General features: G+C 48.4%; 1 protein-coding gene across 1 annotated transcript; it reads left to right on the plus strand.

Moving 5' to 3' along the window:
* Positions 1–20827: 20827 nt before the first annotated feature.
* LOC147093637 (putative G protein-coupled receptor 139) lies at positions 20828–41526 on the plus strand. The gene is made up of 3 exons (XM_085973908.1): positions 20828–20981; positions 33966–34119; positions 40034–41526. Exons 1-3 carry the CDS (start codon positions 20970–20972, stop codon positions 40963–40965), a joined length of 1098 nt encoding a protein of 365 aa, XP_085830034.1. The 5' UTR covers positions 20828–20969; the 3' UTR covers positions 40966–41526.
* Positions 41527–72089: the final 30563 nt, after the last annotated feature.

Raw genomic sequence — 72089 nt, forward strand, 5'->3', positions numbered from 1 at the left:
TTTCCCTTCTGAAAGTCTCTCACTGTCTTGATGTGGATTTTCCTATAAGTAGCTGCTCCCAGTCCACATTGGCCAGATCCTGCCTTATCATATTAAAATCGGCCTTCCCCCAATTTAGAACCCTTATTTCCGGACTGTCTTTGTCTTTTTCCATGACCACCTTAAATCTCACCGAATTATGGTCACTGTCGCCAAAATGCTCTCCTACTGACACTTCCACCACTTGCCCGGCTACATTCCCCAGAATTAGGACCAGTATCGCCCCCTCTCTTGTAGGACTTTCTACATGTTGGCTCAAAAAGCTCTCCTGGATGCTCTTTAAGAATTCTGCACCCTCTAAACCTTTCACACTCTGACTATTCCAATTAATATTGGGGAAGTTGAAATCCCCCACTATTATTACCCTATTATTTTCGCACTTTTCTGAGATTTGCCTACATACCTGTTCCTCTATCTCCCCCTGAATGTTTGGGGCCTATAGTACACTCCCATCAAAGTGCTTGCCCCCTTTTTGTTTTTATGTTCTACCCATATGGCCTCATTAGAGGAACCCGCTAATATATCATCCCTCCTTACAGCAGTAATTGACTCCTTAATTAATATTGCAACACCCCCTCCCCTTTTACACCCCCCTCTGTCTCGCCTGAAGATTCTATACCCCGGAATATTGAGCTGCCAGTCCTGACCCTCCCTCAACCATGTCTCCGTGATAGCAACAATACCGTACTCCCATGTGTTCAACAACAACTTCAGTTCATCCACCTTACTTGCAAGACCCCTTGCATTAAAATAAATGCCTTCCAGCCCTGCCATATTCCCTTTTGCCTTCACATATTTGCTCTGCCTTGTTTTTTTCTCTGTATTTGGCTGTAACTCACCCCCTGCTATAGCTCCACTCTGTACCCCATCCCCCTGCCAAGTTAGTTTAAACCCCCCCCCAGCAGTGCTAGCAAACCTCCCCGCAAGGATATTGGTTCCCCTCTGGTTCAGGTGTAAACCGTCCGACTTGTACAAGTCCCATCTTTCCCAGAAGCAGACCCAGTGATCCAGGAAACTAAAGCCCTCCCCCCGCACCATCCCTTTAGCCACGCATTCATCTGTTCTATATTCCCATTCCTATACTCACTAGCACGTGGCACCGGGAGTAATCCAGAGATTACAACCTTTGAGGTCCTGCTCTTTAATCCTTCACCTAGCTCCCTAAATTCTTGCTGCAGGACCTCATCCCTCTTTTTACCTATGTCGTTGGTACCAATGTGGACCACGACCTCTGGCTGTTCACCCTCCCCCTCCAGAATGCCCTGCAGCCACTCAGTGATATCCTTGACCCTGGCACCAGGGAGGCAGTCTTTACTGTTGATCTGCTTGGAGTTTACAGTCGATTACGGTTACATTGATGTCAGCACACCGAACATGTCCACACGGCTCCAATGGTTCCTTTGGTCTTATTTCATTGGTTGATAATTATTCCTGAGTTCCCCCGCACTCCAGGCTTGGGAAAGCTCTCTGCTGACCCGGCTCCTTGATTTCCTCTTCAATTGTGTAAGGCCTTCTCGAAGCAATACGTACACGATGATGACCAGGACCAGTAGACGGCATTGGAAAATAATTAACAGTTGTGAAATAATTCTGAACAACGGGTGTATCAAGATGTTAATGACCTGCTCCACCGTGATTTCCTTCCCACTTCCCTCTAGCTCTGTTAGCAGGTTTTCATTTTCCTGGTGTAGTTGGTGCAGGTGTTTTACTGAGATCTCGGTTCGTTCTCTAATCTATTTAGTTTTAGTGTCGTGTGTGGGTGCGAGGGGCGTCCAGTGGATATCCAAATCCAATCAATATTTTGTCAGTGTGTGAGAGCATATCACCGTGCACTGTGCTGTTAGTAACATCATGCTTGGTCACTGGTATCAGGATCCCATGAACTATCTTGGTGATCTGGGTTGGTTCAATGCAGAAAGAGGAGTGGGTGACAGGGCAGGTGAGGTGTCCAATATTCACAGAGGCTGCGGCCGTAGGGACTCAATAGTGCCCCTGTGCGACACAACTAGCTTTAGTTTATCTCTGGTGCCAGCTTGTTCCAGACATGGTGCAATTTGGAGTTTCTTTATTCCAAACAAACCCCCCATAGTGTTTCATTAACTTCCCTCAGGTGATATCAACACATCCTTTGATTAAATACCATCCTGCTATGTCTGGCACTGTCTTTCTGTCATTTACATGAATGACGTACGGTGGGAAGGGCTGATATTCATGATGCAATTTCTCTTCCAATATCAGAACTGATTCTACTGACCATACTTTTATGGATCCATGGGTCGCTTGTAGTGTCAGGGCAGGAATGCTCCCTCCCAGGCCCTTCAGTTTACCATGGCACGGGTGAGACGTTGCCCAGACTCTGCCCCAACCTCCTGAGTTCACAATGGAAAGCGTGACGTCGACACCTTCCATTCTGCCAGCTGTTTATTTGTCACCAAGTTGGGGATTAGGTTGTTCTTGATATCACCCAATCCTGGTGTATTGGGGGAAAGAAGGAATACCCCATACATGCTACAAGCAACTCCCTTTGAGGCGTCAATTGAAGCCTGAGCATCCACTTGGATGGTGCACTAATTCTGTCCGGCATTTTATGTTCATTGGAAACTCGGTCCATCACTGAGATCAACACCTGTCTAACCTCCCCTCCCGGCCCTCGAACATCTGGTTCTCCTTTAGAGACATTCTTTAAGCTGCCATCGCATCTTTTCCTCACTTTCAGCCAAGGAATCAATGGCCATCTTATTGCATTTGGCAGTGCCACCCAGCTCAATACCCAACCACTGTTCCCAGCACAGCTACAATACCCAACCACTGCCCCTAGCTCCAATACCCAACCATTGCCCCCGGCTCCAATACACAACCATTGCCCCCGGCTCCAATACCCAACCACTGTTCCCACCACAGCCACTATACCCAAACCATTGCCCCCGGCTCCAATATATAGCCACTGCCACTGCTCCCTCACAGCTACAATACCCAACCATTACCCCCGGCTCCAATGACCAACCATTGCCCCCAGCCCCAATACCCAACCATTGCCCCCAGCCCCAATACCCAACCATTACCCCTCAGCTCCAATACTCAACCATCCCCCCACTGCACCACGCCCGCCGCTCGGCTCCAATACTCAAACATTCACCCACTGCACCAGACGTGACCCCTGGCTCCAGTACCCAAGCATTCAACCGCTACCCACGGGTACCAATACCCAACCATTCACGCCCTGCCCCCTCAGCTCCGGTACCCAACCATTCAACCACTGCCCCCTCAGCTCCAATACCCAACCATTCGCCCACTGCCCCCTCAGCTCCAGTACCCAACCATTCACCCACTGCCCCCTCAGCTCCAATACCCATCCATTCTCCCACTGCACCCTCAGCTCCAGTACCCAACCATTCACCCACTGCCCCCGGCTCCAATACCCAACAATTCACCCACTGCCCCCTGGCTCCTATACCCAACCATTCACCCACTGCCCCCCGGCTCCAATACCCAACCATTCACCCACTGCCCCCGGCTCCAATACCCTACCATTCACCCACTGATTCCCGGCTCCAATACCCAACCATTAACCCACTGCCCCCGGCTCCATTACCCAACCATTCACCCTCTGCTCCCCGGCTCCAGTACCCAACCATTCACCCACTGCCCCCAGCTCCAATACCCAACCATTCACCCACTGCCCCCCGGCTCCAATACCCAACCATTCACTCACTGCCCCCCGGCTCCAATACCCAACCATTCAGCCACTGACCCCCGACTCCAATACCCAACCATTCACCCACTGCCCCCCGGCTCTAATACACAACCATTCAACAACTGCCTCCCCCGGCTCTAATACCCTGCCATTCACCCACTGCCCCCCTGCTCCAATACACAACCATTCACCCACTGCCCCCCGGCTCCAATACCCAAACATTCACCCACAGATCCCCCAACTCCAATAACAAAGATTCACCCAATGCCCCCCAGCTCCAATACCCAACCAGGTGTTGTACGTATGTGGTTTTGCTTATAATCACCTGAGCTTGAAGTAAATGATTTTAGATACTTGCTTGTGATAATTACATGTATTGAGTACAGCTTGTATTCTGGTAATTACTTGTAACTTCTTGTGGATTTTTAAGTAATAGAAGTTTCACAGATTCATTGGGTTTTGTGTTGGCTGTTACACTAGTCTGAACTCTATAAACTGTCAGACAACCAGAACGTGTTACAGATCCCATCAGCACCAGTTCTCCAGCCACACTTTAACTTGTCTTATCTTACTTCTCCTATACGTGACACTTGGAGTAATCCAGAGATTACTACCTTTTTTGGTCCTGTAGTTTAACTTCCTCCCTTGCTCTGGAATATCTGTCTGTAGGACCACAGCCCGTTTCCTATCACCGTCATTGGATCCAACATGGATAATGGCTGCTGGCATTTCAATAGTCCCTCGCAAAATGTTATGCACCCTATCAGTGATGTCCATCACCCTGGCATCAGGGAGGCAACACACTCTGCGAGAATAACGACGACTGATGCTATAACGCCTTTCTATCCCCCTGAATATCGAATCCCAAAGGGCTACTGAATGTGTTCGCTTTGCTACGCCCCTGTGCAGCCATTTGCCCCACGAAGCCGTTTAGCACATTCACCCAACTCTCCCTTCACCAAACTCTTTGCTCTAGGATGCACTCCCCGAGGTGTTGTCACCGTCACCGGTATCAGCATGGAAAACCGGGTTGAGAGTGCCAGATTCGCGGTATATTCCTGCAGGGCCTGCCTCTTCCTAACCTGCTGGCTGACCACCCACTTACTCCTCCCCTGAACTGTCTGTAGCTGCGGGATTACCACCTCCTGCAGTTTTTCCTGCGGGGAATTGCCAGCCTCCCGAATGCCCAGCAGTGACTCCCGCCGCTCCTCCATCTCAGAAAACCTGAGCTCGAGCAACTGGAGGCTCTTCCTGCACACGTGGTTGTCCAGGACACGGGAAACTTTCTGGAGCTGCTAAATGCCACAAGAATTGCAGGCAACGGGTCTCAGCTGCCACTTGATCTTGATTATAATTGGACATGCATTTGAAGTGAACTAATTTCCAGGGTTATTAGTAAAACGCTGGGGTCTAGGTTCAAATTTCGCATCTCTTTTAAAGAGCCAGCACTGGCAAGACGGGCCGAATGGCCCCCTTCAGTGCTGTAAGAGTCTATGATTCTATTCTATTATTCTGTATATATATATATTCGTTTATTACCCCTTAATCCTAATTATTATTTAATTCTTGATGTTTATCAGATTTTTATTTAATGCAGTTCAGATTCCTTTAATGTTGCTAACCTGAACCTAGTTAATTTTAATTTTATCCCTAGATCTAATTAGTTACACTATTTTTGTGTATTTATTGTTGTTCCTTGATTTAAATTACTGAGCAGCTCTTTCCCCCTCTGCACCGAAGTCCCACTCTCACCAACTTCCCATCACCACTCAGTTTAGCAGATTCACCAAAGGCTGTCTTCACCAAGCTCTCTGCTCACGGCAGGTGGAAAACACTTCTCCATTGAAAACACATGATGTTCATATTATTGTATTATTATTCTATCAGCTCAGAGGTTTATTGTTTAAATATATCTGGAGATCCAAGCTGGTTCTGTTAAAGCAGAATGACAAAGAGTACAGTGGGAAATGTGAAGAAACAGCAGCAATTCCTTTCTGCTCACTGTACACACTGAAGGCAATTATTGTTGAGCAGCAGCTGCGCTGGAATCCACAGTCCGACGGCCCCTCTTCATCTTAACTGTGCGCCCCATTTTATAAATAGTGTGAGGTAACTTTAAACACAATACATGACAATACATTCAGCTGCAATGTAGATTCACGCTGCCCTCTTCTGACTATTGTCTGATTTATAGTCAAAGTTTCCGTGAAATTAACATAAGGTGGAAATATCGACCAGGGCACCGGGAGAATTACTTGGGATGGTTTTACGATGTTGAAGAATTACCGAACAGGTCCCCGTAGAGTTCCTTCTTTCCTATATTTGGTTTAATCCATCATTCACGGATTGGGTGTCTGGCAGGTCACTGATTCACCACCCCCTTTAATTTCCCCGATTGGCTTCCCGCTCTTCACAAACAGATACTTTCGCTCAACAGGACACCTGCAACCTGTCGGTTCCAACAATCCGGGAAGCTCCAGCTCCGTTTCGATACAATGAAGCGGGCCTTCAGGGAGGCCGTGTGTCAACCGTGGCTCAGTTGGTGACACCCTGAATCAGAAAGATATTGGTTCAGTGACTTGAGCACTGCAGTGCCGCACTGAGGGAGTGCTGCACTGTCGGAGTTGCCATGTTTTAGCTGAGACGTTAAACTCAAGCCCCGTCTGCCCTCTCAGGTGGGCGTAAAAGATCACATTCGGCACCACTTCGAAAAAGAGCAGTGATGTTACCCGGTGACCTGGTCAATATTTATCTCTCAATCAACTCAAAACAACAGATTATCTGGTCATTGTCACATTGCCGTTTATGGGAGCTTGCAGTGCACAAATTGGCTGCCGCATTTCATAATAACATAAGGAAAAGGAGCAGGAGTAGGACATAGAACCCCTCGAGGCTGCTCTGCCATTCAGTAAGATCATGGCTGAACTTCCAGCACAACTTCAGTTTCCTGCCCGATCTCCATATCCCTTGATTCAGTTAGTACGCAGATATCTATCGATCTCAGTCATGAAAATAGTCATCGACTGAGCATCCACAGCCCTCTGGAGATTCCCCTCTCTCTGACACATTTACCTGCTGCTGACCCTCTTCCCCCTCACACTGACCCCATTTACCTGCTGCTGACCCTCTTCCCCACTCTCTCTGGCCCCGTTTACCTGCTGCTGACCCTCTTCCCCCTCTCTCTGACCCCATTCCCCCTCTCTCTGACCACATTTACCTGCTGCTGACCCTCTTCCCCCTCTCTCTGATTGCATTTACCTGCTGCTGACCCTCTTCCCCCTCTCTCTCACCCCATTTACCTGCTGCTGACCCTCTCCCCCTCTCTCTGACCACTTTGACCCGCTGCTGACCCTCTTCCCCCTCTCTCTGTCCCCATTTATCACAGAAATCACAGAAATCACAGAAACCCCACAGTGCAGATAGAGGCCAGTTCAGCCCATCGAGCCTGCCCGACACATATCCCACCCGATCCCCGTAATCACTACATATCCCACCCTATCCCCGTAACCCAACGTATTTAATCCCCCGAACACTAAGGGTCAATTTATCGTAGCCAATCAACCTAATCCGCACATCTTTGGACTGTGGGAGGAAACCGGAGCACCCTCAGGAAACCCACGCAAACACGGGGAAAATGTGCAAACTCCACACAGACAGTCACCCGAGGTCGGATTCGAACCCGGGTCCCTGGCGCTGTGAGGCAACAATGCTAACCACTATGCCAACGTGCTGCTACTTTACCTGCTACTGACCCTCTTTCCCCTCACTCTGATCCCATTTACCTGCTGCTGACACTCTTCCCCCTCTCTCTGACCCCATTTACCTGCTGCTGACCCTCTTCCCCCTCTCTCTGACCCCATTTGCCTGCTGCTGACCCTCTTCCCCCTCTCTCTGACCCCATTTATCTGCTGCTGACCCTCTTTCCCCCTCTCTCTGACCCAATTTACCTGCTGCTGACCCTCTTCCCCCTTTCTTTGACCACATTTCCCCACTGCTGACCCTCTCCCCCCCTCTCACTGACCCCATTTTGCTGCTGCTGACCCTCTTTACCCTCACACTGTCCTCATTTACCTGCTGCTGACCCTCTTCCCCCGTCTCTGACCCATTTACCTGCTGCTGACCCTCTCCACATCTCTCTGACACATTTCCATGCTGCTGACCCTCTTTCTCCCTCACACTGACCCCAATTAAATGCTGCTGACCCTCCACCCCCCTCTCTCTGGCCCCATTTACCTGCTGCTGACCCTCTTCCCCCTCTCTCTGACCCCTTTTACCTGCTGCTCAGCCCATTGCTCCTCTCCCTGGCCCCATTTACCTGCTGCTGACCCTCTTCCCCCTCTCTCTGAAGCCATTTAGCTGCTGCTGACCCTCTTCTCCCTCTCTCTGGCCCAATTTCCCTGCTGCTGATCCTCTTGCCCCTCTCTTTGACCCCATTTACATTCTGCTGACCCTCATCCCCCATCTCTTGGCCCAATTTACCTGCTGCTGACCATCTCCCCCCGCTCTCTGACACCACTTACCTGCTGCTGACCCTCTTCTCCCTTTCTCTGCCCCATTTACCTGCTGCTGGTCCACTTCCCCCCTCTGTCTGACACAAATTACCTGCTGCTGACCCTCTTCCCCCTCTCTCTCTGACGCCATTTAACTGCTGCTGACGCTCTTGCCCCTCTCTCTGCCCCATTTACCTGCTGCTGACCCTCTTGCCGCTCTCTCTGACCCCATTTACCTGCTGCTGACCCTCTTCCCCCCTCTCTGACCCCATTTACCTGCTGCTGACCCTCTTCCCCCTCTCTCTGACCCCATTTATCTGCTGCTGATCCTCTTCCCCCTCTCCTTGACTCCATTTATCTGCTGCTGACCCTCTTCCCACTCTCTATGACGCATTTACCTGCTGCTGACCCTCTTCCCCGTCTCTCTGACAACATTTACCTGCTTCTGACCCTCTTCCCCCCTCTCTCTGACGCCATTTACCTGCTGCTGACCCTCTTCCCGCTCTCTCTGACCCCATTTACCGGCTGCTGACCCTCTTCCCCCTCTCTCTGACCCCATTTACCTGCTGCTGACCCTCTTCCCCCTCTCTCTGATCCCATTTACCTGCTGCTGACCTTCCTCCCCCTCGCTCTGACTCCATTTACCTGCTGCTGACCCTCTTCCCCCCTCTCTCTGACCCCACTTACCTGCTGCTGACCCTCTTCCTCCTCTCTCTGACCCCATTTACCGGCTGCTGACACTCTTCCCCCTCTCTCTGACCCCATTTACCTGCTGCTGACCCTCTTCCCCCTCTCTCTGACCACGTTTACCTGCTTCTGACCTTCCTCCCCCTCGCTCTGACCCCATTTACCTGCTGCTGACCCTCTTCACCGCTCTCTCTGACCCCATTTACCTGCTGCTGACCCTCTCCCCCTCTCTCTGACCCCATTTACCTGCTGCTGACCCTCTTCCCCCTCTCTCTGTCCCCATTTATCACAGAAATCACAGAAATCACAGAAACCCCACAGTGCAGATAGAGGCCAGTTCAGCCCATCGAGCCTGCCCCGACACATATCCCACCCGATCCCCGTAATCACTACATATCCCACCCTATCCCCGTAACCCAACGTATTTAATCCCCCGAACACTAAGGGTCAATTTATCATAGCCAATCAACCTAACCCGCACATCTTTGGACTGTGGGAGGAAACCGGAGCCCCCTCAGGAAACCCACGCAAACACGGGGAAAATGTGCAAACTCCACACAGACAGTCACCCGAGGCCGGATTCGAACCCGGGTCCCTGGCGCTGTGAGGCAACAATGCTAACCACTATGCCAACGTGCTGCTACTTTACCTGCTACTGACCCTCTTTCCCCCTCACTCTGATCCCATTTACCTGCTGCTGACACTCTTCCACCTCTCTCTGACCTCATTTACCTGCTGCTGACCCTCTTCCCCCTCTCTCTGACCCCATTTGCCTGCTGCTGACCCTCTTCCCCCTCTCTCTGACCCCATTTATCTGCTGCTGACCCTCTTTCCCCCTCTCTCTGACCCAATTTACCTGCTGCTGACCCTCTTCCCCCTCTCTTTGACCACATTTCCCCACTGCTGACCCTCTCCCCCCCTCTCACTGACCCCATTTTGCTGCTGCTGACCCTCTTTACCCTCACACTGTCCTCATTTACCTGCTGCTGACCCTCTTCCCCCGTCTCTGACCCATTTACCTGCTGCTGACCCTCTCCACATCTCTCTGACACATTTCCATGCTGCTGACCCTCTTTCTCCCTCACACTGACCCCAATTAAATGCTGCTGACCCTCCTCCCCCCTCTCTCTGGCCCCATTTACCTGCTGCTGACCCTCTTCCCCCTCTATCTAACCCCTTTTACCTGCTGCTCAGCCCATTGCTCCTCTCCCTGGCCCCATTTACCTGCTGCTGACCCTCTTCCCCCTCTCTCTGAAGCCATTTACCTGCTGCTGACCCTCTTCTCCCTCTCTCTGGCCCCATTTACCTGCTGCTGGCACTCTTCCCCCTCTCTCTGACCCCATTTATCTGCTGCTGATCCTCTTCCGCCTCTCCTTGACTCCATTTACCTGCTGCTGACCCTCTTCCCGCTCTCTCTGACCCCATTTACCTGCTGCTGACCCTCTTCCCCCTCTCTCTTACCCCATTTACCTGCTGCTCACCCTCTTCCCCCTCACACTGACCACATTTACCTGCTGCTGACCCTCTTATCCCTCTCTCTGATCCCATTTTCCAGCTGCTGGCCCTCTTTCCCCTCTCTCTGACCCCGTTTACCTGCTGCTGACCCTCTTCCCCCTCTCTCTGACCCCATTTACCTGCTGCTGACCCTCTTACCCCTCTCTCTGACCCCATTTACCTCCTGCTGACCCTCTTACCCCTCCCTCTGACCCCATTTACCTCCTGCTGACCCTCTTCCCCCTCTCTCTGACCCCATTTACCTGCTGCTGACCCTCTTCCCCCTCTCTCTGGCCCCATTTATCTGCTGCTGACCCACTTCCCCCTCTCTCTGACCCCATTTACCTGCTGCTGACCCTCTTCCCCCTCTCTCTGACCACATTTACCTGCTGCTGACCCTCTTCCAACTCTCTCTCTGACCCCATTAACCTGCTGCTGACCCCTTCCCCCTCATTCTGAACCCATTTACCTGCTGCTGACCCTCTTCCCCCTGTCTCTGATCCCATTTACCTGCTGCTGACCCCTTCCCCCTCTCTTTGACTCCATTTACCTTCTGCTGACCCTCTTCCCCATCTCTATGACCCCATTTACCTGCTGCTGACCCCTTCCCCCTGTCTCTGATCCCATTTACCTGCTGCTGACCCTCTTCCCCCTCTCTCTGGCCCCATTTACCTGCTGCTGACTCACTTCCCCCTCCCTCTGACCCCATTTACCTGCTGCTGACCGTCCTCCCCCTCTCTCTGACCCCATTTACCTGCTGCTGACTCACTTCCCCCTCTCTCTGACCCCATTTACCTGCTGCTGACCGTCCTCCCCCTCTCTCTGACCCCATTTACCTGCTGCTGACCGTCCTCCCCCTCTCTCTGACCCCATTTACCTGCTGCTGACCCTCTTCCCCCTCTCTCTGACCCCATTTACCTGCTGCTTACCCTCTTCCCCCTCACACTGACCCCATTTACCTGCTGCTGACCCTCTTACCACTCTCTCTGACCCCGTTTACCTGCTGCTGACACTCTTCCCCCTCACACTGACTCCATTGACCTACTGCTGACCCTCTTCCCCCTCTCTCAGACCCCATTTACCTGCTGCTGACCCTCTTCCCCCTCTCTCTGACACCATTTACCTGATGCTGACCCTCTTCCCCCTCTCTCTTACCCCATTTACCTGCTGCTCACCCTCTTCCCCCTCACACTGACCACATTTACCTGCTGCTGACCCTCTTATCCCTCTCTCTGATCGCATTTACCAGCTGCTGGCCCTCTTTCCCCTCTCTCTGACCCCATTTACCTGCTGCTGACCCTCTTCCCCCTCACACTGACTCCATTGACCTCCTGCTGACCCTCTTCCCGCTCTCTCTGACCCCATTTACCTGCTGCTGACCCTCTTCCAACTCTCTCTCTGATCCACATTTACCTGCTGCTGACCCTCTGCCCTCTCTCTCCGACGTCATTTAACTGCTGCTGACCATCTTCCCCCTCTCTCTGACCCCATTTACCTGCTGCTGACCCTCTTCCCCCTCTCTCTGACCCCCATTTACCTACTGCTGACCCTCTTCCCCCTCTCGCTGACCACATTTACCTGCTGCTGACCCTCTTCCCCCTCTCTCTGACCCCATTTACCTGCTGCTGACCCTCTTCCCCCTCTCTCTGACCCCCATTTACCTACTGCTGACTCTCTTCCCCCTCTCGCTGACCACATTTACCTGCTGCTGACCCTCTTCCCCCTCTCTCTGACCCCATTTACCTGCTGCTGACCTTCTTCCCCCTCTCTCTGACCCCATTTACCTGCTGCTGACCCTCTTCCCCCTCTCTCTGACCCCATTTACCTGCTGCTGACCATCTTCCCCCTCTCTCTGACCCCAATTACCTGCTGCTGACCCACATCCCCTTCTCTCTGACACCATTTCCCTGCTGCTGACCCTCTTCCCGCTCTCTCTGACGCCATTTACCTACTGCTGACCCACTTCCCCCTCACTCTGAACCCATTTACCTGCTGCTGACCGCTTCTCCCTCTCTCTGACCCCAGTTACCTGCTGCTGACCCTCTTCTCCCTCTCTCTGACCCCATTTACCTGCTGCTGACCCTCTTCCAACTCTCTCTCTGAACCACATTTACCCGCTGCTGACCCTCTGCCCTCTCTCTCCGACGTCATTTACCTGCTGCTGACCATCTTCCCCCTCTCTCTGACCCCCATTTACCTGCTGCTGACCCTCTTCCCCCTCTCTCTGACCCCATTTACCTGCTGCTGACCCTCTTTCCCCTCTCGCTGACCACATTTACCTGCTGCTGACCATCTTCCCCCTCTCTCTGACCCCATTTACCTGCTGCTGACCCTCTTCCCCCTCTCTCTGACCCCAATTACCTGCTGCTGACCCACATCCCCTTCTCTCTGACCCCATTTACCTGCTGCTGACCCTCTTTCCCCTCTCGCTGACCACATTTACCTGCTGCTGACCATCTTCCCCCTCTCTCTGACCCCAATTACCTGCTGCTGACCCACATCCCCCTCTCTCTGACCCTATTTCCCTCCTGCTGATCCCCTTCCTCCTCTCTCTGACAACCTTCACCTGCTGCTGACCCTCTTCCCCCTCTCTCTGGCCCCATTTACCTGCTGCTGACTCACTTCCCCCTCACTCTGAACCCATTTACCTGCTGCTGACCCCTTCCCCCTCTCTTTGACTCCATTTTCCTTCTGCTGACCCTCTTCCCCCTGTCTCTGATACTATTTACCTGCTGCTGACCCTCTTCCCCCCACTCTCTGACCCAATTTACCTGCTACTGACCCTCTTCCCCCCCTCTGACCCCATTTACCTGCCGCTGACCCTCTTCCCCCCTCTATATGACCACATTTACCTGCTGCTGACCCACTTCCCCCTTCTCTCTGACCTCATTTACCTGCTGCTGACCCTCTTCCCCCTCTCTCTGGCCCCATTTACCTGCTGCTGACCCACTTCCCCCTTCTCTCTGACCTCATTTACCTGCTGCTGACCCTCTTCCCCCTCTCTCTGGCCCCATTTACCTGCTGCTGACCCTCTTCCCCCTCTCACTGACGCAATTTACCTGCTGCTGACACTCTTCGCCATTTCTCTGACCCCATTTACTTGCCGCTGCCCCTCTTCCCCTCTCTCTGACACCATTTATCTGCTGCTGACCCTCTTCCCCCTCTCTCTGACCCCATTTACCTGCTGCTGACCCTCTTCCCCTCTCTCTGACACCATTTATCTGCTGCTGACCCTCTTCCCCCTCTCTCTGACCCCATTTACCTGCTGCTGACCCACTTCCCCCTCTCTCTGACACCATTTATCTGCTGCTGACCCTCTTCCCCCTCTCTTTGACCCCATTTACCTGCTGCTGACCCACTTCCCCCTCTCTCTGACACCATTTATCTGCTGCTGACCCTCTTCCCCCTGTCTCTGACCTCATTTACCTGCTGCTGACCATCTTCCCCTCTCGCTGACCCCATTTACCTGCTGCAGAACATCCTCCCCCTCTCTCTGACCCCATTTACCTGCTGCTGACTCTCTTCCCCCTCTCTCTGACCCCATTTAATTGCTGCTGACCCACATCCCCCTGTCTCTGACCCTATTTCCCTCCTGCTGACCCCCTTCCTCCTCTCTCTGACAACCTTCACCTGCTGCTGACCCTCTTCCCCCTCTCTCTGACCCCATTTACCTGCTGCTGACCCTCTTCCCCCTCTCTCTGACCCCATTTACCTGCTGCTGATCATAACTTTTACATTCATATCCAAGTCATTAATGTAGGCCACAAACAGCAAGGGACCCAGCACCGATCCCTGTGGTACCCCACTGGCCACAGGCTTCCAGTGGGGTACCACAGGCCACAGGAATCCAGGGTGCCTTCGCTAATTGGATACAAAACTGGCTCAGTGGCAGAAGGCAGAGGGTGATGGTCGAAGGTTGTTTTTGTGACTGGAAGCCTGTGGCCAGTGGGGTACCACAGGGATCGGTGCTGGGTCCCTTGCTGTTTGTGATCTACATTAATGACTTGGATATGAATGTAAAAGGTATGATCAGTAAGTTCGCGGATGATACAAAAATTGGTAGTGTGGTAAATAGCGAGGAGGGTAGTCTCAGTCTGCAGGACGATATAGATGTGTTGGTCAGATGGGCGGAACAGTGGCAAATGGAATTTAACCCGGATAAGTGCGAGGTGATGCACTTTGGGGGGATTAACAATGCAAGCGAATACACAATGAATGGTAAGACGCTAGGCTAGACGGAGGGTCAGAGGGATCTGGGTGTGCAAGTACACAGATCCCTGAAGGCGGCGGAACAGGTGGATAAGGTGGTAATAAAGGCATATGGGATACTTGCCTTCATTAGCCGAGGCATAGAATATAAGAGCACGGAGGTTATGATGGAGCTGTATAAAACACTGGTTAGGCCACAGCTGGAATAGTGTGTGCAGTTCTGGTCGCCACACTACAGGAAGGATGTGATCGCTTTGGAGAGGGTGCAGAGGAGATTCACCAGGATGTTACCAGGGATGGAGCGCTTCAGCTATGAAGAGAGACTGCGCAGATTGGGTTTGTTTTCCTTGGAGCAGAGGAGGCTGATGGGGTACATGATTGAGGTGTACAAAATTATGAGGGGCATAGATAGGATGGATACTAAGGAGCTTTTTCCCTTAGTAGAAGTGTCAATAACTAGGTGGCATAGATTCAAGGTAAAGGACGGGGGGTTTAGAGGGGATTTGAGAAAGAACATTATCACCCAGAGGGTGGTTGGAATCTGGAACTCACTGCCTGAAAGGGTTGTGGAGGCTGGAACCCTCACAACATTCAAGAAGCATTTGGATGAGCAATTGAAATGCCATAGCATACAAGGCTACGGACCAAATGCTGGAATATTGGATTAGATTAGACAGGGCTTGATGGCCGGCGCGGACACGATGGGCTGAGGGGCCTCTATCCATGCTGTATAACTCTATGACTCTATGACTCTATGCTGACCCTCTTCCCCATTTCTCTGACACCATTTACCTGCTGATGACCCTCTTCCCCCTCTCTCTGACCACATTTACCTGCTGCTGACCCACTTAGATCTCTCTCTGGCCCCATTTAACTGCTGCTGACACTCTTCCACCTCTCTCTGACCCCATTTACCTGCTGCTGATCCTCTTCCCCCTCTCTCTGACCCCATTTACCTGCTGCTGACCCTCTTCCCCCTCTCTCTGACCCCACTTACCTGCTGCTGACCCTCTTCCCCCTCTCTCTGACGCCATTTACCTGCTGCTGACCCTCTTCCCCATCTCTCTGACCCCATTTACCAGCTGCTGACCCTCTTCCCCCTCTCTCTGACCCCATTTCCCAGCTGCTGACCCTCTTCCCCATCTCTCTGACCCCATTTACCAGCTGCTGACCCTCTTCCCCCTCTCTCTGGCCCCATTTAACTGCTGCTGACACTCTTCCCCCTCTCTCTGACACAATTTACCTGCTGCTGACCCACTTCCCCCTCTCCTTGACCCCATTTACCTGCAGCTGACCCACTTCCCCCTCTCTCTGACCCCATTTTCCTGCTGCTGACCCTCTTCCGCACCTCTATGACCACATTTACCTGCTGTTGACCCACTTCCCCCTCTCCTTGACCCCATTTACCTGCAGCTGACCCACTTCCCCCTCTCTCTGACCCCATTTTCCTGCTGCTGACCCTCTTCCGCACCTCTATGACCACATTTACCTGCTGTTGACCCTCTTCCCCCCTCTCTTTGACCGCATTTAGCTGCTGCTGATCCTCTTCCCCCTCTCTCTGACCTCATTTATCTGCCGCTGAACCTCTTCCCGCTCTCTCTGACCCCATTTAGCTGCTGCTGACCCTCTTCCCCCTCTCTCTGACCTCATTTACCTGCTACTGACCCTCTTCCCCCTCTCTCTGACCCCATTTACCTGCCGCTGACCCTCTTCCCCCTCTCTAACCACATTTACCTGCCGCTGACCCTCTTCCCCCCTCTCTCTGACCGCATTTAGCTGCTGCTGATCCTCTTCCCCCTCTCTCTGACCTCATTTACCTGCTGCTGACCCTCTTCCCCCTCTCTCTGACCACATTTACCTGCCGCTGACCCTCTTCCCCTCTCTCTGACCACATTTACCTGCTGCTGACCCTCTTCCCCCTCTCTCTGACCCCATTTACCGGCTGCTGACCCTCTTCCCCCTCTCTCTGACCACATTTACCTGCCGCTGACCCTCTTCCCCCCTCTCTCTGACCGCATTTAGCTGCTGCTGATCCTCTTCCCCCTCTCTCTGACCACATTTACCTGCTGCTGACCCTCTTCCCCCTCTCTCTGACCACATTTACCTGCCGCTGACCCTCTTCCCCCCTCTCTCTGACCGCATTTAGCTGCTGCTGATCCTCTTCCCCCTCTCTCTGACCTCATTTACCTGCTGCTGACCCTCTTCCCCCTCTCTCTGACCACATTTACCTGCCGCTGACCCTCTTCCCGCTCTCTCTGACCCCATTTAGCTGCTGCTGACCCTCTTCCCCCTCTCTCTGACCTCATTTACCTGCTACTGACCCTCTTTCCCCTCTCTCTGACCCCAGTTACCTGCTGCTGACCCTCTTCCCCCACTCTCTGACCTCATTTACCTGCTGCTGATCCTCTTCTCCCTCTCTCTGACACCATTTACCTGCTGCTGACCCTCCCCCCCTCACTCTGACCCCATTTACCTGCTGCTGACCCTCTTCCCCCTCTCTCTGGCCCCATCTATCTGCTGCTGACCCTCTTCCCCCTCTCTCACCCATTTACCTGCTGCTGACCCTCTTCCCCCTCTCTCTGACCCCATTTACCTGCTGCTGACCCACTTCCCCCCTCACTCTGACCCCATTTACCTGCTGCTGACCCTCTTCCCCCTCTCTCTGGCCCCATCTATCTGCTGCTGACCCTCTTCCCCCTCTCTCACCCATTTACCTGCTGCTGACCCTCTTCCCCCTCTCTCTGACACCATTTACCTGCTGCTGACCCTCCCCCCCTCACTCTGACCCCATTTACCTGCTGCTGACCCTCTTCCCCCTCTCTCTGACTCCATTTACCTGCTGCTGACCCTCTTCCCCCTCTCTCACCCATTTACCTGCTGCTGACCCTCTTCCCCCTCTCTCTGACCCCATTTACCTGCTGCTGACCCCCTTCCCCCTCTCTCTGACCCCATTTACCTGCTGCTGACCCTCTTCCCCCTCTCTCTGACCCCATATACCTGCTGCTGACCCTTTTCCCCCTCACTCTGACCCCATTTACCTGCTGCTGACCCTCTTCCACTCTCTCTGACCCCATTTACCTGCTGCTGACCCTCTTCCCCCTCTCACTGTCCCCATTAACCTGCTGCTGACCCTCTTCCCCCTCTCTCTGACCCCATTTACCTGCTGCTGACACACTTCCCCCTCTCTCTGACCACATTTACCTCCTGCTGACCCTCTTCCCCCTCTCCCTGAGCCCATTTACCTGCCGCTGACCCTCTTCCCCCTCTCTCTGGCCCCATTTATCTGCTGCTGACCCTCTTCCCCCTCTCTCTAACGCCATTTACTTGCTGCTGACCCTCTTCCCCTCTCGCTGTCCCCATTTACCTGCTGCTGACCCTCTTCCCCTCTCGCTGTCCTCATTTACCTGCTGCTGACCCTCTTCCCCCTCTCTCTGTCCCCATTTACCTGCTGCTGACACTCTTCCCCTCTCTCTGGCCCCATTTACTTGCTGCTGACCCTCTTCCCCTCTCGCTGTCCCCATTTACCTGCTGCTGACCCTCTTCCCCCTCTCTCTGACCTCATTTACCTGCTGCTGACCCTCTTCCCCCTCTCTCTGACCCCATTTACCTGCCGCTGACCCTCTTCCCCCTCTCTCTGACCCCATTTACCTGCTGCTGACCCTCTTCCCCCTCTCTCTGACACCATTTACCTGCTGCTGACCCTCCCACCCCCTCTCAGACACCATTTACCTGCCGCTGACCCTCTTCCCCCTCTCTCTGACCCCATTTACCTGCTGCTGACCCTCTTCCCCCTCTCTCTGACCCCATTTACCTGCTGCTGACCCTCTTCCCCTCTCTCTGGCCCCATTTACTTGCTGCTGACCCTCTTCCCCTCTCGCTGCCCCCATTTAACTGCTGCTGACCCTCTTCCCCCTCTCTCTGACACCCTTTACCTGCTGCTGACCCTCCCACCCCCTCTCTGACACCATTTCCCTGCTGCTGACCCTCTTCCCCCTCTCTCTGACCCCATTTACCTGCTGCTGACCCTCTTCCCCTCTCTCTGGCCCCATTTACTTGCTGCTGACCCTCTTCCCCTCTCGCTGTCCCCATTTACCTGCTGCTGACCCTCTTCCCCCTCTCTCTGACCTCATTTACCTGCTGCTGACCCTCTTCCCCCTCTCTCTGACCCCATTTACCTGCCGCTGACCCTCTTCCCCCTCTCTCTGACCCCATTTACCTGCCGCTGACCCTCTTCCCCCTCTCTCTGACCCCATTTACCTGCTGCTGACCCTCTTCCCCCTCTCTCTGACACCATTTACCTGCTGCTGACCCTGCCACCCCCTCTCAGACACCATTTACCTGCTGCTGACCCTCTTCCCCCTCTCTCTGACCCCATTTACCTGCTGCTGACCCTCTTCCCCTCTCTCTGGCCCCATTTACTTGCTGCTGACCCTCTTCCCCTCTCGCTGCCCCCATTTACCTGCTGCTGACCCTCTTCCCCCTCTGTCTGACACCATTTACCTGCTGCTGACCCTCCCACCCCCTCTCTGACACCATTTACCTGCTGCTGACCCTCTTCCCCCTCTCTCTGACCCCATTTACCTGCTGCTGACCCTCTTCCCCTCTCTCTGGCCCCATTTACTTGCTGCTGACCCTCTTCCCCTCTCGCTGTCCCCATTTACCTGCTGCTGACCCTCTTCCCCCTCTCTCTGACCTCATTTACCTGCTGCTGACCCTCTTCCCCCTCTCTCTGACCCCATTTACCTGCCGCTGACCCTCTTCCCCCTCTCTCTGACCCCAGTTACCTGCCGCTGACCCTCTTCCCCCTCTCTCTGACCCCATTTACCTGCTGCTGACCCTCTTCCCCCTCTCTCTGACACCATTTACCTGCTGCTGACCCTCCCACCCCCTCTCAGACACCATTTACCTGCTGCTGACCCTCTTCCCCCTCTCTCTGACCCCATTTACCTGCTGCTGACCCTCTTCCCCTCTCTCTGGCCCCATTTACTTGCTGCTGACCCTCTTCCCTTCTCGCTGCCCCCATTTACCTGCTGCTGACCCTCTTCCCCCTCTCTCTGACACCATTTACCTGCTGCTGACCCTCCCACCCCCTCTCTGACACCATTTACCTGCTGCTGACCCTCTTCCCCCTCTCTCTGACCCCATTTACCTGCTGCTGACCATCTTCCCCTCTCTCTGGCCCCATTTACTTGCTGCTGACCCTCTTCCCCTCTCGCTGTCCCCATTTACCTGCTGCTGACCCTCTTCCCCCTCTCTCTGACCTCATTTACCTGCTGCTGACGCTCTTCCCCCTCTCTCTGACCCCATTTACCTGCCGCTGACCCTCTTCCCCCTCTCTCTGACCCCATTTACCTGCTGCTGACCCTCTTCCCCTCTCTCTGGCCCCATTTACTTGCTGCTGACCCTCTTCCCCTCTCGCTGTCCCCATTTACCTGCTGCTGACCCTCTTCCCCCTCTCTCTGACCCCATTTACCTGCCGCTGACCCTCTTCCCCCTCTCTCTGACCCCATTTACCTGCTGCTGACCCTCTTCCCCTCTCTCTGGCCCCATTTACTTGCTGCTGACCCTCTTCCCCCTCTCTCTGACCCCATTTACCTGCTGCTGACCCTCTTCCCCTCTCTCTGGCCCCATTTACTTGCTGCTGACCCTCTTCCCCTCTCGCTGTCCCCATTTACCTGCTGCTGACCCTCTTCCCCCTCTCTCTGACCCCATTTACCTGCCGCTGACCCTCTTCCCCCTCTCTCTGACCCCATTTACCTGCTGCTGACCCTCTTCCCCTCTCTCTGGCCCCATTTACTTGCTGCTGACCCTCTTCCCCTCTCGCTGTCCCCATTTACCTGCTGCTGACCCTCTTCCCCCTCTCTCTGACCTCATTTACCTGCTGCTGACCCTCTTCCCCCTCTCTCTGACCCCATTTACCTGCCGCTGACCCTCTTCCCCCTCTCTCTGACCCCATTTACCTGCCGCTGACCCTCTTCCCCCTCTCTCTGACCCCATTTACCTCCTGCTGACCCCCTTCCCCCTCTCTCTGACCCCATTTACCTGCTGCTGACTGTGGTGATTATTCCTTGTTTAGTAAAAGTATTGTGATTGGTTGTTTGTTAACTGCCTTGGGATATATGTTGTAATCTCATTGGTAGTTGATGATCACATGATGTGTTGTGGCCACCTTAAATTCAGTTCTTTTCCAGCCTTGGTTGGGCTGGATGTGCTGCAGATTTTGAAGTTAATAAAGCCTAGCTTTGGAAGGCAAATCCATTCTTTATTTCAATTTACTAACTTTATGTTAGAATGGAGCGATATCTTCAACGAGAATGATTCAAGGCTGACCCCAATTCTGCTGGAGTGGATGATAAATGGAAACATTGGTATTGTACATTTATAAACTTTTTGGGCGTGTTGGATCAAGAGTCTCTAAATAAGCTGAATATGCTGATCAACTACATTGCTCCGGATGTATATAAATATATTTTGGACTGTAAAATTTAAGAAGTGGCTATTTCTACATTGGAAACGATTTTTGTTAAACCAAAGAATGAGGTATTTGCATGTCACCTTCTATCTGCCCGTAGGCAGCAGGTGGGAGAATCTTTGGATACTTATTTACAAGCACTTCGGTGCCTTAGTGTTAACTGTAATTATAAGACCGTGACGGCTGAAGAATATAAGGAAGAATCGGTACGGGGTGCTTTTATTAATGGATTACTGTCTAGATCAATTCGTCAGTGGTTGTTAGAAAATAAGACTTTGGATCTTAAAAGTGCTTTTGAGCAAGCTTCTACATTGGATGTGGTTCAGGGAAGTTCGGACTCTTATGCTCTTTTTAATCGGCCTGCGACTATGGTTTCGGCAGTTTCGGATGAAAAGGAATTATGTGGACTTAATGGGAGTGGTTTACTAGATTCTGAAACAGTTTTTATTTCGGCGGCTGTTGCCTCTAGGATTCAGAAGTGCTATTTTTGTGGGAATATCCAGCACCCTCGTCTGAAGTGTCCTGCTCGGGAGGCTGTGTGTAGTAAATGCGGCAAGAGAGGTCATTATGCACGCGTGTGCAAATCATCAGGTTCAATTACCTCCTCCTCTCCTGGTGTGGGAGTGCCCTCCTCCACTACCTCCTCTGTGACTATTCAGCCTTTAGATAGGGTGTTTATTGCGTCAATTTCTGCTGCATTTGCTCATGGCCTAAACAAAGCTATAGTTACGGCTCAAGTTAATGGGTTGGAAGTAAAGGCCCTTATAGATACGGGCAGTACTGAGAGTTTTATACGTCTTCAGTTTGCGAAGGAGAAGCATTTGAAAATTTCGCCTGTTACGTATCAGGTGTGTATGGCTCAGACGACCCTTACTTCACAAATAGCTGGTTGTTGCTTTGTGAAAATGATTCTTCTAGGTAATACGTATACTGATATATGCCTATCTGTTTTGCCTAATCTCTGTGTGGATATTTTGATTGGACATGATGTGCTTCAGTTACACGAGTCTCTTAGTCTTTCATTTGGAGGGACTAAGCCACCTTTATCTATTTGTGGATTAACCTCTTTATCTATTTCTCCATTATCACTTTTTTCCAATTTGATGTCGGATTGTAAGCCAATTGCTACCAAGTCAAGAAGATATAGTAGGCAGGATAGAGAATTTATTAATTCTGAAGTTCAACGTCTCTTATTGGAAGGAATCATTGAACCTAGTTGTTCGCCTTGGCGAGCACAGGTAGTTGTCACGACTAACGAGAGACACAAGAAACGAATGGTGATAGACTATTCCCAAACTATTAATAGGTATACTCAATTAGATGCGTACCCTTTGCCTAAGATTGATGAGTTTATCAACAAAGTATCTCAGTATAAGGTTTTTAGCACTATTGATTTAAAGAGTGCTTATCATCAGATTCCTATTGTTAAGAAGGATCAACCATATACGGCCTTTGAGGCTGGTGGAAAGCTGTATCAGTTTTGCCGAATACCATTTGGTGTTACTAATGGTGTTGCTTGTTTTCAACGGGCAATGGATGCTTTTATAAGTGATAACTCTCTCTCTGACACCTTTTCATACTTAGATGACATCAGTGTGTGGCAAATCAAGGGTGGAGCATGATTCTAATTTAAAAAGATTCCTTCAAGCTGCGGAAAAAGTTGGTTTAACTTTTAACAAAGAGAAATGTATCTTTTCGACTACTGAGGTAAATCTATTGGGGTATATTATCTCGGGAAACAAGATTAATCCAGATCCAGAACGTCTGCGACCATTGATTGATTTACCTTGTCCTACTAATTCTAAGGCTTTGCAACGAGTTGTTGGACTGTTTTCTTATTATTCTAATTGGATTGCAAATTTTTCATGGAAGATCCGGCCTCTTATTCAGGTTACGACATGTCCTGGCCTCCCATGATAGAGGATATGTTTTGAGAATTTTAAAAAGGATATTTTAGGAGCAGTTGTGCATTCTATTGATGAGCAGGTTCCCTTTGTGATCGAGATGGATGCTTCGGATTTTGCAATTGGGGCGACTCTGAACCAAAATGGAAGACCTGTGGCCTTTTTCTCACGTACTTTGAACAATAGTGAAAAAAGACATTCTTCAATAGAGAAAGAGGCATACGCAATAGTAGAAGCATTGCGTAAATGGAGACATTATTTATCGGGGTGACATTTCAAGTTGGTAACTGATCAAAAATCTGTGTCCTTTATGTTTGATGTTAAACATTTTGGAAAGATCAAAAATGATAAAATAATGAGATGGAGGATTGAGTTGGCATGTTACCATTTTGACATAGTTTATCGTCCGGGGAAGGATAATGTTGCTGCTGATGCACTGTCGAGGGCTTATTGTTCTGTGATTCACGGAGATACGCTTATTAATCTTCACAATGCCTTATGTCATCCTGGGGTTATGAGGATGATACACTTTGTACGCAGTAAGAACTTGCCTTTTTCAGTTGAAGACGTCAAGCGGATGACTTCATCATGTTCTATCTGTGTCATAGAGTCATAGAGTTTTAAAGCACAGAAAGAGGCCCTTCGGCCCATCGTGTCTGCACCGCCCATCCATCCCTGTCCAGTCTAATCCCATTTTCCAGCATTTGGTCCATAGCCTTGTATGCAATGGCATTTCAAGTGCTCATCCAAATGCTTCTTGAATGTTGTGAGGGTTCCTGCCTCTACCACCCTTTCAGGCATTGAGTTCCACATTCCAACCACCCTCTGGGTGAAAAAGTTCCTCCTCAAATCCCCTCTAAATCTCCTGCCCATTACCCTGAATCTATGCCCCCTTGTTATTGACCCCCCCACTAAGGGGAAAAGTCCCTCTTTATCTACCCTATCTATGCCCCTCATCATTTTGTACACCTCAATCAGGTCCCCCCTCAGCCTTCTCTGCTCCAAGGAAAACAACCCCAGCCTGTCCAGCCTCTCTTCATAGCTGAGGCGCTCCATCCCAGGTAACATCCTGGTGAATCTTCTCTGCACCCTCTCCAAAGCAATCACATCCTTCCTATAGTGAGGCGACCAGAACTGCACACAGTACTCCAGCTGTGGCCTCACCAGCGTTTTGTACAGCTCCATCATAACCTCCCTGCTCTTATATTCTATGCCTCGGCTAATGAAGGCAAGTATCCCATATGCCTTTTTAACCACCTTATCTACCTGCTCCGCTGCCTTCAGGGGTCTATGTACATGTACACCAAGGTCCCTCTGACCCTTTGTACTTCCTAGGGTCCGACCACTCATTGTGTATTCCCTTGCCTTATTTGTCCGTCCAAAATGCATCACCTCGCACTTTTCAGGGTTAAATTCCATTTGCCACTTTTCCGCCCATCTGACCAACCCGTTTATATCGTCCTGTAGCCGGAGGCTTTCCTCCTCGCAATTTACCACCCCACCAATTTTCGTGTCATCTGCGAACTTACTGATCATACCTTTTACATTCTCATCCAAATCATTTATATGGATCACGAACAACAAGGGACCCAGCACCGATCCCGGAGGTACCCCACTGGACACAGGCTTCCCGTAACAAAAGCAACCTTCAACCATCACCCTCTGCCTCCTGCCACTCAGCCAGTTTAGGATCCAACGCGCCAAGGCACCCTGGATCCCATGGGCTCTTACCTTCTTAGCCAGTCTCCTATGCGGGACTTTGTCAAAAGCTTTACTGAAGTCCATGTAAACCACATCCACAGCATTTCCCTCATCCACCCCACTAGTCAGCCCCTCGAAAAATTCGATCAGATTTGTCAGACATGATTTACCCTTGACAAAGCCATGCTGACTATCCCCGATTAATCCTTGCCTCTCCAAGTGGAGATTAATTTTGTCCCTCAGAATTTTTTCCAATAATTTCCCAACCACAGATGTTAGACTCACTGGCCTGTAATTCCCTGGTTTATCCCTGCTACCCTTCTTGAATAATGGTACTACGTTAGCTGTTCTCCAGTCCTCTGGTACATCCCCTGTGGACAGAGAGGTTCTGAAAATTTGTGTCAGAGCCCCTGCAATCTCCTCCTTTGCCTCCCACAGCAGCCTGGGATACATCTCGTCCGGGCCTGGGGATTTATCCACTTTTTGGCCTGCTAAAACCGCTAGCACCTCCTCCCTCTCGATGCTAATATGTTCAAGTATGTCACAGTCCCCTTGCCCGATTTCTATGTCTGCATCGTCTTTCTCCATAGTGAACACAGATGCAAAAAATTCATTTAAAACCCCGCCTACATCCTCTGGCTCTACACACAGATTGCCACTTTGGTCCCTAATGGGCCCTACCCTTTCCCTGGTTATCCTCTTGCCCTTAATATGCTTATAAAACATCTTAGGATTTTCCTTTATTTTGCTCGCCAGTGTTATTTCATGGCCCCTCCTCGCCCTCCTAATTTCTTTTTTAAGTATGCCCCTGCACTTTTTATACTCCTCTATGGCTTCCTCCGTCTTTGGTCTTTTGTAACTGCCAAAAGCCCCCCTTTTATTTCTAATGCATTTTTGTATATCCCTTGTCATCCAAGGTTCCCTTTGCTTGTTGGTCCCACCCTTGACCTTTACAGAAACATGTTGGCGTTGTACTCTCTCAATTTCCCTTCTGAAAGTCTCCCATTGTTTTGATGTGGATTTTCCTATAAGCAGCTGCTCCCAGTCCACTTTGGCCAGATCCTGCCTTATCATATTAAAATCGGCCTTCCCCCAATTTAGAACCCTTATTTCCGGGCCGTCTTTGTCTTTTTCCATGACCACCTTAAATCTCACCGAATTATGGTCACTGTCGCCAAAATGCTCCCCTACTGACACTTCCACCACTTGCCCGGCTACATTCACCAGAATTAGGTCCAGTACCGCCCCCTCTCTTGTAGGACTTTCTACATGTTGGCTCAAAAAGCTCTCCTGGATGCTCTTTAAGAATTCTGCACCCTCTAAACCTTTCACACTCTGACTATTCCAATTAATATTGGGGAAGTTGAAATCCCCCACTATTATTACCCTATTATTTTCGCACTTTTCTGAGATTTGCCTACATATCTGTTCCTCTATCTCCCCCTGATAGTACACTCCCAGCAAAGTGCTTGCCCCCTTTTCGTTTTTAAGTTCTACCCATATGGCCTCATTAGAGGAACCCGCTAAAATATCATCCCTCCTTACAGCAGTAATTGACTCCTTAATTAATATTGCAACACCCCCTCCCCTTTTACACCCCCCTCTGTCTCGCCTGAAGATTCTATACCCCGGAATATTGAGCTGCCAGTCCTGACCCTCCCTCAACCATGTCTCCGTGTAAACCGAATTTCTTTAAGCCTCAACGAGCTCATCTTATAAAGGCTACTTGTCCTTTTCAACGTTTGAGCGTCGATTTTAAGGGGCCTCTTCCTTCAACTGCTCAAAACCGATATATATTTACTGTTGTGGATGAGTTTTCAAGGTTCCCTTTTGCTTTTCCTTGTGCAGAAGTATCAGCTGCTACAGTTATTAAATGTCTGACTCAACTTTTTGTCATCTTTGGGATGCCTGCTTATATCCATTCGGATCAGGGAAGTTCTTTTATGTCTTCCCAGTTGAAGGAATACCTTCAGAGTCGGGGAATTTCTACTAGTAGAACTACCCCGTATAATTCCCAGGGTAATGGACAGTGCGAACGATACAATGGGGTGATCTGGAAGGCAGCTATGTTGGCTTTGACATCCCGGAACCTTAAGAATACACAGTGGGAAATGGTACTGCCTGATGCCCTGCATTCCATTAGATCATTGCTTTCAACGGCTACTAATGTGACCCCCCATGAAAGGCTCTTTAACTATCCGCGGAGATCTACTATGGGATATTCGGTACCTTCATGGCTTACTATGCAGGGACCTGTGCTGCTTCGACGCCATGACAGATTGTCAAAATATGATCCTTTGGTGGAGGAGGTGGAGCTGTTGGAGGCAAATTCCCAATATGCTCATATTCGATTCCAAAATGGGAAAGAAAGTACTGTTTCAATTAAAGACTTGGCTCCTTGTGGGGGCCAGCCCTCTTCTGAGGATATTAACAATAGTCATGATTCAGGTAATGTGGATGCTGTTACAGATACTACGAACATTTCCAATCCGATTGCAGATAATTATACTTCTATTAGTCAGCCCTTGATAGATGTTTATGACCGTCCCAGTTTACCTTCTGATGGGATTTCTAATCTGGAAACCGTTGAAAATCGGGATATGGATAGCCTTCCTGCTGAAGATACTTCTGTGCCTTCTGGTGTGGGAGGGCAAGGAATTTCACCAAGGTGAAGAAGGTCGACACGAACAAGATATCCGGTCGACCGATTGAAAATGGACTTTTAACTTGATAGTAATGTTTTAAAATTGTTGAAATATTATAGTATATTGTTTTAGTTGAGAGATACTTAATACTTATGTGCAATGTTACTATTTGTTGTTCTTCACTTAGTATTGTGTCATGTGAACAGTTTTATTCTTGTTGTGCATAGTTTTAGTTGTAAATAATTATTAATTATAAATTGTAAAGGTTATTTAGGTTGGAGTATATTTTAAAAGAAGGGGTGAATGTGGTGATTATTCCTTATTTAGTAAAAGTATTGTGATTGGTTGTTTGTTAACTGCCTTGGGATATATGTTGTAATCTCATTGGTAGTTGATGATCACATGATGTGTTGTGGCCACCTTAAATTCAGTTCTTTTCCAGCCTTGGTTGGGACTGGATGTGGGAAGATGTGCTGCAGATTTTAAAGTTAATAAAGCCTAGCTTTGGAAGGCAAATCTATTCTTTATTTCACTGACCCTCTTTCCCATCTCTCTGACCCCATTTACCTGCTGCTGACCCCCTTCCCTCTTTCTCTGACCCCATTTACCTGCTGCTGACCCTCTTCCCCCTCTCTGTGACCCCATTTACCTGCTGCTGATCATACCTTTTACATTCATATCCAAGTCATTAATGTAGACCACAAACAGCAAGGGACCCAGCACCGATCCCTGTGGTACCCCACTGGCCACAGGCTTCCAGTCACAAAAACAACCTTCGACCATCACCCTCTGCCTTCTGCCACTAAGCCAGTTTTGTATCCAATTAGCCAAGGCACCCTGGATTCCATCCAGGGTGATGCTCGAAGGTTGTTTTTGTGACTGGAAGCCTGTGGCCAGTGGGTTATCACAGGGATCGGTGCTGGGTCCCTTGCTGTTTGTGATCTACATTAATGACTTGGATATGAATGTAAAAGGTATGATCAGTAAGTTCACGGATGATACAAAAATTGGTAGGGTGGTAAATAGCGAGGAGGGTAGTCTCAGTCTGCAGGACGATATAGATGGGTTGGTCAGTTGTTTGGAACAGTGGCGAATGGAATTTAACACGGAAAAGTGCGAGGTGACGCACTTTGGGGGGAATAACAAGGCAAGGGAATACACAATGAATGGTAAGACGCTAGGCAAGACGGAGGGTCAGAGGGATCTGGGTGTGCAAGTACACAGATCCCTGAAGGCGGCGGAACAGGTGGATAAGGTGGTAAAAAAGGCATATGGGATACTTGCCTTCATTAGCCGAGGCATAGAATATAAGAGCAAGGAGGTTATGATGGAGCTATATAAAACACTGGTTAGGCCACAACTGGAATACTGTGTGCAGTTCTGGTTGCCACACTACAGGAAGGATGTGATCGCTTTGGAGAGGGTGCAGAGGAGATTCACCAGGATGTTACCAGGAATGGAGCGCTTCAGCTATGAAGAGAGACTGGGCAGATTGGGTTTGTTTTCCTTGGAGCAGAGGGGGCTGAGGGGGGACATGATTGAGGTGTACAAAATTATGAGGGGCATAGATAGGATGGATACTAAGGAGCTTTTTCCCTTAGTAGAAGGGTCATTAACTAGGGGGCATAGATTCAAGGTAAAGGGCGGGAGGTTTAGAGGGGATTTGAGAAATAACTTTTTCACCCAGAAGGTGGTTGGAGTCTGGAACTCACTGCCTGAAAGGGTTGTGGAGGCAGGCACCCTCACAACATTCAAGAAGCATTTGGATGAGCACTTGAAATGCCATAGCATAAAAGGCTACGGACCAAATGCTGGAATATGGGATTAGATTAGACAGGGTTTGATGGCCGGCGCGGTCACGATTTGCCGAAGGGCCTCTATCCATGCTGTATAACTCTATGACTCTATGAATCTATGCTGAACCTCTTCCTCCTCTCTCTGACCCCATTTACCTGCTGCTGACCCACTTCCCCCTCTCTCTGAACCCATTTACCTGCTGCTGACCCTCTTCCCCCTCTCTGACCCAATTTACCTGCTGCTGACCCTCTTCCCCCTCTCTCTGACCCCACTTCCCCCTCTCTCTGACTCCATTTTCATGCTGCTGACCCTCTTCCCCCCTCTCTCTGACCCCATTAACCTGCTGCTGACCCACTTCCACCTCTCCCTGAGCCCATTTACCTGCTGCTGACCCTCTTCCCCCTCTCTCTGACACAATTTACCTGCTGCTGACCCTCTTTCCCCTCTCTCTGGCCATATTTACCTGCTGCTGACCTTCCCCCTCTCTCTGACCCCATTTACCTGCTGCTGACCCTCTTCCCCCTCTCTCTGACCCCACTTCCCCCTCTCTCTGACTCCATTTTCATGCTGCTGACCCTCTTCCCCCTCTCTCTGACCCCATTTACCTGCAGCTGACCCACTTCCCCCTCTCTCTGACACCATTTTCATGCTGCTGATCCTCTTGCCCCTCTCTCTGACCCCATTTACCTGCTGCTGATGCTCTTCCCCCTTTCTCTGACCCCATTTACCTGCTGCTGACCCTCTTCCCCCTCTCTCTGACCCCATTTACCTGCTGCTGACCCTCTTCCCCCTCTCTCTGACCCCATTTACCTGCTGCTGACCCTCTTCCCCCTCTCTCTGACCCCATTTACCTGCTGCTGATCATACCTTTTACATTCATATCCAAGTCATTAATGTAGACCACAAACAGCAAGGGACCCAGCACCGATCCCTGTGGTACCCCACTGGCCACAGGCTTCCAGTCACAAAAACAACCTTCGACCATCACCCTGGATGGAATCCAGGGTGTCTTGGCACATTGGAAAGAAAACTGGCTTAGTGGCAGAAGGCAGAGGGTGATGGTCGAAGGTTGTTTTTGTGACTGGAGGCCTGTGGCCAGTGGGGTACCACCGGGATCGGTGCTGGGTCCCTTGCTGTTTGTGGTCTACATTAATGACTTGGATATGAATGTAAAAGGTATGATCAGTAAGTTCACGGATGATACAAAAATTGGTAGGGTGGTAAATAGCGAGGAGGGTAGTCTCAGTCTGCAGGACGATATAGATGGGTTGGTCAGATGGGCAGAACAGTGGCAAATGGAATTTAACCCGGAAAAGTGCGAGGTGATGCACTTTGGGGGGACTAACAAGGCAAGGGAATACACAATGAATGGTAAGACCCTAGGCAAGATGGAGGGTCAGAGGGATCTGGGTGTGCAAGTACACAGATCTCTGAAGGCGGCGGAACAGGTGGATAATGTCGTAAAAAAGGCATATGGGATACTTGCCTTCATTAGCTGAGGCATAGAATATAAGAGCAAGGAGGTTATGATGGAGTTGTACAAAACGCTGGTTAGGCCAAAGCTGGAATATTGTGTGCAGTTCTGGTCGCCACACTACAGGAAGGATGTGATCGCTTTGGAGAGGGTGCAGAGGAGATTCACCAGGATGTTACCAGGGCTGGAGCGCTTCAGCTATGAAGAGAGACTGGACAGATTGGGTTTGTTTTCCTTGGAGCAGAGGAGGCTGAGTGGGGACATGATTGAGGTGTACAAAATTATGAGGGGCATAGATAGGATGGATACTAAGGAGCTTTGCGCTAGAAATTCAGTGGGCTTTGCGTCCAGTTAAGGCCCAAAGAGTGCCTCTGCACCAGCAGAGGCGTTTGCGCTGATATTGAGCACTGCGGAAATGGCGGCGGTAGCCGGTAGCGCTGCGCCGGCACCGATGACGTCATCGGTGTGCGCAGTGCCGCGGTTCTGCCCCGATGCCGGCCCGACCCCCATATTTAGTTGCGGCCACCTTCTCCGTGGCGGCCGCTACTAACATCCAGAGACCAGGGCCTTCCTGCAGCCTTAGTGGGGCGCATAAAAGTGGAGGTGCGGCCGGCCGCTTCGTCAGCGGCCGCCTGCCCGCACCTCCTTCCCCAGCCTCCTCCACCACCACCCCCGCGGCATTGCCGGCTGCTTTCCATGAGCCCGGCACTTCTCCGTGGTGCCGGGCTCATTTGCCAGCACAATCCAACGGCGATCTCCCCGTTGCAGGCACATCCACCTTAAGAGAAGGAGGAGGCCTGCAGTACTGCAGCCTGCCGCACCGCATCGGGCGGCGCAGCGGCACCTAGAGTGCTGAAATTCAGTTTCAGCGCCCGAAGCGGGGGCGGGCTCACCCTGGAACAGCGCCCGGTTCTGACTTGGGGGCGCAAACACTGAATATCTCACGGGCGCAACTGGCTCCGCGCGCAGCACTAACCTTTGGGCGCACCAGCTGGCGGGCCCAAACTGAATTTCTAGGCCTTTTTCCCTTAGTAGAAGGGTCAATAACTAGGGGGCATAGATTCAAGGTAAAGGGCGGGTGGTTTAGAGGGGATTTGAAAAGAACTTTTTCACCCAGAGGGTGGTTGGAAACTGGAACTCACTGCCTGAAAGTGTTGTGGAGGCAGGAACCCTCACAACATTCAAGAAGCATTTGGATGAGCACTTGAAATGCCATAGCATACAAGGCTACGGACCAAATGCTGGAATATGGGATTAGATTAGACAGGGCTTGATGGCCGGTGCGGACATGATGGGCCGAAGGGCCTCTATCCGTGCTGTATATCTCTATGACTCTGTGCTGACCCTCTTCCCCCTTTCTCTGACCCCATTTACCTGCTGCTGACACTCTTCCCCCTCTCTCTCAACCCACTTACCTGCTGCTGACCCACTTACCCCTCTTTCTGGCCCCATTTACCTGCTGCTGACCCTCTTCCCCCTCTCTGACCCCATTTACCTGCTGCTGACCCCCTTCCCCCTCTCTCTCTCTGACCCCATTTGCCCGCTGCTGACCCCCTTCCCCCTCTCTCTGACCCCATTTACCTGCTGCTGACCCTCTTCTCCCTCTCTCTGACCCCATTACCCTCTCCTTGACCTCCACTTCCACTCTTTGTCTGACCCCCAATCTCCTTATGATCCCCCATTCCGCAACCTCCTCATCCACTGACCCCATTGCCATTACCTCCCCTGAGTCCTCAATCTCCCCCTCTAATCCTATTCTCCAGTCATCCTTTCTTCCCCGACTCCCGAGGCCCTCACTGGTTATATATGGGCCTTGCAGTAGATGCAGCGCAGATCCACCAGAGTTTTCCCTGAGCTAAAAGGCTTAAATTACGAGGAAAGTTTGCAAAAATATGGCTTCCATTCCCTTGAGTGAAGCAAATTGAGGGCTGATCTGTAAGAAGTGCTTAAAATGTCTAATGATTCAATAGGGTAGATACCAGGAAACAATTCCCTCTGGTGCAAGAATCATGAACAAGTGGACATATTGTAGAACTCGCTACCACAATCATTAGTTAGGCCAAAATGCATAGAAGCATTTAAGGGGAAACTAGATAAAGACAAGGGGGTGAAATGAACAGAAGGCCATGGTGATGGGGTTGGATGAAGAGGGGTGAGAGGAGACTCGTGTGGAGCAGAAACACCGGCATGGACTAGTTTGGCCGAATGTCCTGTTTCTGTGCTGTATATTGTATGTAATTCTATGCAATAAACTTAAAATTAGAGTTCGATCATTCAGGAGCGAAATCAAGATGCACTTTTGCACACAATGGCTGGTGGAAATTAGAAACTCTAACCCCCCAAAAAGCTGCAGATGCTCGTGATCATTTGGAGCTTTCATGGTTGTGACAGTTACATTGTTGTACGCTGAGGATATGACGAGATAAGTAGCAAAGCCGGGGAAATGGCGCTGAGCTGCAGATCAACCATGATCAAATTGAATGGCGGAGCAGGCCCGAGACGCTGAATGACCTACTCCTGGTTTTAATGCACCTGTATTACACGGCCTGGCCTTCGATAATATCACTGGAAAGATCAAAGTGAAACTACTGGGAATGGATAATAAAAGAAAATAATGAAATGAGCAGAAACTCGAAACCACACCGCAGCACACAGAATTCTGGGAGATGGAGATTTCCACAGAGATTCTGCTCCATATGTGGCCCAATCTATTGCAATATTGTTGGTTAGCCCGCTTAAAACTGAAAGGGCTCTGTTTTAACATCACCTGTAACCTTTACAGAATATGGATTTCAGTGAAATCCAGGATTTTTGAGCCCGTGTCCATGGTTACATTTTTCTACCTGTGATTATAGATTGAATTTATTCCAGGTGTTGGTGCAAAGTCCGAACTCTTCCTGTCCGAAAGACATAAATTCCTCATTCAATTGCCAGCCTAAACTCCCACATTGAAAGGGCTGAGTTTGGAGCTCCGGGGGCGGTGTAAACACTGAAAGATATTTGAGAATTGGGGGAATTCAGTTGGTGCATCGACAGGAGTGAGCCCTGTGATGTCACAGAGGGGACCCTGAAGCTGCTTCTGTTGAAGGTGTTGCAGCGATGCGGTCAGAGCCCGGCTTTCAGTACATTGACAGAGAGAAATGTGAGCAAAATATTATTCCAATCTTTGGGCGGTTTCATTTCAAAACACTTGCAATATCAATTTGTATCTAATTAGTGCAGCAGAAACATTACAGTGAAGAGTGTTGACGTGCTGCCCAAATGACTAAGCAATTTCAATATTCCTGCTGTTTCCTGATCCCACGGGATGTGTCATTCAATTATAAATAATGGGTTTCTCTTAATCTCTCATCTCACAGATTCATTTGAGCCCTGTGTCCAGTGCCAAGAATCACCATCACTTCTCAAACAGAATGAGTGTTCCCTTAACCGCGGATCCTTTTACCGAGTTACCACCAGTTGTACAGGCAGGAATGATTTACTATCCAATTATAGCATCCATTGGAATCCCCGGTAAGTGATTATATTCCATTTCTAAAGTTGTGAATCAGGGATTAACTGTGTTCCTGCTCTTAACTGTCCTTTATTCACTGTTCTTTCCCCGAGTTAATTTAAAGGCAGGAATTCAGTGACTGTATTTCCCGCTCTCCCTCGTTCATTGACTGAGCACTTGTTGAATTTTTAATGTTCTTTAAAACCCCATAAAACTACAGCTTATTGTCTTCATTTAACGTCTTTCAAATTATTCCGTGTTAACTGAGAACCCGTGCAGTGTGTGATTCAATTGTTTATTTTAATTCCATTGTTTCCATGGCCGAACAGCTGTTCTCTCTGCCCCTTCTTTCTGGTAACACTCGGTAATATCTAACAAGGACTATGTTTTACTAAACATTCACTGTGTTGTAAAATGCTGCAGTTTCTCCCCATCTGACTCCCGCTGGGGACTGATTCACTGATGGCCGCTCCTGGATATATACCTGGGAATCCTGACAGTCGGGATTGGGATTTGTTCAGTCTCATTAATCAGAATCTCCCCGCTGCTCTCGGTCTGTTTCGAACAATGTACTGGATATTGTTCCTGCTGATGACAATCCATGCCGAGGGTGGGTTTATGCTCAATGCCGGGACACGGACTCTCCCCTGGTCTTCTCCCCTGACTGGTCACCAGCCTGTTCTCAGACTCCCCTTCACCCACCGGGCGGGCATTGTGCTGCCTTCAGTCTGTGGGCGGCAGCTGGTTTCTGTCACAATCCTTCTTGCAGCTCAGTCCGGGAATCCAATGCAGTGAGAGAGTAATTGAAACACAGCAGTGGCGCTCTGTGAAACTCTCCTGGGTTGTCCCCTTTTGAAAAATCCGTTTCAGCTTCCAGCACCCGCATTTTACCGACAGCACCGATCAGAAGCCGGGTTCTGATCCCTTTATACTAAGTGGAAAATGTTATTGTTCAGATCATACACTTGCATGTTGATATAACACCAGCTGAACCCTCAGCCAGCCTGTCCGCCCAGTCAAACTGCTGCTCGCTACCAAGTTATATTTAGTTCCCTTCTGATCCTTACAGTTAGAAGATATTTGTAAAGACAGTTAACCAGCCTGTCCCGATATCCCTTCATCTCCTCTTCCTCCATCCACCTATCCACTCTACTCTGAAACTGAGCATAGCTTCTGCCTCAACCACTAACACTGGAACTGAACGCCACCGCCTCCCACCTCTCTTTGTAAAGATGTTTCTCCCGCTCCCTTTTCCAATGTTCCGAATGTCTTCTGTTCAATCTTGTATCTATGACACCTCGTTCTTGACCCCATCATTTGCTGGAATCAATCTGCTTCTATCTACCTTCTCCCATCCTTGCAACATTGTAAACACTTTGATCATATTGCCCTGTAATCTGTGTCTGTGTTACATTCCTCTAGCTCAGATTCATAGTTTAGTGTGACTGAGCCCTGGGTAGGAAACCGGTGTATTTTAACTCCTACATTACAAGGAATCAAATTCTCCCCTTCAGCTGGGAAACTGAAATCTCACATTCAGTGGAATGAGTTCCCAACACCCGCTGCTGCTAAAAGTTCCAGGTTGCTTTTTGAACAAATGTGATCGGCATCAAACTCCAATATTTCTACTATTGGTTTTAAAACTCTGCCAGGTCTGTTTAAAGATGTTACTCAGTAAGGACATAGTGAAGTGAGTTGTCTCACTGTCCCACTGACTCTCACAAATCTCAGGGACAATGCAGCCTAATGCTCCCATTGGAAGCTTCGCTCCTGTATTAATAAGTCTTTCTCTGACTATTACAGCTCACAGGGTCCATTGTGGCTCGGTGTCCTGCACCAAGAGTCCCCATCATTTCTCAGAGATAAATAAAGTGGAATGTATTGTATATCTGTTTGCCATGTTCCCGTTCTACAAGCAGTATTTGGTGTTCCCGCTAGCTGATTCTGAACTTACTGACTTTGTGAATCAGGGTTTATGTGTGTCACTGGTCTTTGTACATGTCCGATATCTTTTCTGTTCCTTCTGAAGAATTTGTTTTGCTTTTTCCAAATCAATGTCAGAATTTAATTGAATATCACATCCTCCCTGTCCGCCATCTTCCTTGAGTGATATGTTCATAGAGTTCATAATGCACTTATGTCCAGCAAAAGCTCCAATTGTTATCTTCATTCAATGTCCTGTCAGCGGGTGTAATTTTAACTGTAAATATCGTCAGCACACGATGCAATGGAATGTTGGTCCCCATATTCTCAAGTTGTAATACAGTGTCAGTTATTTCTCTGCTTCAGTTAAGGTTTCGCACAGAAATTATTAACAAAAGTGAGATCGCACAGAATTGGAGGGCACCTTGTGAGATGGGTTGGGAGTTGCTTGCGAGGAAGGAGACAAAGTAGGGACAAATGTTGATGGGGTTTTGGTTTTTTCACAAGGGTGTTTAAAATCGAAAGTGAGCAAGTGATGCTTCAGTTATATCGAACCTTGGTCAGACCCCATCTGGAGCACGAGGTTCAGTTTTGGGCACCGCATCGCCGGAAACATGTATCCGTCTTGGAGGGAGTTCAGCGCAGGTTCGCCTGAATTACACCGGGGCTAAAAGGGTTAAATTATGAGGACAGATTGCATAAACTTAGTTTGTATTCCTTGTGTTTAGAATGTTGAGGGGTGTTATATTCGAGTTATTTAAAATGATAGAGATTCGAAAGTGTCCATGCAGAGAAACTGTTTCCTTGGTGGAGATTGGAGGACGAGGGGACATGGTCTTAAAATGAAAGTTATGCCATTTAGGAGTGAAATCAGGAAACACTTTCTCACACAAAGGGCAGTGGAAATCTGGAACTCGTTTTCCCAAAAGCCTGTCAATGCTCGGTCAATTGAAATTTTAAGACTGTGATGGATATAACTTTTTATGGTATGAGTATCAAGGGATATGGAACCAAGACAGGTAAATGGAGTTAAGGTGCTGATCAGCCAGGATCTAATGTGATGTCGGAAAAGGCTTGTGGGGCTGAATAACCTCCTCCTGTGTCCCTGTGTAACTGTGCGTCAAGCTCATCATCATTTCTGCAATGGGAGTTCCATTAACCGCGTGTCCATTTTCAGTGTAACTGGTATAAGTGATTTCTGAAGTTATCCTTGCCACCCGTGGAGTTCCCGGTGAGCCATTGTAACCGGTTATTGATTGTATAAGTCCGTGTCTCTTTGTATTACTGCTCTCCTTGCGGGTCTGCTCAGTTGCTGTGTTTGTCCGGAGGTGATTATTCTACAGATTACGGGTCAGTTTCAGAAATTCTGGGAATATCACGCCCTAACTGCCCTCCCTCTTCCTTTTGCGATATGCTTATTGATATTATAATGTTCTGTGCTTTAATGTTTATATTCGGGACATTGCACGGAGATTGAGCCCGGAGACTGAAGGAACGGAGAGCTGGGGAAATAGAAACATTACGGCACAGCAGTAAAGATATTTTTATTTTTAACTGACGACATTAGTGGTTGGATTCTCGGAGTGGTGGATATTCTTTTCTTCATATTCCGTCATTGCACTTGGAAATTGAAACGTGTAATTGACGGCAATTGTTGTGTAACAAAATCATTTGTTATATAAGTGTCACCACTGTTTAAAGTGTAACTCTAAGTAAGGCGGGACTATAATTAATAAACCATTGAAACACTGATCCAATTGTTGAATCAATTAATGGTTTAGTGAATGATAAATGTGGCGAATAATTTTAGCAATTTTGTATAATGCTGCATATTTTAGATAAATAAATAACTGAAATGGTTTGACTCATTACAAAATATTGGTAACATTGGGAAAAAATTATCCCGTCCTATTTGGTGCATAGTAACTGTGTCCAAACCTTAGAAGTGCCGCCCTAACAGCCCTGTGGGAGCAACTTCACCACATGGACTGCAGCAGTTCAAGCAGAAGGTCCACCTCAACCTGCTCAGAGTCACTGGACAGCACCTCACATCTCTTATCTCTGATTCGGGGGCAGTACCTTTACAATATATTTCTGTATCCATGGAGATCCCCCCAGCTGCTCAACTATTTAAAAATTATACACGCCTAAAATCATGTCATATCATTTCCACCTAAGTGTCTCTTGTCTAATGTCGGTTCTGCAGGAAGACAGTGAATTATTTTTACTTCACCTACCTTATCTTGCAAAGGCTGTTCCTTCTACACAGATTTGTCTCTGATATATATAATTCTCGTTTTTCTCTCTCTCTGTCTCTCAATCTCAATTTCTCTTTCTCCCTCTGTCTCCCCTCTCTCTTTCACTGACTCTCTCTTTTCATCTCTCCCTATCTCGTTCTATCCATCTCTCATTCTCTCTCTCTCCCACACACACTCTTTCTCTCTCTTATTCTGTACCAATTAACCCATGACGCTTCTTTCCATGTCAAGCTGACAACCTGCCATACGACACATTATCCTGAGTGAAACTCTGATATTGTTGATTGTTTATTCCGGATGCTCAGTTGTATATATTTCCCATATCTGCTATGATGTAATTTTGGAAAATCTTACACACCAGGGTTACAGATTCTCAATATTGCTCGTGTGTCGGATTAATATTACCGATTCGTCCAATTCAGAGGTATGACCTTCCCACTCAAACTTTCTGAAGCTGAATCTCGGCAGGTATTTTGTTGTCCTGGGTTGGACTGCAGCCGCTATTGTCACTTGCACTGGTCTTTGCTGCAAGCTCGGGATCGCCGCCATCACCTCCCTCTGAAGTTTCATCCATTATCAGAGATGACAAAAGCGAGGTCGGGAGTGTGCTCCGTCTTACATCGTGTACTTTGGAAGGTTCAATTATTCCTGGGATCACAGAACAAGTTCATCTTGTTTGTTGCTGCTCACACCTGACCTACTCCCCCTTGTGGTGATTGTTGGAGTTTGCCCACATGATGTTGAACTGTTCAAGGCGCCGATGTCAGGACCTGGGGTTCCCAGCGAGGGGAAGTCAGTTGATCAGGTGAACTGTCCATCTGACTTTTTCCTGTTCTAACGAAGGGGCATCGACCTGAGACGTTAAATGTGTTTCTCTCTCTACAGATGCTGCCTGACCACCTGAGTATTTCCAGCATTTTCTGTTTTAATTTCAGATTTCCTGCATCTGCAGTATTTTGCTTTTGTTGAAATGTCCATCTGGTGGTTTGTAAACAGAAACTGGTCGAGTTGACCCACAACAAGTCGCTTTGTAACATGGTGTTTGACATTTGTCTTTTCAACAGTTTTTAGTCATTCCCCCCAGTCTGAGAATCCAACCTGACAAATACGAGCCTGTTCTGACCCCCGCCTGGTATCTGCTCCCCTCTCCTGGCCACGGATCCAAACCCCGCCGATGTTCTTACCCTCGGTGGTCCCCGTTTAGCATTAACCACATTTCGGGCCGGCTTCATTCTCACTGCTCCTCACCCATCATTTATCTCCCAATTTATAACTGACCATTCAGTACTTATTTTCAATCACTTTTTTCTTTCGTTTTGTTTTCATTCGTTCTTCCGTCACTGAACTGCTACTTGTTATCTGGTAACTCATTATCTGGCTGTCCATTTGCTCGTACAATTAAAGGGCCGGTAATTTACTCGGAACTCGTCGGGATTCCTTGCACTTCTGATGAAGCTGTGATGGTGGAAGAGGAGCAGCTCTGAGGAAATTCCCAGAGAATCCATTTCGTTCATGTTTTAATCTTTGCTGGAGGCGTTTATTTTCACTTATTTACTCCAGACTCTCTTATACTGAACATTGCAATTTTATGTTAAAATTGTTATCAACTGCACAATCCTAGCAGCGGTAACGAGTTCAGTTCCCATTCCCAGATCCTGCAGTAAAGTACATTTCACATCAAATACTGTGAAACTGGCTCCCTTGCTGTAATCTGAAGGCTGATTCCCTGTTTCTGTCTGTTTCCCATTTACAGCGAACGTGATGACGATTGTGATCCTATCCCGGGGAAAGTGTGGTCTCTCCAGGTGTATCACCCGCTATCTGGTGGCCATGGCGGCGGCGGATCTACTGGTCATTATCACTGATGTGATACTGGTTCGGATTAATGATTATTATTTCCCAACTACCTTCCTGTTCATCACACCTGTGTGTTCTTTCCACTTCGCCCTGATCAGTGCAGCCACAGATATTTCTGTCTGGTTAACAGTCGCTTTTACTTTTGATCGTTTTATTATCATTTGTTGCCAGAAGCTGAGGACTAAATATTGCACTGAGAAAACTGCAGCCGTGGTTCTAGGAACCGTGTGTCTGCTGTTCTGTTTGAAAAACATTCCCTGGAACTTTACATTTGAACCCTACTTTACAATCGACAACGTGCCCTGGGGCTGTAGTTCAAAACTAGAGTTTTACACTGTAACTGCGTGGGTAGTATTTAGCTGGATTGATCGCTGTTTCACCCCACTGCTCCCAATATTCCTGGTGTTGCTGCTCAATGCTCTGACGGTAGGACACATTTTGGCGGCTAGTAGAGTCCGCAGGAGGCTGAGGAGCAGCAAGAATGATGCGAATCACAACGATCCGGAGGTGGAGAACCGAACGAAATCCATTATCTTACTCTTCGCTATATCCGGAAACTTCATACTGCTCTGGATGACATACGTGATATATTTCTTATTAATCCACATTACAAACCGTTATTATTCAACAGGTTTCAATGACCCGATGCTTATCGCAGATTGGACCAGCTTTATGCTCCTGCTATTGAGCTGCTGCACAAACACGTGTATTTATGCAGTAACACAGACTAAATTCAGAGAGGAGCTGCAGATTGGAATGAAATATCCACTGAGAATAATATTTAAATTAGTTAAGCAACGAAAAGATCGGAGGAATTCCCAGCATTAGACCTGCATTGCATCTCATATCCCATCCTGTGTTCTTGCATCTTTTAGCGGAACCCCAACAGGCTCCATCTCTGCCCCAGGCTTCTCCAGATATAACGCTGGCCTCTATCTGACAAGGCCCGTGTGTTTCCATGTAAGAGTCAGTGAGCAAGGTAGAAGAGCTAGCATCATGTGGATGGTAAGGTTATAAAAGCGGTAGGGGTTAAATTGGATTAAATCAAACTCTGGACACAAAGAAATACAAGACCCAGCATTGAGGTTTAGGCTGATGTGAGAATGGGATGTTGATTGCTGGATGAGCGTCAGAACACGTGGGTTACACCAGTTGAGTGTGAAAGGAGAATAAGCCCGTCTGTAATTAATATTTAAATAATATAAGGACATGAACAATAACTGTGGCGGCTTATGTGTGTGGATTGCCTGGAGAACAATAAACAGATCATTAAAACAATCAGCATGTGTTGTCTTGGACTTTTACTTTCTCTAGCTCGTGAACAGCTTCTCCATCACCGGTGGGACTGTGGGATTTATTGGAACTAAAGCGATGTTGTTTCCTATAGTGAGACTCCTGGACTTGTGCCGATGAACAGTGGTGAACTCCGTTCCCAGCCACTGACTCCATCCCTCTCCCTAACATCTGTCTGAGGCTGACCCACACTGTTCACAACCTTGGACTCATATTTCACCCTGGAATGAGCTTCCGAGTATCCGCAGCATAATGAAGACCGCCTATTTCCACCTCAGTAACATCGCCCGTCTCCACACTTGCCTCAGCTCATCCACTGCTGAAACTCTCACCCATGCCTTTGTTACCTCTAGACTTCACTATTCCATCGCACACCTAGCTGGCCTCCCACATTCCACACTATGTAAACTTGAGGTTATCCAAAATTCAGGTGCCTGTGTCCTTACTCGCACCAAGTCCCGTTCACCAATCACCACTGTGCTCGTTGACCTACATTGGCTCCGGCTTAAAGCCTTGATTTCAAAATTCCCATCATAATATTCAAATCCCACCATGGCATCGCCTCTTCCTATCTCTGTAAACTCCTCCAGCCCCACAATCCCCCGAGTTATCTGTGCTCCTCTAATTCTGCCCTCTTGAGCATCCCTGATTATAATCATTCAACCATTGCTGGCCGTGCCTTCTGTTGCCTCGGCCCTAAGCTCTGGAATTCCCTCCCTAACCCTCTCCGCCTCTCTACCTCTCTTTCCTCCATTAAGACACTCCTTAAAACCTACCTCTATGGCCAAGTGTTTGTTCACCTGCCCGAATTTTTCCTTATGCATCTCTGTGTCGTTTTTTGTCTTTTTATGCACCTGCGCAGTGCCTTGTGACGATTTACTATTTTAAAGGTGCTATGTAAATAAACGTTGTTATTGTTGTTGCTTCCAGCATCGAGTTCCCCTGCACTTGTGTCTATGAACAAGGATGCTTCCAATAGTGAGACCCATGTCCTGGGGTCTATGAACAGTGGTGTTTCCAGTAGTGAGTCCCCTGTCCCGGTGTCTATGGACAGTGGTGTTTCCAGTAGTGTGTCCCCTGTCCCTGTGTCTATGAACAGTGGTGTTTCCAGTGGTGAGTCCCCCGTCCCGGGGTCTATGAACAGTGGTGTTTCCAGTCGTGAGTCCCCCCCCCGCTGAATTCCGCCTCCCCCCGCTGAATTGTAAAACTGACTGTAAAAGCATCTATCGATATGTGAAGAGAAAAAGATTGTCGAAGTCAAGCGTAGGTCTCTTGCAGTCAGAATAAGGGGAATTTATAATGGGGAACAAGGACATGGCTGACAAATTTAACACATACTTTGTTTCTGTCTTCACAAAGGAGGACACAAATATACTTCCAGAGATTTCGGGAACATAGGATCTAATGAGATGGAGGAAATGAATGAAATCAGTATTTGTAGGGAAATGGTATTAGGGACATTGATGGGATTGAAGGCCGATAAATCCCCAGGGCCTGATAATCTACACCTTGGTTACTTAAGGAAGTGGCCCTTGAAATAGTCGATGCATTGCTGGTAATCTTCCAAAATTCTATAGACTCTGGTACAGTTTCCATCGATTGGAGAGTAGCTAATGTAACCCCACTATTTAAAAAAGGTGGTAGAGAGAAAACGGGGAATTACAGACTGGTAAGCCTGACATCGGTAGTGGGCAAAATGCTAGAGTCCATTATAAAAGATGTAATAGCAGAGCACTTGGAAAACAGTGACAGGATCGGACAAAGTCAACATGGATTTACAAAAGGTAAATCGTGCTTGACTAATTACTGGAATTTTTTGAGGATGTAACTGGTAAAATAGATAAGGGACGTGGTGTATTTGGACTTTTAGAAGGCTTTTGATAAGGTCCCGCATAAGAGATTAGCGTGTAAATTTAAAGCACATAGGTTTGGTAGTAAGGTACTGACTTGGATAGAGAACTGGTTGGCAGACAGGAAGCAAAGAGTTGGAATAAACGGGTCTTTCTCTGAGTGGCAGGCAGTGACTAGTGGGGTACCACAGGGATCGGTGCTAGGACACCAGTTATTCACAATTTAAATGATCTAGACGAGGGAACTAGATGTAATATCTCCAAGTTTGCAGACGACACAAAGCTGGGTGGGCATGTGTGCTGTGAGGAGGATGCTGAGAAACTCCAATATGATTTGTACAGGTTGGGTGATTGGGCAGATGCATGGCAGATGCAGTATAATGTGGATAAATGCGAGGTTATCCACTTTGGTGGCTAAAGCAGGAAGGCAGATTATTATCTGAACGGCAATAGATTGGGAGAAGGGGAAGTGCAACGAGACCTGGGTGTCCTTATTCACCAGTCGCTGAAGGTAAGCATGTAGGTGCAGCAAGCTGTTAAGAAGGCAAATGGTATGTTGGCCTTCGTAGCGAGAGTATTCGAGTTCAGGAGCAAGGATGTCTTGCTGCAGTTGTACAGTGCCTTGGTGAGACCACACCTTGAGTATTGTGTGCAGTTTTGGTCGCCTTATCTGAGGAAGGATGTTCTTGCCATGGAGGGAGTGCAGCGAAGATTCACCAGATTGATACCTGGGATGGCAGGAATGATGTATGAGGAGAGATTGGGTCGATTGGGCTTATATTCGCTGGAGTTTAGAAGAATGAGAAGGGATCGCATTGAAACTTACTAAATTCTAACAGGACTAGACAGACTAGATGCAGGAAGGATGTTCCTGATGGTCGGGGAGTCCAGAACCAGGGGTCACAGTCTAAGGATAAGGGATAAGCCATTTAGGACAGAGATGAGGAGGAATTTCTTCACCCAGAGAGTGGTGAACCTGTGGAATTCTCTACCACAGAAGACAGTTGAGGCCAATTCATTAAATATATTCAAGAAGGAGTTAGATATATTTCTTAAGGTTAAAGGGATATGGAGCGAAGGCAGGGACAGGGTACTGAATTTGGATGATCAGCCAGGATCTCATTAAATGGTGGAGCAGGCTCGAGGGCACGAATGGCCTACTCCTGCTCCTGCCTTCTATGTTTCTATGGCCAGTGTCCAGGGGGTGGGGCTAGTGTCCACGGGTGGGGCCAGTGTCCAAGGGGCGGGACCTGTGTCCAGGGGCGGGGCCAGTGGGGTCCTGGGTCCAGGGGGACAGGGCCTGGGTCCAGTGGGGCGGGACCGGTGTCCAGGGAGCAGGGCCTGTGTCCAGGGGTGGGACAAGTATCCAGGGGGCGGGACCTGTGTCCAGGGGCGGGGATGTAACTGGTAGAATAGATAAGGGAGAACCAGTGGATGTGGTGTATTTGGACTTTCAGAAGGCTTTCGATAAGGTCCCTCATAAGAGACTAGTGAAGTGAAGCAGCGGCGCCCTTCATGAATTAAGGTGTTAACAATGCAGCTTGCACACTAGACACGGTTGAGACAGTGACCGGCAGAGATCAGACATGTTGACCACAAGGTTTTGATGCTTTTGCAAGTTTAGATGAAGTTAGCTCTGAAGCACCAACCACAAACTATGGAAGTAAAACCACATGGGGCACAGCAAGACAGAAATGCAGACATGTGGTTTTACTAAAGGTTATCAACAGGTGAGATCATAAAGATCATGTGACAATAAAATATAGGCGAAAGATTGTGTGACGCGAGATAGGGAATTAGCCAAACAGCAACTGCGCACGCGGGCCTTAAGCCAATTAAAACAGTGTAACGGAATATGCACGAGGATACCACGACTTTTGAACGTATAAATATGTAACGCTTACTGTGTAATTTTGGAGAAGTCCTTACTGGTGCGCCAGTTAAAGATTGTCTCCCCACCGGTGTATTAAAGACCATTTGAATAATGATCTAATACACTTGTGTCGAGTGCTGGTTTAAAATACTCCACAACAGTGCGCTCACTCCTGAGGAAAGCCAAGATGCCGATAGGGTTTGAGGATTTTCACTAGAGAATGGCCACAAGTAATGCAACATTATAATGTACATTCCATTCCCGAGTGCTATTTATTACTGGGACTGGCCAACGACACAAATCTCTACAGCCCCTCTTTCTCTCTCTTTTGCTCTCTCACGCTCTCACTTTCTCTCTCTCTCTCTGCCCCCCTTTCTCTACATAGGATATACAGCACAGAAACAGGCCATTCGACCCAACCAGTCGTGCTGTCATTTATGCTGCACTCGAGCCTCCCGCTTTTCCTCATCTAACTCTATCAACATTACCTTCTATTCCCTTCTCCCTCCTGGACTTATCTACCCTGCGCTTAAATACACCGATACTATTCGCTTCAACCACTCCCTGTGGTAGCGAGTTCCACATTCTCACCACTCCTTTTATCTCTCACTGTCTCACTTTCTCTCTTCCTGTCCCCTCTCTCTGTGTCTCCATTTCTCTCTCTCTGCCCCGTCTCTCTCACCCACTCTTTCTTTCTCTGTCCTCTATCTCTGTCTTTTTGCCTGTGTTTCACTTTCTGTCTCCCCCTAACCTTCGTCTCTCTCTGTCGCTATCCCTCTGTCCTTCCATCTTGCCTATTCTTCTCTCCCTCTTGTCTCTGTCTGTCTCTCTTGCTGTGTTTCTATCTCTGTCTATTTTTCACCCCGTCAGTCTCTCGCTTTCTCCTGTCTTTCTTTCTGTATCCCTCCCTGCATTTCTCTCTGCTGTGTGATTCTCCCTGTTCCTCTCGCTCTGTTTCTCTCTCTCTCTGTTCTCTGTCTCACTCCCCTTCTCTCTCTTTTCTCTCACTGTCTCTCTATATCGCATTCTGTCTTTCTCTCTCTTTATATTTCCCTCACACTCTCATTCTCTGTCCCTCTGCTTTACTCTCTGTTCTTTCCCTCAGTCTCACTTTCTCTCTCTGTCTTTCTCTCCCCCTTTCTGTCTCTCCCATCTCTCTATATTTTCCTCTCACTCGCATTCCTTCTCTGTCTCTCTGTTTTTCTCTAACTGTCACTTTTTGTCTCACTTGATCTCTTTCTTTCTGTCTTTCTGCCCATCTCTCTCTCTCTCTCCCATCTCACTCTGCCCTCTCTCTGTTCCTCTCTGTATCTGTCTCTCTCCCTCTCTCCCTTCTTCTTGTCTCTGTCTCTCTCTCACTATCCTTCTGTCCCTCGGTCCCGCCATCTTGTCTCTGTCTTTCTCACTATCCCTATGTCCCTCTGTCCCTTTATCTTGTCTATCTTTCTCTCCCTCTTGCCTCTGTCTCCCCTTCTTCTCTTTCCTTCTGTATCTCCCCCTGTCATTATCTCTCTGTCTTTATTTTGTTCTCACCCTGTCTATCAATGTCTGTCTTTACCTCCCTCTGTCGCTCTGTCTAAGTCTCTGCCACTATCTCTCCCTCTTCTCTCTCAGCTCTCTGATTCTATCTCTACGCCAACTCTTTGTTTCTCTTCCCTTATGTCACTCTGTCTCGCTCTCTGTCTCTCACACTCTCTTGATTTCTTTCTTTCTGACACACTATCTCGGTCTCTCCCTCTCTCTGTCTCTGTTTCTCTTTCTGTCTCTCCTGTCACTTTCTCTGTCTTTCTCTACCTGTCTCTGTTTTTATGTCTCTCTCTCTCTCTCTCTCTCTCTCTCTCTGTTTCTCTCTGTTTCTCTCCCCCTCCCTCCCTCCCTCACTCTGTCTCCCTCTGTCTTTTTCTATCACTCCTGGTCAGCAGCGCTCCTTGCTGGAACGTGCTGATGCTGAGTGTCTGGGCTGACATAGGAGATCACATCCTTGGGGGGAGAAATATAGAAACATCGAAGGTAGGAGCAGGAGTAGGCCATTCGGCCCCTCGAGCCTGCTCCGCCATTCAATGAGATCATGGCTGACCATCCAATTTTAGGACCCTGTCCCTGCCTTCTCCCCATATCCCTTGATCCCCTTAGCCTTAAGTAATATATCCAACTCCTTCTTGAATATATTTAATGAATTGGCTTCTACTGCCTTCTGTGGTAGTGAATTCCACAGGTTCATCACTCTCTGGGTGAAGAAATTCCCCCTCATTTCTGTCATAAATGACTTACCCCTTATCCTTAGACTGTGACCCCTGGTTCTGGACTCCCCGACCATCGGGAACATCCTTCCTGCATCTAGTCTGTCCAATCCTGTCTGAATTTTATAAGTTTCAAAGAGATCCCCTCTCATTCTTCTAAACTCCAGTGAGTACAAGCCCAATCGACCCAATCTCTCCTCATACGTCATTCCTGCCATCCCAGGTATCAGTCTGGTGAATCTTCGCTGCACTCCCTCCATGGCAAGAACATCCTTCTCCAGATAAGGCGACCAACACTGCACACAATACTCAAGGTGTGGTCTCACCAAGGCCCTGTACAACTGCAGCAAGACATCCTTGTTCCTGTACTCGAATCCTCTCGCTATGAAGGCCAACATAGGAATTGCCTTCTTAACCGGCTGCTGCACCTGCATGCTTACCTTCAGCGACTGGTGCTTCGACCTACCTGTGGAGGGTGAGGGTGGCAGAAAGAAAGGAGAGATCAATGTAAATTCATCACTGATATTACCAGAGTTACTGTTCAATGGGGAGGGTCAATGCTGGCTGCATTTCACCAACAGGTCACTAGGGGGAGAGGGGATGCATTAGGCAATGGCGCCGCCTCCTGGTAGGAGGGAGTATTACAGCTCAATATTCCTGGAATGATACAGCACAGGAGGAGGCTATTCGGCCCATCATGCCTGTGCCCGCTGAAAGAGCTCTACAATTAGTCCCACTCCCCTGCTATTTCTGCAAAGCCCTGCAAGTTTCTCCGCTTCCAGATAGATATCCAATTCCCTTTTGAAAGTTGCTATTGAATCTACTTCCACAGCCCTTTCAGATCGTGAATTCTAGATCATAATAACCCGCTGTATAAAAACAATTCTCATCATCTCCCTGTTATTGGAGGGAGTGAAGATTGAATCCCCATTTGAAAGTCATCCGTTCTCTACTGTTCCAATTGAACCGGTCAGTGGCCCGCGACCTTGAACCTGGGCATATAAAGAGGAAGAAACACTGGAACAAGTATTTTGAAATGCGATGATATCGATCGATAGGCACATGCTGGTTTAAATGATGGATATGGTGTGTAAATGTGGCAGCTTTTGATTACAAGAAAGCTACTTTAAATAGGCACAAACTGATTTAATAGATCCACGGTTTAAAATTATTCATCCACTGTTTAAAGTTAGACTCGTTTTCTGAAATTTTAGACATGCCATTTCAATATATAGATATGTTGCATTAAATTACACACGCATATATATATATATATAGTTTCCACTAATGTTAGCTTATAAATACAATATTGCCGATATGCACTATGTTGAGAGATAAGTTTACCCAGTTACATTGTACACAGGCTGCCTTTGATTATATACATGTTGCTTGGATTTATATTTCTAATCTTGTGAGTTACAGAGAGGCCATTTTGTTCATACTTAATGTTTTAAGTTATATAAATACTGATTTGAAGTATACATATAAAGCGTTGAATTATATGCTGTGGATACTTAATTCAAAACACTCTCATATTGATATACATATCGATAAACAACAACTTGCCTTTACATAGCGCCTCTAACGTAGCAAAACATCACAAGGTGCTTCACAGGAGCGATTATCAGATAAAATTTAACACCAACTCACCTAATGAGATATTAGGACAGGTGACCGAAAGCTTGTTCAAAGAGGTAGGTTTTAAGGAGCATCTTAAACATAAAAATATAAGAACATAAGAAATAGGAGCAGGAGTAGGCCAATCGGCCCCTCGAGCCTGCTCCGCCATTTAATAAGATCATGGCTGATCTGATCCTAACCGCCAATCCACTATCACAGAACCATCTCCTGGATCTAACAGAATTAGACACACGAAATAGGAGCAAGATCAGGCTACACGGCCCCTGGGTGGATGGAAGAGAGATCAGGCCGGCTGTTCCGTTGGTGCCATGTGGGATGGTGAGATTCAATCTTTAATCTCTCTCTCTCTCTCTCTCCCTTTTCACTCCACTCTGCCTGCTTGCTTCGGGTTGTGTTCCCAGGTGTTGGGAGGAAGATTTCTGAGCTGTGGCTCCAGGTGGACGGGTGGAGATCGGGAGGAGGCGCAGACAAGGTGTGACCGTGAGTATCATTCTCTCTCATCTCGCTCTCTCTCAATCTCAATCTCTCTGTCTCAATTTCAATCTCGCTCGCTCTCTCTCTCTCTCTCTCTCTCAATCTCTCTCACTCTCTCAATCTCACTCTCTCAATTTCAATCTTGCTCTCTCTCTCTCTCTCTCCCTCAATCTCTCTCACTCTCTCAATCTCACTCTCTCAATTTCAATCTCTCTCAATCTCTCAATCTCACTCCCTCTCAATCTCTCTCAATCTCAATCTCTCTGTCTCAATCTCGCTCTCTCAATCTCAATCTCTCTCTCTCTCAATCTCGCTCTCTCTCAATCTCTCTCTCAATCTCTCTCAATCTCGCTCTCTCTCAATCTCTCTCTCTCAATCTCTCTCTCTCAATCTCGCTCTCTCTCAATCTCAATCTCTCTCAATCTCAATCACTCTCTCTCAATCTCTCTGTCTCAATCTCAATCTCGCTCTCTCTCGCTCTCTCTCAATCTCGCTCTGTCTCAATCTCTCTCAATCTCAATCTCTCTCAATCTCAATCTCTCTCAATCTCAATCTCTCTCAATCTCAATCGCTCTCTCTCAATCTCTGTCTCAATCTCTCTCACTCTCGCTCTCTCTCACTCTCGCTCTCTCTCACTCTCGCTCTCTCAATCTCGCGCTCTGTCAATCTCGCGCTCTCTCAATCTCGCGCTCTCTCTCAATCTCAATCTCTCTCAATCGCTCTCTCTCCATCTCTCTGTCTCAATCTCTCTCTCTCAATCTCTCTCAATATCTCTCTCTCAATCTCAATCTCTCTCTCTCTCAATCTCAATCTCTCTCTCTCAATCTCTCTCACTGTCTCAATCTCTCTGCTTCTCTTTTCTGTCTCTCAATCTCTCTCTGTCTTTCGGTCTGTTTCTCTCTCTCTCAATCTGTCTGTTTCTCTCGCTGTTTCTCTTTATATTCTCCCATATTCACTCTTCTTTCTCCCTCCTTCTTTCTTTCTCTCCATTTTTCTCCTCCCTCTTTCTTTTTCTCCTCCCTCTTTCTCTCTCTCTCCTCCCTCTTTCTTTTTCTCCTCCCTCTTTCTATTTCCCCTCTCCCTCCTTCTTTTCCTCCTCCCTCTTTTTCTCCTCCCTCTTTATTTCTCTCCTACCTCTTTCCAATTCCAATTCCAATTCCAATTCAAATGCTTTATTGGCATGAAAGTTTACAGAGAACCATATTGCCAAAGCTTACATAGCAAAAAGGTACAGTTTTACAACATTTTGTAGGTGTCAATCGATTTGACATTTGTTGGGTACATACAATATTACTTTTAAACAATATTAATTTTAAACAGTCTTTCTACTTCATTTGGTATTAATTTTAAACAGTCTTACTTTTAAACAGTCCTCAGGTTGTGACATGTTGTTACATATTTGGCCCCAAGGTATGGTCTGTCTCCTTCTCCCAGGACTAATCTCAATTTTGACAGGTCATCCAATTCCTTGAAATCTGGGGTTGTTTGGCTTAACTTCTTGAATAATATGTTTCTTGATGTGTTGAATTTTTCGCATTTTAGGAGGAAATGCATTTCTGTTTCAACCTCGCCGGCCAGACATTGATCGCATATTCTATTCTCTCTAGGCTGCCAGGATTTCTTGTATCTGCCTTTTTCAATTTCCAGTTGGTGGTCGCTTAGTCTGTACCTGGTGAGGGTCTGTCTCTGTTTTGTGTCTCTGATGGTCGTGAGGTAGTCTGCCAGTTTATATTCTCTTTTTAGGGCCCGGTAACATTCTAATCTGCTTTGGCTTTCGGTTATTTTGTTCCAATGTTCCAGGTAGGTTTCTTTGCATTGTTTAATGATTTGGTTCACACGGATTGGTGTTTGGACGGCTGTGTTGGTCTGGGGCTGGCCAGGGTCCGGCTGAGTACTTAGTTTCAGTAGCAGCTGACTCAGGGGACTCTTTTCTGGGTTTAGCTCTTGGGTCTGAAAGGCTTTGAAATGAAGGGTGTCTGGGGAGCTAGATTTGAGGTGATTTAGGAAGTTTAGTGCTCGTTTTTGGATGTTTATTATCAGTGCGTATCTGCCTAGTTCGGCTCTGCATGCATTTGTTGGCGTTTTTCTTTGGGTGCGAAGGATGCTTCGGCAGAATTCTGCATGTAGGGCTTCTATTGTGTGTTTTTCCCATTTAGTGTAGCTTTGGTGATTTAGCGGGCCCCATACTTCACTACCGTACAGTGCAATGGGCAGGATTATGCTGTCAAATATTTTGAGCCAGATTTTGATTGTGATTTGGATGGTGTAGAATTTTCTTTTTATTGCATATAGGGCTCTTCGGGCTTTTTCTTTTAGTGCATTCACTGCTATGCTGAAGCTCCCTGATGCTGTAATAGTTAGACCAAGGTAGGTGTAGCTCATAGTGTGTCCTATAGTGGTATCACTGAGGGTAAACTGGTTTTTGTTTTCCTGACATCTGGGCCTTTTTTGAAAAATCATGATGTTGGTTTTCTTTAGATTTACTGTTAGAGCCCAATTTTGGCAGTATTTGTCGAGTAGGTCTAGTTGTTGCTGTAATCCCTGTTCTGTGGGGGACAGCAGGACCAGGTCGTCCGCATAGAACAGGGATTTCACTTCTCCATCAAGGAGACGGAGACCTGGTGACTCGCTTTGCTCCAGCATGTCTGCTAATTCATTTATGCATATGTTGAACAGGGTCGGGCTCAAATTGCAGCCCTGCCGGACGCCTCTTCTGTGGGTGAAGAAATCGGTGTGTTTGTCTCCAATTTTGACCCCGCATTTGTTTTTCAGATATATTGATTTAATAAGGTCATAGACTTTGCCCCCTATTCCACACTGAAGAAGTTTATAATAGAGCCCTTCATGCCATATAGAGTCAAAGGCTTTCTTGAAGTCGATGAAACAGGCGAATATTTTCCCATTTTTTGTTTGGTGTATATGTTTTCCAATGAGGGTGTGAAGGGTATAGATATGGTCGGCGGTGCGGTGTTTTGGGAGAAAGCCTATTTGTTTTTTTCTGAGGATATTATGTTTGTTAAGGAAATCAAGTAATCTACTATTTAGAATACTGCAGAATAACTTCCCTGAATCTCCTCCCCCGCTGAATTCCCCCCGCGCCGAATTCCCCCCGCGCCGAAATTCCCCCGCGCCGAAATTCCCCCGCGCTGTAATTCCCCCACGCTGTAATTCCCCCCCGCTGAATTCCCCCCGCGCTGTAATCCCTCCCGCCAAATCACCCCCGCCGAATCCCCCCCAGCCGAATCCCCCCACCGCCGAATCCCCCCCGCCGAATTCCCCCCGTGCTGTAAACCCCCCCCCACTGAATTACCCCCCCGCTGAATTACCCCCCTGCTGAATTCCCCCCGCGCTGTATTCCCTGCTGAATTAACCCCCCTGCCGAATTCCCCCACCCGCCGAATCCCCCCCTGCTGAATTTCCCCCACGCTGTATTCCCCCCCCCGCTGAATTCCACCCCCCCCACGCTACTCACTTCCCCCCGTCTAATACCCCTGTGATACGCTCTTCTCCCCCGTCTAATACCTCCGTGGTATGCTCTTCTCCCCCCTGGGCTACTCACTTCCCCATCTAATACCCGCATGATACTCTCTTCTCCCCCCCCAGCTCGTCTAATACCCGTGATCGATACTCTCTTCTCCCCCCATCTAATACCCCTGTGATACTCTCTTCCCCCCAGCTTGCCTAATACCCGTGATATTCGCTTCTTCCCCCGTCTAATACCCGATACTCTTTCCCCCCCAATACCCCTGTGATACTCTCTTCCCCCAATACCCCTGTGACACTCTCTTCTCTCCCTTGTCTAATACCTGTGATACTCTCTTCTCCCCCCCCATCTAACACCCCCGTGATACTCTCTTCTCCCATCTAATACCCCCGTGATACTCTCTTCCCCCCCAATACCCGTGATACTCTCTTCTCTCCCTTGTCTAATACCCCTGTGATAGTCTCTTCCCCCCAGCTCGTCTAATACCCGTGATACTCTCTTCTTCCCCCCCGTCTAATACCCCCGTGATACTCTCTTCCTCCCCAATACCCCCGTGATACTCTCTTCTCTCCCTTGTCTAATACCCCTGTGATACTCTCTTCCCCCCAGCTCGTCTAATACCCGTGATACACTCTTCTTCCCCCCCCGTCTAATACCCCCGTGATACTCTCTTCCCCCCCAATACCCCTGTGATACTCTCTTCTCTCCCATGTCTAATACCCCTGTGATACTCTCTTCCCCCCAGCTCGTCTAATACCCGTGATACTCTCTTCTTCACCCCCGTCAAATACCCCCGTGATACTCTCTTCCCCCCAATACCCCCGTGATACTCTCTTCTCTCCCTTGTCTAATACCCATGTGATACTCTCTTCCCCCCAGCTCATCTAATAACCGTGATACACTCTTCTTCCCCCCGTCTAATACCCCCGTGATACTCTCTTCCCCCAATACCCCCGTGATACTCTCTTCTCTCCCCTGTCTAATACCCCTGTGATAGTCTCTTCCCCCCAGCTCGTCTAATACCCGTGATACTCTCTTCTTCCCCCCCATCTAATACCCGTGATACTCTCTTCTCTCCCTTGTCTAATACCCCCGTGACAGTCTCTTCCCCCCAGCTCGTCTAATACCTGTGATACTCTCTTCCCCCCCAATACCCGTGATACTCTCTTCCCCCCAATACCCGTGATACTCTCTTCACCCCAATACCCCTGTGATACTCTCTTCTCTCCCTTGTCTAATACCCCTGTGATGCTCTCTTCCCCCCAGCTCGTCTAATACCCCTGTGATACTCTCTTCTCCCCCGTCTAATACCCGTGACTATAGCTCCGTGACATCCCCCCAATACAACCCATTAAAATCCCCCATAATACCCCTGCATACTACACCCTCGTGAAGTTACCCCGTGAAACTCTCCACCTATAATTTTCCCCCCGTTTAATCCCCCTGTGAATTCCCCCCACTTGTAGAATACCCCTCTCCTATCTCCTGCGACCCCCCCTGCTGTATTATCCACCCGTGTGCCACTCCTGTAAAATAACTCCCCCTGTATAATTCACCCCATCTCCCTGTACACTCCGCCCCCTGTACCTCTCTCCCTCTGTGAAACTCCTTCCCTCCTCCCCCTTGGTGCAACTCCACAGCTCCCCCTGTATAAGACCCCCATATATCTCCATCCACGTATAATCCTGCCCGCCCTGTCAATCTCCCTCCCCACCGCTGGTGAAACTCCACAGCCCCCCCTGTATAAGACACCCATATATCTCCATCCATGTATAATCGCCCCGCCCTGTCAATCTCCCTCCCCACCGCTGGTGAAACTCCACAGCCCCCCCTGTATAAGACCCCCATATATCTCCATCCATGTATAATCGCCCCGCCCTGTCAATCTCCCTCCCCACCGCTGGTGAAACTCCACAGCCCCCCCCCTGTATAAGACCCCCATATATCTCCATCCATGTATAATCGCCCTGCCCTGTCAATCTCCCTCCCCACCGCTGGTGAAACTCCACAGCCCCCCCTGTATAAGACCCCCATATATCTCCATCCATGTATAATCGCCCCGCCCTGTCAATCTCCCTCCCCACCGCTGGTGAAACTTTATTTTGCCCCGTGTGTGAATCACTCACTTACCTGGTGAGGCTCCAAATCACAACTCTCTTTAATTTGCTTTAATTCACGTCCAAACAAACAATGTAAAACACTCCCCCCGCACCGAGCACAAAATGGCTGCCCCCCCCGCACCGAGCACAAAATGGCTGCCTCCCCGCGCACCAAGCACAAAATGGCTGCCTCCCCCAGCACCGAGCACAAAATGGCTGTGGCCGCTCACTCAGTCGGTGGCTGTATAATGAGTGTCTGGAACCTATTTGGAGAGAGATTGAGAAGCCTGGGAATACAGGAGGGTGAGAGTGTGAGATGGGGGGCATTAGAGATCAGAGGGGGGTGCAGACGTGGAGCAAGAGATGACGGGCATTCCCAACCTTCCCGCACAGTACCGTCCCAGCTCCAGGTATGTTCCTCACTGCAGGAAGGTGTTTCCCCCCCCCGCCAACCCCCATCAGTGTAATGGGAAACAAAACCTGAGCTGGGTGTCCCTGAACAGAGAAAAGACACACAGAGATTTGGGTGACATAGGAGGCCATTCAGCCCTTCGAGCCTGTCCCACCAATGTTAGATTGTGGCTGATCTGCACCTCGACTCCATTTACCCACAGGAGAGAGGCAGAGACGTAGAGGGAAAGAAACTGTTTGACTTGGCGTTATACAACAAACCGGGTGATGGTGAATCAGCCTCCCGTTTCACATCTCGCCCTATTGGAACATTGATGGAAATCAACCTCGGGAGAGATGTGACGCAGGATTCTGGTTTATTGTCACTGGGTTCACACTGTGGCACCGGGTCAACATCTGGCCCAGTGAGAGGGACTGAGGAGCAGAAAGCAGAGATACGGAAAGTGAGAAGGACAAAGAGGCAGAACAGAGTGAAAGGGAGCGAGATTGGGAATCAGAGAGAGGGAGCCACAACCAGTGAGAGGAGAGCAGAAGGCAGAGAAACTGAGATTCAAATTATAAAGAGAGGCAGATGGACAAAGAGAGAGGGAGAGAGTGGCTGGCAGAGAGAGAGAGTTAGGGAGAGAGGCAGAAATAGAGAGTTGGCGATCGAGAAAGACAGAGTGCTGCAGAGAAAGAGTTGGAGAGGCAGAGATATCAAGAAAGATGTAGATAGAAAGAAGATTCGAGAGGGAGACGAAGGGATGCAAAGATTAACGTTGCAGGAAGAGATAAAGAACAATGGAGAGAGAGAGACTGACGTAGAGATACAGATATAACGAAAGATGTGCCGATACAGAGATGTGACTCGAGAGGGAGGGAGGTGGAGAGTGGAATATACAGCTTACAGTGGGCGATCTGGAGAACTAACTCCAGTGGAAATTCAAGCCCCCCGATGTGTCTACGGGGACAGGTTTCTCTGACTGACTGTACGGCCTGGCCTGCGTGTGTCTCTGTCACTGGTCCCAGGCTGTAAGGGACAGACAGAGAGATGGGGAAATAGGGAGAGAGGGAATTGTACAAGTTTACAGCACAGAAGGAGGCCATTCGGCCCCTCATGTCTGTGCCGGCCGATTTATAAAGCTATCCAGCCTAATCCCACTCTCCTGCTCTGGGTCCGTCGCCTTATCGGTTACGGCACTTCTCGTGCATATATGGCCCTTGGTTATTGACCTCTCTGCTGGGGAAGAGCAGTCCTTCCCATCCACTCTATCTAGGCCCCTCATCATTTTATACACCTCCATTTAATCTCCCTCAGTCTCCTCTATTCCAAAGAAAACCAACCCCGCCTATCCAGTCTTTCCTCATAGCTAATAAAGGAAAGTATCTAGTCTGCCATCTTCAGTGCCTGTTCTTCAGAGGTAGAGAGAGCGAGGGTGGTGCAGAAAGATGTACAAGTTACATTGGGGGGAGCAAGCGATGGCAATGAATCGCGGGCTGTTAAAACAGACACTGATACGCTTATCAATTACTCCATAAAAGGCGATGAATTAGGATAGTAATGAAAAGGTTTTTATTAACTAAAGAACAGAGCATGCCTCTCGTGGACAGCTGGTTCCAAGAAGGAAGTGGGTTGCCGAGCAGCCACCTTTATACCAGGTCATGTAGGCGCAGCCAGCAGAGGCATGCATTGGTACACAGTGAGTAGCAAGAGGTAACAATGTGCACTAACGATAACAGTAGTGAACAACAGTGAAAACAATAACAGTGGTTTACCACATTCACCCCTTGTTTAAAATTGAGTCCGGCGGGGTGAAGTGTACTAAAAGTTCGTGTAGGTAAGTCTATCAGGAGGCCTTGTATGCCGTCCTGATCGTCGTAGCAGCGGCGGCGGTGGTGCAGTATCCAACGTCGAATCTGGTGTCTGAGTGGACGACGAGGCGTCCTGGGGCTCCGGCATGCCGTCTACAGGGGTTGGGTTGGGAGAAGTGGTGGATAATAACGGTGGTGATTCAGGGGCGCCCGAGGGTGCGAGGTCTCGTATGGAGACCGTGTCCTCCCGCCCGTCTGGGTATGCCACGTAGGCATACTGGGGGTTGGCGTGTAGGAGGTTCACCCTCTCGACCAGGGGGTCCGTTTTATGGGTCCTCACGTGCCTCCGCAGTAGGACGGGCCCAGGAGAAGTCAGCCATGTCGGTAGCGAGGTTCCCGATGTGGACTTCCTGGGGAAAATGAACATTTGCTCATGAGGGGTGGCATTAGTGGCAGTACAAAGCAGTGACCAGATGGAGTGGAGCGCCGCAGGGAGGGCCTCCTGCCATCGAGAGGTCGGAAGGCCCTTAGATTTTAAGGCTAAGAGGACGGCCTTCCAAACCGTCGCATTCTCTCTTTCCACCTGGCCGTTCCCCCGGGGATTGTAGCTGGTGGTCCAGCTCGTAGCAATACCTCTCGCGAGCAGGTACTGATGAAGTTCGTCGCTCATGAAAGATGAGCCCCGGTCGCTATGTATATAGCTAAGGAACCCGAACAAGGCGAAGAGGTCATTCAGACATTTGATGACCGTGGTACTGGTCATGTCTGGGCAAGGGATGGCAAAAGGGAAACGGGAGTACTCATCAACTATGTTGAGGAAGTACACGTTGCGGTCAGAGGAAGGGAGGGGCCCCTTAAAGTCGATGCTCAAGCGCTCGAAGGGGCGAGTGGCCTTGATCAGGCGAGCTCTGTCTGGCCTATAAAAATGCGGTTTGCATTCGGCACAGATTTGGCAGTTCCTGGTCATAGTTGTGACCTCCTCGATGGAGTAGGGCAGGTTGCGGGACTTAATGAAGTGGCAGAATCTGGTGACCCTGGGGTGGCAGAGGTCATTGTGGAGGGTCCGCAGTCTATCAACTTGCGCGTTGGCGCATGTACCTCATAATAGAGCATCTGGGGGCTCATTGAGTTTCCCGGGCCGGTACAAGGTATCGTAATTGTAGGTGGAGAGTTCAATTCTCCACCTCAAGATCTTGTCGTTCTTGATTTTGCCCCTCTGCTTATTATTGAACATAAAAGCAACTGAACGCTGGTCAGTGAGAAGGGTAAATCGTTTTCCGGCCAGGTAATGCCTCCAGTGTCGCACCGCTTCCACAATAGCCTGGGCCTCCTTTTCGACAGAGGAGTGTCGAATCTCGGGGCCCTGGAGGGTCCTTGAGAAAAAGGCCACGGGTCTCCCCGCCTGGTTAAGGGTTGCAGCTAGGGCGAAGTCGGATGCATCGCTCTCCACTTGGAAAGGGATGGACTCATCCACTGCGTGCATTGTGGCCTTCGCAATATCACTCTTGATAAGAGTGAAGGCAGCACCCGCCTCTGATGTCAGGGGGAAGGAGGTGGACTTGATGAGGGGTCTGGCTTTGTCCGCATAGTTGAGCACCCACTGAGCATAGTAAGAGAAAACCCCCAGGCATCTCTTCAGTGCTTTTAGGCAGTGGGGGAGGGGGAGCTCCATAAGGGGGCGCATTCTGTCGGGGTCGGGCCCGATGACTCCATTCTCCACTACGCAGCCGAGGATGGCAAGGCGCATGGTGCGAAACATACATTTCTCTTTATTGTATGTTAGATTCAGCCGCTGGGCCGTACGGAGGAATTTCGCTAGATTAACGTCATGGTCCTGCTGGTCATGGCCACAGATGGTGACGTTATCCAGATAGGGAAAGGTGGCCTGCAGCGCATTCTGGTCAACCATCCGGTCCATCTCCCTTTGGAAGACCGAAACCCCGTTGGTGACGCCGAAGGGGACCCTAAGGAAGTGGTAGAGGCGGCCGTTTGCCTTGAAGGTGGTATACTGGTGGCCCTCATGGTGGATAGGGAGTTGGTGGTATGCTGACTTAAGGCCAATGGTGGAGAATAGCCTGTATTGCACGATCTGGTTGACCATATCAGATATGCGGGGAAGGGGGTATGCGTCCAGCTGGGTGTACCGGTTTATGGTTTGGCTGTAGTCGATGACTAGACAGCGTTTATTGGCGGTCTTAACAACTACAACCTGGGCTCGCCAGGGGCTGGTGCTCCCTTCGATAATGCCCTCCTTCAGGAGTTGCTCCACCTCAGCGCTAATAAAAGCTCTGTCCCCGGCGCTGTACCGCCCGCTCTTGGTAGCGATGGGTTTACAGTCGCGGGTCAGGTTAGCGAACAAGGGAGGGGGGGGACTTTGAGTGTGGAAAGGCTGCAAGTGGTGCGCGGCGGGCGATTTAAAAGCTGTTGGTTGCAGACTGTGAGCGGGGGAAGTGGTCCACCGTATGCCAATGTGACACTTTTGAGGTGGCACTGAAAATCCAACCCTAGCAGAACGGCAGCGCAAAGATGGGGCAGGACAAGAAGTTTAAAATTTTTATATTCAGTGCCCCTAACCGAAAGGGTCACCACACAGTTGCCGCCGACGTCCGTTGAATGGGACTTGGACGCCATAGAAATCTGATGGCACGTTGGCAGGACCGTGAGGGAGTGGCTACGCACCATTTTGGGGTGAATAAAACTCTCCGTGCTCCCGCTGTCAAATAGGCAAGTAGTGGCGCGGCCGTTTACCGTAATGTCCATCATGGACCTGGAGAGATGATGAGGGAGAGCTTGATCCAGTGTAACGGAGGCCAGTGTATGGCTGAGTGAGCTGATATGGTCGTCCGACGAGACGGTGGTCGAGTCCGGAGACAAATTGGCGGTTGAGTGCGGCGGGCAAAATGGCGGCGGCCATGATTCCGATCCCCACGCGGCCGGAGGTGCACAAAATGGCGGAGAAGATGGCTGCCCCCACGGTTCACATGCGGCGCTGCTGGCGCTCGCGGGTTACCCTCTGCAGGCGTTGGCGTAATGGCCTTTCTTCCCACAGCCAGAGCAGGTAGCGGTCTTCGCCGGGCAGCGCGCTCTAGGGTGGTTTAACTGGCCACAGAAATAGCATTTTTGGGCCTGGTTACAGGACATCATTGCAGTAGTTGGTACCGGGGGCGGCGGTCCCAGTTGATTTCGGGACATCGCTGCAGTAGTTGGTAACGGGGGCGGCGGTCCCATGTCCCAAGGTCACGATGACCATGGCACGGCCCGGTTACGTGAGTATGCTTCGAGGTTTCGGTGGGCCGCATCTAGTGAGAGCGCGAGGGCTACGGCCGTCTTCAGGTCGAGCTCCTTGCTTTCGAGCAGTCTCTGCCGGGAGTAGTCGGACTGGAGGCCCTTAACGAAGGCATCACAGGTAAGTCCCTCGGCGTGCGTCACAGCCGTTACCGCCTTACAGTCGCAGTCCCTGCAGAGCGTCTGTAACGCCCGTAAAAATTGGTACACAGTGAGTAGCAAGAGGTAACAATGTGCAATAACGATAACAGTAGTGAACAACAGTGAAAACAATAACAGTGGTTTACCACAGACACATTGGGGGCCAGGCAGGCAGCCTGTGCTGAGGGGGCCTCGGTCACTCTCCTCCCTGTGAAGGAAGCACTTCTCCAGGATTCCACCTCCCAAAAGACTCTCTCTCTGCATCGTCACGTTGCAGCTTCTGAAGAGAGAGAAATGAAAATTGATTAAAAGAAAGCACGCAATGAATTAAAAAACTACATGCACAGCTCTGACCCAGGAAATGGAGTTTTTTTTGCTGATTTGTCAACATTTACTGGTTTCTAAAAATTTCCCAATCCTCTGGCCTAACACTAATCTTGGCAAAATTGTCTGCCTTTTCTTTCAATGTGATCCCATCTTTAACTCCCTTAGTTAGCCACGGATGGTGCATCCTCCTCGTAGAGCCTTTCTTTCTCACTTGATGAAATATCTCCTTAAATGTCTGCCACTGCTGAGCTAGCGTCTTACCCTTTCATCTATTTTCCCAGTCCGCTTCAGCCAACTCTGTCCTCGTACCCTTGTAATTGCCTTTATTTCAGTTTAGGACACTAGTTTCAGACCCAAGTTTCTCACCCTCAAAATGAATTTGAAATTCTACCAATCACTCTTTCTTAGGGGATCCTTTACTATGAGATCATTAATTAATCCTGTCTCATTACACATTACCAGATCTAAAATAGCATCTCCCACTTCTGGCATTGAACAGTCACCTCCATCTGCGTCCCCCCCTCTCTCTCCCCATCGCTTGTTCTCTCTCCCCCTCTCTCTGTTCCTATCTAGCTCCCCATCTCTGTCGCTCTTTTTCATTCACTCATCTGCTCTCTCTCCCTGATTCTTTCCCTCTATCTCAGCTTTAATCTTGATTAAAATGTATTCTGAAATGTTTCTGTCTCAACATTTAAAATAACGACAAATCCAATTGCATTTTTTATGTTAAGGGGGAAAATTCGGTTGCAATGCAAAAAGAGAGAGAGCGAGCGAGAGAAAGCTAGAGAGATAAAACAACAACAATTATATTTGTATAGTGCCTTTAATGTAGTGAAACCTCCCAGGGAGCTGCACAGGAGTGTTATAAAACAAAATTTGACATCGAGCCACATAAGAGAAAGATGGCGAGAGAGAGACAGACAGAGAAAGCTGGCGAGAGAGAGACCGAGAAATCTGGCGAGAGAGGGAGACAGAAAGCTGGCGAGAGAGAGACAGAGAAAGCTGGCAAGAGAGAGACAGAGAAAGCTGGAGAGAGAGAGACAGAGAAAGCTGACGAGAGAGAGACACAGAAAGCTGGCGAGAGAGAGACAGAGAAAGCTGGAGAGGGAGAGACAGAGAAAGCTGGAGAGAGAATCAGAGAAAGCTGGAGAGAGAGAGACAGAGAAAGCTGGCGAGAGAGAGAGACAGAGAAAGCTGGCGAGAGAGAGAGACAGAGAAAGCTGGCGAGAGAGAGAGACAGAGAAAGCTGGCGAGAGAGAGAGACAGAGAAAGTTGGCGAGATAGAGACAGAGAAAGCTGGCGAGAGAGAGACAGAGAAAGCTGGCGAGAGAGAGACAGAGAAAGCTGGCGAGAGAGAGACACAGAAAGCTGGCGAGAGAGAGACAGAGAAAGCTGGCGAGAGAGAGACTGAGAAAGCTGGAGATAGAGAGACAGAGAGAAAGCTGGCGAGAGAGAGAGAGAAAGCTGGTGAGAGAGAGAGAGAAAGCTGGCGAGAGAGAGAGAGAAAGCTGGCGAGAGAGAGAGACAGAGAGAGCTGGCGAGAGAGAGAGACAGAGAAAGCTGGCGAGAGAGAGAGAGAGAAAGCTGGCGAGAGAGAGACAGAGAAAGCTGGAGAGAGAGAGACAGAGAGAAAGCTGGCGAGAGAGAGAGAGAAAGCTGGCGAGAGAGAGAGAGAAAGCTGGTGAGAGAGAGAGACAGAGAGAGCTGGCGAGAGAGAGAGACAGAGAAAGCTGGCAAGAGAGAGAGACAGAGAAAGCTGGCGAGAGAGAGAGACAGAGAAAGTTGGCGAGAGAGAGACAGAGAAAGCTGGCGAGAGAGAGAGAAAGCTGGAGAGAGAGAGAGAGAGAGAGAGAGAAAGCTGGTGAGAGAGAGAGAGAGAGAGAAAGCTGGAGAGAGAGAGAGAGAAAGCTGGAGAGAGAGACAGATAGATATATGTGCATGCCTCATGAAATTTATACTAAATCATCACTTAGCATTATAGAAAATAGTGTTTCCACACTCATCCCACAAAATAGGTCCATTTTATTTCGATTTATTGAACTATATAAATGCGTTCTTTCCACATAAGCTGCTGGAATATCCAGGGCCTCCGCTCCTCAACTTTTGGGATGAAGAGTACAGACCCTGAATTCCTAAAAGCTATAAAAGACATTGATATAATTGTGTTAACAGAAACATGGTGCCAAAAGGACATGCCGACCCACTGTCCTCCAATGTACCATGAAATCATTGTGCCCTCAGTAAAGAACACTAAAACACGCAAGGGCAGAACCTCCGGGGGAATATTGGTGTGGTATAAGGGAGAACTGGACAAACACATCTCACCCGTAAAACAGGGGAAATCACACGTATGGCTAAAACTAGATAAAAATATAGGAATAGCAAAAAAAGATGTTTACTTATGTGCGATCTACATACCTCCAATAGATTCGCCATATTTCGAAGAGGAGTTATTTGATACTCTCCACATGGAAATCAGCCATTTCCAGGCCCAAGGAAAGGTGATAATATGTGGGGACCTAAATGCAAGGACCGGTTGTGAACCTGACTTCATAGACCCACAGGGAAACAACCATGTGTTTGGCCAGACCCCTTTAGATGTCACACCAGCCATCGCAAATCGGAACAACCTTGATCGTGAAATAAATAAAAGCGGTAGGGAGGTAGTGCAACTCTGCCGAGCCTTAGGCCTGTACATAGTTAATGGTAGGTTCAGAGGGGACTCCCTAGGGAGACTCACATACTCCTCAACTCTTGGGTCTAGTGTGGTGGACTATACAATCACTGACCTGGACCCCTGCGATATCAACGCATTCACTGTCAGGCAGCAATCCCCCCTCTCAGACCATAACCAAATAAATGTGTACCTTAAACTTTCTGCCCAAACTACAGACACAAAAAAGGAACACAGTAAGCTACATAAAATAAACCAGACATACAGATGGGCACCAGACAGTGGAGATAAATTCATCACAGCACTAAATTCACCTGATCTCACAAGTAAAATTTCAAAATTTAAAGAAAATCTATATGAGATCACCAGAGATGGTGTAAACACGGCCATAGAGGATATAAACATGATCTTCCATGAGGCAGCTGTAAAAGCCGACCTCGTGAAACAGAAGAGGAAGCATCAAAAAAGACAAAATAAAAATATGAAATGGTTTGACCACGAATGCAAAAATGCCAGAAAAGACCTGAGAAAAATATCAAACCAAAAGCATCGGCAACCAAACAATCCGGACCTACGTACTAGATACAATGAAACCCTCAAAAGATATAAACACACCATTAGGAACAAAACACAAAACTATACGCACAAAATACTCGAAGAAATTGAAAACTCCACCAATCCAAAACAATTCTGGGAAATGTGGAATAACCTGAGTACAACACAATTGCAAGCATTACCAATCCAAGATGGCGACATCTGGAGAACACATTTTGAAAACCTCTACAAAGACATCCCAAAAAACAAAACAAACCCAAGTCAACATCAGGTCACAGAAAAACTCCACACATTAGAAGCAACAATTAAAGACAACCAAAACCCTCTAGACTCCCCAATCACATGGAAAGAACTGGCCACAAAAACAAAATCTCTCCACCTAAAGAAAGCCTGTGGCCCAGACAACATCAAAAATGAAATGCTAAAGTTCAGTAATATGGAGATGCAGGGTGCGATACTCAAACTATTCAACATCATATTACGCTCAGGCTGTTTTCCCGATATCTGGTGCCAAGGACTAATCTCCCCCATATATAAAAGTGGAAACAAATCAGACCCAAATAACTACCGCGGCATCTGTGTCAACAGTTGTCTAGGGAAGTTATTCTGCAGTATTCTAAATAGTAGATTACTTGATTTTCTTAACAAACATAATATCCTCAGAAAAAAACAAATAGGCTTTCTTCCAAAACACCGCACCGCCGACCATATCTATACCCTTCACACCCTCATCGAAAAACATAAACACCAAACAAAAAATGGGAAAATATTCGCCTGTTTCATCGACTTCAAGAAAGCCTTTGACTCTATATGGCACGAAGGGCTCTATTATAAACTTCTTCAGTGTGGAATAGGGGGCAAAGTCTATGACCTTATTAAATCAATGTATCTGAAAAACAAATGCGGGGTCAAAATTGGAGACAAACGCACCGATTTCTTCACCCAGAGAAGAGGCGTCCGGCAGGGCTGCAATTTGAGCCCGACCCTGTTCAACATATACATAAATGAATTAGCAGACATGCTGGAGCAAAGCGAGTCACCAGGTCTCCGTCTCCTAGATGGAGAAGTGAAGTCCCTGTTCTATGCGGACGACCTGGTTCTGCTGTCTCCCACAGAACAGGGATTACAGCAACAACTAGACCTACTCGACAAATACTGCCAAAATTGGGCTCTAACAGTAAATATAAAGAAAACCAACATCATGATTTTTCAGAAAAGACCCAGATGTCAGGAAAACAAATACCAGTTTACCCTCAGTGATACCACTATAGGACACACTATGAGCTACACCTACCTTGGTCTAACTATTACAGCATCAGGGAGCTTCAGCATAGCAGTGAATGCACTAAAAGAAAAAGCCCGAAGAGCCCTATATGCAATAAAAAGAAAATTCTACAACATCCAAACCCCAATCAAAATCTGGCTCAAAATTTTTGACAGCATAATCCTGCCCATTGCACTGTACGGTAGTGAAGTATGGGGCCCGCTAAATCACCAAAGCTACACTAAATGGGAAAAACACACAATAGAAGCCCTACATGCAGAATTCTGCCAAAGCATCCTTCGCACCCAAAGAAAAACGCCAACAAATGCATGCAGAGCCGAACTAGGCAGATACCCACTGATAATAAACATCCAAAAACGAGCACTAAACTTCCTAAATCACCTCAAATCTAGCTCCCCAGACACCCTTCATTTCAAAGCCTTTCAGACCCAAGAGCTAAACCCAGAAAAGAGTCCCCTGAGTCAGCTGCTACTGAAACTAAGTACTCAGCCGGACCCTGACCAGCCCCAGACCAACACAGCCGTCCAAACACCAATCCGAGTGAACCAAATCATTAAAAAATGCAAAGAAACCTACCTGGAACATTGGAACAAAATAACCGAAAGCCAAAGCAGATTAGAATGTTACCGGGCCCTAAAAAGAGAATATAAACTGGCAGACTACCTCACGACCATCAGAGACACAAAACAGAGACAGACCCTCACCAGGTACAGACTAAGCGACCACCAACTGGAAATTGAAAAAGGCAGATACAAGAAATCCTGGCAGCCTAGAGAGAATAGAATATGCGATCAATGTCTGGCTGGCGAGGTTGAAACAGAAATGCATTTCCTCCTAAAATGCGTAAAATTCAACACATCAAGAAACATATTATTCAACAAGCTAAGCCAAACAACCCCAGATTTCAAGGAATTGGATGATCTGTCAAAATTGAGATTAGTCCTAGGAGAAGGAGACAGACCATACCTTGGGGCTAAATATGTAACAGCATGTCACAACCTGAGGACTGTTTAAAAGTAAGACTGTTTAAAATTAATATTGAACGTACCAAATGAAGTAGAAAGACTGTTTAAAATTAATATTGTTTAAAAGTAATATTGTATATACCCAACAAATGTCAAATCGATTGACACCTACAGAATGTTGGAAAACTGTACCTTTTTGCTATGTAAGCTTTGGCAATATGGTTCTCTGTAAACTTTCATGCCAATAAAGCATTTGAACTGAACTGAACTGACAGAGAAATCTGGAGAGAGAGACAGAGAAAGCTGGCGAGAGAGAGAGAGAAAGCTGGCGAGAGAGAGACAGAGAAAGCTGGCGAGAGAGAGACAGAGAAAGCTGGCGAGAGAGAGACAGAGAAAGCTGGCGAGAGAGACAGAGAAAGCTGGCGAGAGAGAGACAGAGATAGCTGGTGAGAGAGACAGAGAAAGCTGGCGAGAGAGAGAGAGAGAAAGCTGGCGAGAGAGAGAAAGCTGGCGAGAGAGGGAGAGAAAGCTGGGGAAAGGGAGAGAGAGAGAGAGAGACAGAGAAAGCTGGAGAGCGAGATAGAGAAAGCTGGAGAGAGAGAGAAAGCTGGCGAGAGACAGACAGAAAGCTGGCGAGAGAGAGACAGAGACAGAGACAGACACAACCTGAGGACTGTTTAAAATTAAGACTGTTTAAAATTAATATTGAACGTACCAAATGAAGTACAAAGACTGTTTAAAATTAATATTGTATAAAAGTAATATTGTATGTACCCAACAAATGTCAAATCGATTGACACCTACAGAATGTTGGAAAACTGTACCTTTTTGCTATGTAAGCTTTGGCAATATGGTTCTCTGTAAACTTTCATGCCAATAAAGCATTTGAATTGAATTGAATTGAATTGAATTGAAAGCTGGAGAGAGAGACAGAGGAAGCTGGTGAGAGAGAGACAGAGAAAGCTGGAGAGAGAGACAGAGAAAGCTGGCGAGAGAGAGACAGAGAAAGCTGGCGAGGGAGAGACAGAGAAAGCTGGAGAGAGAGACAGAGAAAGCTAGAGAGAGAGAGGGACAGAGAAAGCTGGAGAGAGACAGAAAGCTGGCGAGAGAGAGACAGAGACAGAGACAGACACAACCTGAGGACTGTTTAAAATTAAGACTGTTTAAAATTAATATTGAACGTACCAAATGAAGTACAAAGACTGTTTAAAATTAATATTGTTTAAAAGTAATATTGTATGTACCCAACAAATGTCAAATCGATTGACACCTACAGAATGTTGGAAAACTGTACCTTTTTGCTATGTAAGCTTTGGCAATATGGTTCTCTGTAAACTTTCATGCCAATAAAGCATTTGAATTGGAATTGGAATTGCAATTGGAAAGCTGGAGAGAGAGACAGAGAAAGCTGGTGAGAGAGAGACAGAGAAAGCTGGCGAGAGAGAGAGAGAGAAAGCTGGTGAGAGAGAGAGAGAAAGCTGGAGAGAGGGAGAAAGCTGGAGAGAGAGAAAACGAGCACCAAACTTCCTAATCACCTCAAATCTAGCTCCCCAGACACCCTTCATTTCAAAGCCTTTCAGACTCAAGAGCTAAACCCAGAAAAGAGTCCCCTGAGTCAGCTGCTACTGAAACTAAGTACTCAGCCGGACCCTGACCAGCCCCAGACCAACACAGCCGTCCAAACACCAATCCGAGTGAACCAAATCATTAAAAAATGCAAAGAAACCTACCTGGAATATTGGAACAAAATAACCGAAAGCCAAAGCAGATTAGAATGTTACCGGGCCCTAAAAAGAGAATATAAACTGGCAGACTACCTCACGACCATCAGAGACACAAAACAGAGACAGACCCTCACCAGGTACAGACTAAGCGACCACCAACTGGAAATTGAAAAAGGCAGATACAAGAAATCCTGGCAGCCTAGAGAGAATAGAATATGCGATCAATGTCTGGCCGGCGAGGTTGAAACAGAGATGCATTTCCTCCTAAAATGCGAAAAATTCAACACATCAAGAAACATATTATTCAACAAGCTAAGCCAAACAACCCCAGATTTCAAGGAATTGGATGACCTGTCAAAATTGAGATTAGTCCTAGGAGTAGGAGACAGACCATACCTTGGGGCCAAATATGTAACAACATGTCACAACCTGAGGACTGTTTAAAATTAAGACTGTTTAAAATTTTTATTGAACGTACCAAATGAAGTACAAAGACTGTTTAAAATTAATATTGTTTAAAAGTAATATTGTATGTACCCAACAAATGTCAAATCGATTGACACCTACAGAATGTTGGAAAACTGTACCTTTTTGCTATGTGAGCTTTGGCAATATGGTTCTCTGTAAACTTTCATGCCAATAAAGCATTTGAATTGAAAAATTGAATTGAATTGAGAAAGCTGGCGAGAGAGAGAGAGAGTGTGTGAGGAGAAACACCAGCTGGAGAGAAAAAGCTGGAGAGAGAGAGAAACAGAGGCCTGAACCGAGAGACCGGGAGGAGAAGCCCGAACCAGGACAGTAAAAAAATAAGAGGCCTGGGGAAGGTGAACCCGAGAACGCGAGGCCCAGAGACCGCGGGATCGGAGACCGGGAGGAGCGGCCCGAACCGGGAAAATGAGTAAGAGGCCTGGGGAGGGCGAACCTGAGACCGCGAGGTCGGAGAACGGGAGGAGCGGCCCGAACCGGGAAAATGAGTAAGAGGCCTGGGGAGGGTGAACCCGAGACCACGAGGTCGGAGAACGGGAAGAGTGACCCGAACCGGGAAAACGAGTAAGAGGCCTGGGGAGGGTGAACCCGAGACCGCGAGGTCGGAGAACGGGAGGAGCGACCCGAACCGGGAAAACGAGTAAGAGGCCTGGGGAGGGTGAACCCGAGACCACGAGTTCGGAGAACGGGAGGAGCGACCCGAACCGGGAAAACGAGTAAGAGGCCTGGGGAGGGTGAACCCGAGACCGCGAGGTCGGAGAACGGGAGGAGCGGCCCGAACCGGGAAAACGAGTAAGAGGCCTGGGGAGGGTGAACCCGAGACCGCGAGGCCCAGAGACCGTGGGAACGGAGACCGGGAGACCAGGGCAGAAAACAGCCTGGTGAGTCAATAAACCCAGGGGCCTGAGACCGACACGACGACGCGAGGAGATCCGCCCAGACCGCGGAGAGCGAATGAGTCCGGGGCACGGAGAGTGGACGAGTTTGGAACACGGAGAGAGAGAGAGAGTCCGAGACCCGGAGAACGAGTGAGAGAGTCGGAAGAGAAAAAAAAAAAAAAAACCGGAGAAATAAGTTTTACCTAATTCTACCTAAGTTTCATTTTAGTTAAAGTTAGTTCGGAAAAAGTTTAATTTTATTTAAATTTAGTTCGAAAAAAACCTGAAAAAAGAACAACAAACCCGCGAGGAAAAGGAATAGAAACCCGAGAGAAACGATAAACTACCCGAACCAAGAGCCTGTGAGAGAAAGAGAAAGATAAACCTTTAAGAGCAGCTATATCAAAGATGAACCCCTGAAAAACTCCCAATTTTGGACCTAAAATTGGGCTAAGGTGGAACACGAAACAAAAAAGAGAAAAAAAAAAGATATCTATCTGAGACAAAAAACAAACGACTACAATGAGCAGGGAAATGATATATCCTGAGCAATGCACAAAAAATAAAGCAAAGGAAAAATACAAGTACACAACACTAAAAAATAACCCAGAGATCCTCTACGTTGACTATACCACACACAAAGGGACTAAGCTGAAGAACAACCTCATATTCTACACCGAATACGTCACCTCCTGGAAGGAGACTTTACAAAAACACTACGCATACGTCTCCAGTGAAGGTATTGGCAGTGGAGGCAGACTGAAAATATGTAAAGATGGAAACCTAAATAAAGATGACCCCCTGCTAACCATAAGCTACTACAACAAAAATAGAAAGATCATGATACAGGGGAATGTGGAAAATCTGGACTCCTTCGAAAAGGAATTCCCCCAGTTGAAAACTAAGGCCGACACAAAGAGGACCAATGGACAGGAAGCAAAAGACAGTCGAACAGAGGATGATGAGAGCCAAGTGGAGGAAGAAGAAGAGAGACCAGCAGAGGAAAACACCTCCCTGTCCATCTCCACCGCCCCCACACCTCTCAACGAAAACAAAATGATGAAAGAGAATCTGGCCAAACTAGAACTTGATTTCAACGAATACAGAGAAACACTGGCCAAGAATCTGAAGGAGGAATTCAAACAGCTAAAAACGGAACACGAGTCCACCACCCACAAGATGAGAAAGACATAGAGGAGCAAAGAAATGAGATCAAAGAACTCCGTACTCAACTAAACAAAACGAAGGAGACCGTAGAAAGGCTCAGCAGGCAACACAAACCTCTTAAGGTCCAAAAACCTGAGGACACAAAAACAACACACACAAGGACACAGAACCCGCTGGATGCCACCCCACATGAAGACACACCGAAAGCCACAAACCCCGCTCCAACCAGCCCTCAGTCGAATCATGCCCAGACTACTGCTACCCAGTCCTCACACACAGGAACACAAAAACCGACAGATACCCCCACAAACGAGGACACACCGAAAGCCCCAAACCCCGCTCCTGCCACACAACATATCCCAGAAACCCAGCCAACAACCAGCCACCAGGCGAGTCCTACCCAGACTACTGTTACCCAGTCTGAAAAACCAGCCCCTCAGGCGGTCCTGCTGACCGACTCCAACGGAAAGTTCCTGGACCCCCAGAGGCTGTTCCCAGACAATTAAGTCCTGAAAAAATGGTGCAGCAACACAGACCAAGCAATGAAGATCCTGAACAAAGAATCCCTTGGAAGCCCCAAATGGATTGTGATCCACACAGGCACGAACGACCTACGCACCCTACAGGAAGGCACTGCTAGGGCAGTGAGCAGGATGGCGGAAAAGGCCAGCAGGGAATTCCCCGAGGCGCGGATCGTGATCTCCACACTACTGCCCAGAAAGGACACCCCAGCCAAGATAATCCACAACACCAACAGGGAGATCGACACGAGATGTTCTGTCCTCCCCAACGTCTCCCTGGCCCATCATCCAAACATCAACACAAGGGACCTCTATGACGAAATACATCTACTCAAACAGCGGATGTGGGTCTTCACAAGAAACCTCATAAACACTGCCAAAAGACGCAGCCCTCCCACCCCCTCTACCATTGGGAGCCCAAACAGGACCACCAATGTCCCCCACCCCCCATTACAAAACCAACAACAGAACCGTGCTTTTATACCTGACCCAAGACCCCCCTCTAGACCAAAAACTGTAGACCAAGAACTGAGAAAGATCATGACGATGCTGAACAGCCTGATAGAAAGCCGGAGAAATTATTAATATTGTTATTTATCATTATCATTATTGTTATCTTATCAGTATTATTACTATTATTAGACAGATATATGTGCATGCCTCATGAAATTTATACTAAATCATCATTTAGCATTATAGAAAATAGTGTTTCCACACTCATCCCACAAAATAGGTCCATTTTATTTCGTTTTATTGAACTATATAAATGCGTTCTTTCCACATAAGCT

Source organism: Somniosus microcephalus, unplaced genomic scaffold (genome assembly GCF_052327205.1).
Source record: "Somniosus microcephalus isolate GS21.2 unplaced genomic scaffold, FLI_Smic_1.0 unresolved_chr1, whole genome shotgun sequence".
Classification (NCBI taxonomy): Eukaryota; Metazoa; Chordata; class Chondrichthyes; order Squaliformes; family Somniosidae; genus Somniosus; species Somniosus microcephalus.

Bases quoted from the DNA above. Each gene is read 5' to 3' on its own strand.
- LOC147093637 (XM_085973908.1), top strand. The intron at 34,120-40,033 runs GTAAGTGATTAT...TCCCATTTACAG, and splicing joins AGCATCCATTGGAATCCCCG to CGAACGTGATGACGATTGTG.